This window comes from Chenopodium album, chromosome 11 (genome assembly GCF_948465745.1).
Source record: "Chenopodium album chromosome 11, dcCheAlbu1.1, whole genome shotgun sequence".
In the NCBI taxonomy this organism is placed as follows: domain Eukaryota; kingdom Viridiplantae; phylum Streptophyta; class Magnoliopsida; order Caryophyllales; family Amaranthaceae; genus Chenopodium; species Chenopodium album.
In genome coordinates, this window is record NC_137844.1 from 14,881,691 (window position 1) to 14,953,779 (window position 72,089).

The following is a 72,089-nucleotide window of genomic DNA, read 5'->3' on the forward strand; positions in this document are numbered from 1 at the left end:
ATTTTATGCGTGAATTGAATCGATTTTGTGATATTGGTACAGCATCTAGCCTATGAATATGCAGAAAGAGGTGCATCTTTAGTGCTTACTGCTAGAAGACAAGGAAGCCTAGATGAAGTTGCAGACTTATGTCTTCAGTTGGGCTCACCCGAAGCAATAGTGGTGGCTGGTGATGTTACCAAAGTTGAAGATTGTCGCCGAATCATTGAGGCTACCATAGGGCACTATGGAAGATGTATGAAAGCGAAACTGTTTTCTTAGTATTCAAATAACAGTTATGGTCATTTTTGTGATGCTAACATTGCATTTGAAGTACTGAAAGTTAACAAGTTTGCCTTTTTAAATGCAGTGGACCATTTGGTCAATAATGCTGGCATTATCGGGGTTAGTCAATTTGACGATTTAGAAGATGTCACCCGAATGAGGCCTGTTATGGTAATTTTAATTCATGCACTCTTGAACAAAGTAGACGTAATTCTTTACATATTAACTTGTTAAGGCTAGTATGGACTATGGTGAAACATGTATACTCCAGTTGTCACGTTAATAGTGTTATTTGAACTAGTAATGTACTTATGTGACCTATGTTACTCGATCTCTTCATTTTACCTCAAATACCCGGATTGGACCCTCAACACTTGGACATGGATATCACCCTTGTACGCTTCATTTTAGTTCAAAATCATTGAATTTTTTCACAAAACACGTACCCATGTCGGACACGGGTCAGGGTACTTGAGTCCAAGTAACATAGAATGTGACAATTATATTAGAAAGTAGTACTCTAGTTAATTGACAGCTAATTCCCTGTCCAAATTAATTTTTGTGATGATGCAGGACATTAATTTCTGGGGCTCAGTGTATATGACCCGATTTGCAATCCCCTACCTCAAACAAACTGCTGGAAAAATTGTTGCTATGTCGTCTTCAGCGTCCTGGATGCCTGTACCAAGAGAGAGTTTCTACAATGTACATATACTTTTGCTAGAATTCTAAATAAAAATGTTCAATATTCAACATTTTAATCTATTGCCCTTTCATCAACTGACTCTGCTTCTTACAAAATTACAGGCAAGCAAAGCAGCAATGTTGGCGTTCTTTGAGACACTCAGGGTGGAACTAGGTTCCGAAGTTAAGATAACGATTGTTACACCCGGTATAATAGAGTCCAAGTTTTCCAAGGGCAAGGTCTGGACAGAGAGTGGCATGAAAGTGGATCAAGAATTAAGAGATGTAAGCTTTTCTAGTGCAACAATCTTTTAATTTGCAAGTACAACAATGAACAAGAATGTCTTATTTTGTACTAATTATATGAATATATAGTGATTAATGAGAATGCAATCGACCTTATGAAATTGATGTGTAAATATGCAGGTACAAGTGAATGTAATACCAGTGGGAACGGTTGAAGGAACTGCAAAGTCCATAGTTCGCAGTGTATGCAGGGGTGATCGATACGTGACAGTCCCAGCATGGTTTAAAGTGACATACTTCTTGGAGATGTTATGCCCTGAGGTGCTCGAGTGGGCATATCGTTTGATGTTCCTTATAAGCACAGACAGTACACCAACAGGAGCAATGGGGAAACATGCGGTGGATTTTCCCGGGGCGAAGGCAATGCTATATCCTTCTGGTATCCAGTCTGCAGATATCAAGAGAAAGTAAGTGAAGGGTTGGTTTTAGAGCTGAATTCTCAAGATGAGTAACATCAAATGGCTTTGGGTTTTTGTGTTCTGATCTCTTAAAGCTTTTATCTATGTAAAATGTAAGGCATCCTAAAAATTATGCAGATATTGTCAATAGTTAATAATGTTTTGTGGCAACATTTATGGTATAATTGGAATAAAGTTGGTTTGAATAACTCAGCTGAATATTTTGTTTTAATGTTTAACTAGTTATGCCCGTATTTCATATTTTATACTCTTTAAATTTCTTTCTGTATTTTGCTGAATTTTCAATACAATATGGTAGCTTAGTTAAAATATCTCAAGGTATGTATTGCCCAATTAATACATTTATACATGTAAAATTACCCAATTAATCCTATTTAATTTGTTTTAAAAACAAATAAGCTCTATATGTCTAGAATGATTGTACTACATGAAATTTTAAGATATTTATTCACTAAAGGACCACTCGTCAAAGTTGCATTGGTTTATTTTTGGCTTGTACTACCTTTTTTAAACACAACAAAGACGAAATATATTAATTAAAGATTATCCTTGCATCAATATGATTACAAGAAAAATGGATGTAGGTAAACCCAAAGGCATCAACTAAAACTAAAACAAAGCACAAGGAGTGAAAGTTTCTGAAAAAAATCAAGAAAATCAGATAGAAAAGGCTAAATAGAAATTGAGATATTTTTTATTACGAGTGAATGAATAAGATTATTACAGCAAAGGAAATATATATAGCTTCTATTACAATAAGAAGATTCTAGAAGAACTAAATAACAAACTTCCTAAAATGTTGTAACCACCTAAGCTGACGTGGCACAAGTCATAACAAACTCCGATGACATGGCAGAGACTCTAACAAACTCTAGCCACCTTGTTGTGTATGCAAACTCTCAATACCCCCTTCAAGGTGGGAGATGAATTAGACTGAAAATTCATTCTCAACTTGGATAGAAGAACCTGCAGCTGGGGTGATGGTAGTGTTTTAGTAAACAATCAGCTAGTTGTTGACCAGTATGAAGATAGGCAAGAGTAATCAGTCCTTCTACTACCTTGTATCTGGTGAAGTGGCAATCAATTTCTATGTGTTTTGTACGTTCATGAAACACAAGATTGTGTGCAATATGCAATGCTGATTGATTGTCACAATGCAAGGTAACAGGTTTTAAACCTGTAACACCCAACTCCTCTAACAGTCTGATAGACCAAGCGACTTCTAAAGCTACTGAAGCCATTGCCCTGTACTCAGCCTCAGTTGAGGACTTTGACACCAAACCTTGCTTATTTGACTTCCAGGCAATAGGAGATCTCCCAAGCAAAAGCACATAACCAGTGATAAATCTCCTGGAATCCACACAGCTAGCCCAGTCTGAATCAGAAAAGGCTTGTAATGTAATGTGATCAAAAGCACGAAGAAGAATGCCCTGGCCTACTATATTTGCAACATAGCTTAAAGTATGAATAAGATCCTGTAAATGAGATGAATAAGGCTTCTACATAAACTGACTAGGGACTAAACTGCAAAGGACAAGTCAGGCCTTGTATGAGTTAAAAAAATTCAGCTTCCCAACCAAGGACCTGTATTATTCTACATCAGATAAGGGATCACCAAGATGTTGCTGTAGTTTCAGGCCCAAAGGAAGAGGAGTAACATCTCTATTCTTCAAAGGCAAGCCACAGTCAAGAAGCAATTCCTTAGTAAACTTCTATTGGCTTAGTAAAATGCCATCAGAAGTGTAACCAACTTCAATCCCAAGAAAATAGCTAAGTCTACCAAGATCTATAATGCTGAAGTGATGGTGTAAAATATTCCTCAAACAACTCATAGTATCACTATCATTCCCTGTCACTATTATGTCATTAACATAAACTGCTGCAACACAAATCAACCCATTTTTCCTCTTCATGAACAAGCTGTAATCATTTTTGGACTGCTCAAAGCCCATACCAATCAAGGAACTGGCCAGCTTCATAAACCATTATCTTGAAGCTTGCTTCAAGCCATATAAAGACTTTCTCAATCTGCACACCTTGTTCCCTGGGTTTTCAAACCCCTCTAGCACTCTCATATAGACTTCTTCCTTCAAATCTCCATGCAAAAAATCATTATTCACATCCAGTTGAAAAAGATCCCATTTCTCACATGCTTCCAAAGCAATAAGACACCTAATAGTGTTCATTTTCACAACTGGAAGGAATGTTTCCTCATAGTCTATCCCATATTTCTGATTAAATCCCTTGGAAACAAGTCTTGCCTTACATCTTTCAAGCCCTCTATTAGCTTTTAACTTCACCTTGAATACCCATTTGCATCCAATGGGTTTGTTTCCTTTTGGTAAATCCACTAGATCCCAAGTACTATTACCAACCAAGGCTGTAGTCTCCTTTTCCATGGCTTCAACCTATAAAGGGTCCTTGACAGCTTGAGCATAACTAAGAGGCTCATGTATATCATAGGCATGAGCAAGAAAACACGTGTGATCATCTGGAAAATTGGTGTACACCACCAGATTACACCAATGTCTTGTATCTGCTTCAGAATCAGATTGAGGGTGGGAATTAGTCGGGAAACAATGATAATCCTTAAAGTGAGATGGGAATATATGAGGTCTAGAAGAATGTTTGACAGGATTGAGGACTGAGTGTCCAGTATCATAATCTTGAGCAATGGCAGTGTCTATGACAGGCACAGAATCTTGAGAAGAATAAGAGAAAGAGGGTTGAGTGGAAGATGAAGAAGAAGAGGAAGAAGAAAAAGGTGAGGAAGGTGAGGGAGGAATATTTGTGGGAGTATTATCATGAGATGGAAAGACAGAATCTGAATAGAAACTGTCATCATGAGTAAAAGGTGATGATGTAGAAACAAGAAGATAAATTGCATTGGAAAATAAGGTTTCAGGATGTTGTTTGACATGGAATAAATGGTAGGGAAAATGTTTCTCGTGGAATACAACATTTCTAATAACTTTGATCTTGAAGATGACAAATCTAAGAGTTTATACCCTTTCTGACTTACTGAGTATCCCAAGAAAACACAAGGATTAGCTCTCTCATTTAGCTTAGTTCTATGGACCTTTGAGGTAAAACCAAAACATAAACATCCAAATGTCCTTAAGTGAGAGATATCAGGGATGAAACCTTTCAATCTCTAAAAAGGAATATCATTACTAATGACTTTTAAGGGCATCCTATTAATTAGATATACAACACATAACACACAATCTCCCTTAAATCTCTCAGGAACTCTAGATTGAATGTAAAGAGCTCTTGTAGTTTTTAAAATGTGCTTATGTTTTCTCTCTACCACCCCATTTTGTTGAGGGGTATCAAGACAACTGGTTTGATGCAAAATCCCACACTTAGTAAACAAAATCTTCATGTCACCCTCACATAAATCCTGTGCATTATCAAATCTAACAGTTTTAATTTTAGCACCAAACTGTGTGTCTACCATAGTGATAAAATCAGACATGATAGAATCAGACTTGATTTTATTTCTCATCAAATGAACCCAAGTAAATCTGGAAAAATCATCTACAATAGTCAAAAACTAATTACAACCACTTAGAGTCTTTACAGAATATGGGCCCCAAACATCAATGTGTATAAGCTCAAATGGTGAAGTGGTTTTTATTGAACTACTAGGGAAAGGTAACCTAGTTTGCTTTGCCTTAGGACACACTTGACATATAGTCTTGTCCTGACAAGCTTTTACATCACATTCTAGTTTAACAATTTTGAGTTGACTAAAGGATAAATGACCTAGTCTCAAGTGCCAAAGTTTAGCATCCTCTATTGCAGCTAGGCAAGATGAACTATCAGTCTTCTCATAACAACCTACAACGCTATTCTGCTGCTCTTGAAAATTGTACAAGCCAGCCATCATATTACCAAGAAGAATCTGCTGACCTTTCTGTGTGTGCACAAAACACTTATCATGAGTGAAATGCAATTCACACAGCATGTCTTTACACAATTTATGCTCATAAATCAGATTAAACTTGAAATTATGTAACATGCAGAACATTATGCAAAGATATCTCATTATTCAGTTTTACCACTCCTATATGTTCAACCAACACTCTACTACCATTTGGTATAGTAATGTGTTTGTTCATGTGAGAAGTAGGCTTGTAATCAGTGAAAAAAGACATATCAGAGCAAATGTGGTCAGTAGCACCACTGTCTAACAACCGCTTAGAATCTGAGCAAGATAGAAGACAGAGATTACCTGCCATCATTGCCATGCTCATTGAGGATTCAGGCTTGGATTCAGCTCCTTTCTGATTTGCCATTGCATACATGATCTGATTATATTCTCTCATAGTAATTGGCTTATCTAATTCATCATCCAGTTGTTCAGGTTAACCTGAGCTCATAGCAGCAACAGCTTTGTCCTTAAGGCCTTTGTAACCAGGACGTTAGCCACACAGTTTGAAGCATCTGTCAATGCTATGACCTGGTATCTCATAGTGACTACAGTAGTACTTGGAACCAGGCTTATCACTAGAAAACTGCTTGACTTAAGTAAAGGAATTTTGTCTTGAGAAATTTCCAGAGGAAGAAGGCCTGAAGGATTTGTTCAACCCAGCAACATAAAACTTCCTCTTTTCAGCCAAGAATGCCATAGATTTAGTATTAACATACATCTGAGCAATTTCCCTATGCTTTACCTCTTGTGCAAACATCCTGTATGATTATGTAACTTTAGGAAGAGCAGGCATCATGAGCATATTTCCACGAATTGTGCCAAATTTCTCAGATAACTTCATCATAAACTGGATAACCATCTTTGTTGATGCCTCTCAAAGATTTTCTTAGTCAAATTGCATGTGCAATTGTTACAAGTGCAATAAGGAAGAGGATAAGCTTCATCAATAGCATCCCAGACAGACTTAATAGAACTGAAAATTTCTTAAACAGATTGATTTCCTTGAGTAATCTCAGCCAATTTTTGTTCAAGAGCATAAATCTAAGCTAAAGAAGTATAGCCAAACCGCTTCTCTAGGTCTAACCTGATCTGAGAAACATAACACTACCAGCAATACTCTCATCAAGATTGAAAAGAATCCAAGAACATACCAAATCATTGCATCTCTCCCAAGCTTTGTACTCCAAGCTTGTTTCATCAACTGGTCTAGTGTAAGTGCCATTGACGAAGCCTACTTTATTCTTAGCTGACAATGTAAGGATCATAGCTCTCTTCCAGCTTATGAAACCTTCTCCATTGAACTTGAATGAAACTACTGTGTTGAATTAGCATTAGAAGGATGAATATAGTAGATAGTAGCAGGATTTTGATTCAGAGGAAGATTTGAAGTAGCTTCAAATGCTGCCATTAAAGCGTGTTCTTCAAGAAATCTCAAAATAAACAATCGATTCAAAGAAAATCAATGAAACAGTAACAATCGAGCTTCAGATGTATCAGAAAACCAAGAAATCAATCAGAAAATCAACAAGAAATTCTGGAAAACAAAAGGAATTTCTGGAAAATTTGGGTAAAATTTTGCGAAATCGGTATTGAAAAAACAACAATCAAGGAGAAAATCAATCGAAAAAAGAACAGAATTCAGGTTAAATCTCACTGAATGAGTAGATTTAGGTTCTGATACCATGAAAGTTTCTGACAAAAATCAAGAAAATCAAAGAGAAAAGGCTAAATAGAAATTGAGATATTTTTTATTATGAGTGAATGAATAAATTACAGTAGAGGAAATATATATAGCTTCTATTACAATAAGAAGATTATGGAAGAACTAAATAACAAACTTCCTAAATGTTGTAACCACCTAAGCTGACGTGGCACAAGTCGTAACAAACTCTGATGACATGGCAGAGACTCTAACAAACTCTAGCCACCTTGCTGTGTATGCATACTCACAATAAGGAGCAAGACTTAGAATTCAAACGAGTGAGACTAGGAACAGAAACGAACATAAAGTAGTAGCAGCTACTACTACTACTACTACTACTACTACTAGTAATAGGACATCCAACATTAGACAGGGTAGCAAGAGAGAGTTGATTAATGAGAAGCTCAAGTTGCCATCTCTATATCATGCAGCTTCTTCACACGATCAGACATCTCAAAGTAATCCTTATGCCCAACATGCATCTTATTCCCTTCTTCAGCAAGCTCATGGACCATCATGTTCAAATCCCTCCTGATATGGGTAATTATCACATCATCAAGCTTCTTAATAGCAGCTGCTACATCATTAATCATTGCAGCAAGTTCATGATGAACATTGGCATCCATGGTGTCAAACATAACCTTAATGGATAAGGCATCAGTGTGAAGGTCCACTTTCTTTACTTCATAAGTTTTAGCCCTGTTAAGAGCATCTCTAACAGTGTAAAGCTCAGTAGCGAGGCCATACAAAACATTATATTTTCTTGAAAAACCATAGAACTAAGAGTCATCTTCATTCCTTATGACCCCCCTCCAACAGCAACATTGATGCTTCTCCATGAGCCATCAGTGCACTCTTTTGTAGCCTGGTGGTGGAGCCTTTCAGCCTGCACTTGGGGTAGAAATAGTAATTGTGGAAGTAGAACTCTTTCCTTTGTCCTTGACAGCTGCATAGCTTGAGCCAGAAGAACACTCTCATTAACAGTAGTAGAAAATGTAGTGGTAGTAGAAGAAGTAATCTCTTTACCCTTTCCCTGCAACAACTTATTAGAACAATTGATAATCATGGAGAAAACGAAAATAAATAGCATGAACATGAAACATTTTAAGCTAAAAAATAGCTATGTTTCTATTTCTCCATATGTGCCAAAAAGCAGTTGCAAAAATCATTTTCCAATGTGTAGAAAAACTCAAATTGAAATTGAGCCAATCAATCCAATCTAGAGTTACAAATTTAACAAAGTTAAAACCAGTAAGCAGAGAAATGTTAGCAAAAATATCATTCCACAAAATGTGAGAGGAGAAGCAATCTCTAAACAGATGTAAATGAGACTCATTATACAAACCACGTCTAGAGCATAAGGGATCAATCATTGGTAAGAAAAGAGAAATTTTCTCAGCAACATGAAGAATAAAGTACATACAATTCCAAAGTAACATTCTATATTTGGCTGGAACATGAATTTTCCAAAGCTTTTTCCATGATAAACAGAAGCTAGAATTGATGCAATTAGCCTTGATTAAAAAATGGTAAGCTGACTTAATAGAAAAAATTTCATTCTTAGTTAGAGTCCAATTAATGAAATCCTCACTACTATCAGAATTGGAAGTAGGGGTAGCCAGAATAAAATCAATTATAGCCTGAGGAAGAAGATGAACAATACCATCAAGACACCACTTCCCACTCCTAATAATATCACAAACAAACCAATGAGTTTTTGAGTCAAGAACATCTCTGTCAAGGTAAAGGTAAATAGGTTTCTCAGCCACCCAGTGATGATACCAGAGGACAGTTGTCTTCCCATTACCAATTCCAACCTTCAAACCAGAAGCAAGAAAATGCCTTCCCTTTAAAATGTCTCTCCAAATTGGAGACTGAGAGTTGTTAGTAATACAATAAAAAAGGCACAAATTTTCATGTATTTATCTATAAGAATTCTAACCCACAACTTTTCAGGATTGGTCAAAATAGTCCAATCTAATTTAGCCATGAAGGCTAAATCCCACTCTCTGAGTCTTCTTATACCCAAACCTCTAATTGCAATTGGTTTAGTTATGTGAGACCATCTAATTCTTGGAGAAAAGTGGATATTATCCACCTTATTCCATAAGAATTTTCTGCATCTTTCATCAATAGAGGAAGTAATAGAAATCGGCAAAAGATTGGTATGCATATGATAGACAGAATAAGAGTTTAGCACTGATGTGATCAAAGTGTTTCTACCAACAAGATTCAACATTTTAGATTGCCAACCTTTAATCTTATTCATGGTTTTATCAAGAAGAGAAAGATAATGAGCAGCTTTAAGCTTATTAGGACTTATCTCAATTCCTAAGTATTTCCTAAAGGTTAAGGAAAACTTAAGATTAAACTGAATCCCTAGCTCCCTTCTTATAGAGTGACACATCTTATTAGGGAAATTAATGGAAGATTTGTTGAGATTAATTCTTAAACTCGACAAATCACCAAAATGATTCAGAATGTCCATCATTTCCTTAATATTGCTTGAGGAACCTTAACCAAATAAAAACACATCATCAGCATAAAAAATATGAGAGATGCTTATAGAAGAAGAAATTTTGAGAGGTTTCCAACTCTTGGCTTTAACACTACTCTCAATCACTACTAGAATTCGGTGAAATTGCGACCGTTTTTCTAAGATCGTCAAGAAAACGGTCGCAAAATATAAATTTTGCGACCGATTTTTATGCGGTCGCAGATTTGCGACCGTTTTTAAGCTATAGAACCGTCGCAAGGATATTTTAACATTTTTTTAATAAAATACTTGGCAAAAATAATTTGAAAATAAAATAAATTTATTACGACCGATTATAGACCGGTCGCAAATTTACGACCGCCTTTAGCCGTCACAGTAGAGTAATTTTTTTTTTTTAAATTGGGTATAAAACAAACGGACCCTAACCCTATCAACTCACACGCCGCATTTCCTCTTTATTTTTCTCTCTCTTCTCTTTCCTTTCTCACGCCTCTCCATCTCCTTCTCTTTCCTTTCTCCTTCTTCTTTTTCTCTTTGCTTTCTCTTTCTTTTGATTTTCTCCATTTTCGCTCTCATATTCTTCTCCATTCTTGCTTTTTCTTAAGATTTTCATCATCAAACAAATTATGGTGTGTGGATTTTCGTTAACAATAAATAAATTGTGGTTTTCATGGTCAAATTCGACCATAAAAATTCCAGATCCGAAGTTTTTATGGTCGAATTTGACCGTATAAACCTAAACAGGAAGAATTATTGGATAAGGTATGTTGTTTTGTTTGAAAATTTTGTTTATTTTGGTTTATTTTCGATTTTCATGGATTTATTTTGTTATCTAATCGAATTTCCATGTTTATTTAGTTAAGTTTGATTTTATTTTCGATTTTTGGGTTTGATTTTTAATTTACGAATTTCTTTGTCTATATTCATACGAATTGTCTGATTTTTTTTTTCGATTTTTGTTTGAATTTTTCGTTTATTTACGGTTTGTTTTAAAGTTTTGGTTAATTTTTCTCGAATTTTCGTGAATTTTGTCTTTTTTTTCGAATTTTCATGATATTTCCCATATTTTGTTGATATTTTTTTGTTAACTTTGAATTTTGTTAATTTTGATTTGGTTTTTGTTAATTTTAGTTTGATTTTGATAAATTTGTTGGTTAATTTTTGGATCTATTTTTTGGGTTAAGGGTTGTTTGGGTGGGGGACGATGGTGGGTCAGGGTTGTTTAGGGTGGGTGCTGCTGGTTTTTTTTTTTTTTTTATTTTCCTGAAAACTTTAGCGACCGCCTAAAGCCGTCGCAAATGGCAATTTTTGCGACCGCTTAAGTACTTGTCACAATTAATTTTATTTGCGACCATTTTGGTACCGATCCTTGAAAATAAAAGAAACGGTCGCCATAAAATTGCGACCGTCAACCAGTCGTAATATTGTTTTTTTGCGACTAAGGGAATAACGACCACCGCTTTACGACTGTGACGATCGCAATTAGTTTTTGCGACCGTTTTTGCTATTTTTACGACCGTTTGTGGCGGTCGCAAAAACCTTAATTTTTAGTAGTGAATCAAAGGAGAAAGTCTCTCAAGGCATCGGACAAAAATGTAGGAAGGGATAGGATCTCCTTGCCTAATACCATGAGAGGGACTAAATTCATTTGCAATTTCACCATTCCACAAAATCGAGATTCTAGGAGTGGTAATACAACACATAATGAGATCAACTTAAGGAGTAGGGAACTTGAGAACTAAAAGAATGCTTTTGATAAAGCTCCCTTCCAAGCTATCATATGCTTTAGAGGGATAAGTTTGAGAGTAGCAATATTCTTTCCTTTTTTTGTATTATTGAACAGATGAGCTATTTCTTTAATCAAAACAACATTTCCTCAATTCCTCTCCCTTTAACAAAACTCAATTGACGAGGACTAATAAGCTTATTAAGAAAAGGTTTTAATTTATCAGATATAAGTTTAGTAATAAGCTTATAGATTGTGTTGCACAACCCAATAGGTTTAAACTCAGAGAAACATATGAGTGATTAATTTCAGGAGGAATGCAACTATTACGAAAGCATTGATTCACAAACTCAAAAATAGATCCTCCCAACACATCCCAGAAATGTTGAAAAAAATTTGCCTGAATTCCATCTGGCCTAGGACACTTCAAGGGTTCCATACGAAATAGAAATTCCTTAATTTAATCAATACAAGGAATTCTATTCAGAGATAAAGAATCCTCATAGGAAATGCAAATATTAGGAGCAACATTATTAGGATTGTTATCATCTCTAATTTTGGAGGTAAAGATATCTTTGAAAAAGGATGAAGCCATATCTTTTAATTCCAAATCATATCGTTAGTTACCCAATTTCCATGACTATCATTTAAAGTTAGAATCTTTCCTGTTGAATTTTTAATTTCGGCCATAATACGGAAGTATTTAGTGTTGAGATCACTAAATTTCCTCTAATTAAAACCCGCTTTTTGAGCCTAAAAATCCTTTCTTTTTTATAAATGGACTCTAACTGTTGAATAAGCTCTTTTTCCAAATTAACAAGAAAACTCGAGTAATTTTTAGCTAGAGAAATCTGAATACCATCAATCCTAGCAAGACTTCTATTTTTTTTCTTTGTTTAAATTTCCAAAAACATTGTGATTCAAGATTTAACATTAGCACAAAACACATTAATTCCAAGAATCAAATTGTTATTAGGAGTCAACCAACTACTGAGGAAAAAATCATGAAATAACAGATTCTCAAGCCAAACCTCTTTACATCTAAGAGGAAAAGGGCCAGAAACTCTAGGATTAGTAACATTTCTGTATATTGCTTAGAGATATTTGTGAAAAATGACCTTTTAAGTGGTCGACTTTTTGTAAAAGAACTTTTTAAGTGAAAAGTTGTGAAAAAGGAACTTTTAAGTTATACTTCCTCCGTTTTTTTTTTTTGACACCGTTTGACTTTTACACTATTCCCACAACACACTTTGACTCGCTTTTGTGGTTTTAGATACGATAAACATATTCATGTGGGATCTTGTTTGAATCGTTTCAATGTATATTTTATTAATATCCACTTTTTATAATTTTACAATGTTGATAATTAGAGATATTAATCGTTAAAAATATGCGTTGGCAAGCATGATAATCGAAAGGTGTCAACTAAAAAAACAAAGGAAGTATTTTGTTTTTAAAGGGTACTTGGGTGAGTTTTCTGTGGGTGGTCAACGCCAAAGCTATATCGTTGACTTTAACGTGTTAGTCATGTGAGTTAAACAAAAATAATAATAATTTTCCCCTAAATTTCCCTCCTATTCGAACTACCACTTTCATTTTTTTCCCCTTTCTCTGTCTTTCTCTACCCAAAACTTTCGGTTTTTTTTTTTAAACTCACGTAAGTAACACGTGAAAGTCAACATCGGAGCTTCGGCGTTGACCACCCAGAAAACTCATCCAAGCACCCCTAAAAAAATACAACTTAAAAGGTCCTTTTTCACAACTTTTCACTTAAAAGGTCATTTTACAAAAAGTCGACCACTTAAAAGGTCCTTTTTCACAAATTTCTCTATTGCTTAAGATAGAGCCACTTGTAACTATTAGTGTAGTATCTCACTTTATAAATATATACAAACAATATTCAATTAAGTAAAATATTTTATAAATGATACTATTTATAAATTTTATTTTAACTATATTTTGTGGTTAATAAAAAAAATATAATCAAATTGTAAAATGTTATATTCATATCATTGTATTAATTTATAGTATTAACTGTTTTGAATTTTAGCAAATATTAAACTCATTGTAAATCGGTTATGGTAGTTTAACTCATGAACATATTTATTAAAAAAAAATCGAATATTGCCACAGTGAACAAATTCTAATCATCTTTAGATATGTTCGGCACCAGCTTTTGAGTAGTAATTGAGTGCTCGTACAATGGAGAACAACTGCCCAAAAAAATTATTGTTTTTAAAATAAAAGTGAAGAAAAAAATTGACAATGTTGATTTTGAATAAGTCATGAAAATGAAATTGTTATTGAAAGATTGCGGAAAAGGTCTTATTGTCGTCATTACATGATTTTCTACAATATTTAATTTGTTTTTTTATATACGTGAAGTGTTTTTTTAGTATTTTTGGTGAAAAAAATAAAAAAGATGTAATGATATTTAGATTTAGGTACGCCAGAGGTTATACAGGAAAAGAAATTTTGTAATTTTATGCGTAATGGAAAGCATGTGCTATAGCATGAGTAGGAATTTACACTGATCCAAAATCGAGGTTTTTTAAGGATTGGAGATCGAAATCGAATCATTCGGTTCGTTTATGGTCTAGACTTGTTTCAGGTTCGGTCCGATTTCGGACTTGTTGATTTTTTTTTTTACTTAAGGCCCTGTTTGTGTACACCCCTGAGCATGAGTATGACTTCCTTTTTCTCTAAAAAATATCCAAAGTCAAATTGAACTAGGATTTGAGATTATATTTTTGGTCACATATATATTAGGAAAATTTGTCAAAAATAAGTAAATCTTTACTCGGTTTTCCCAAAATAAGCTAACTTTTTTATTAACTCAAAATAAGTCGACTATTATAAAGCTGACAAGTTGGCTTTAGAATTAACCGGTTGTTTGGTTGATGATGTTGCGTGTTCTAACATGATTGGTTCATTTTAAAATTTTAATTAATTATTATTAATTATCTCAATTAAAAAATAAAAAAAAATAAAAAAAAAAAAAAAAAAAACTCTTTCCCTCTCCTTCCCTGCCACCATAATAAGCAAACTTTTTTATTAACTCAAAATAAGTCGACTATTATAAAGCTGACAGGTTGGCTTTGGAATTAACCGGTTGTTTGGTTGATGATGCTCCGTATTCTAACATGATTAATTCATTTTAAAATTTTAATTAATTAATATTAATTATCTCAATTAATAAATAAAAAAAATAAATAAAATAAAAAAACCTTTCCCTCTCCTTCCCTGCCACCATTCACTACCCCGCCGGCGACCCCTCATTCCACCGGCGCTCCCTTTCACTCTCCTTCCCTGACCATCATCGTTGACAAATCCCCCCTTTTGTCACAGACTAAACCCCACCCGACTCCCCTTTCTTTGTAGACCATCCCCCACCCTAACACCACTACTAACGAAAGGCCTTTCCCCTTTTGTTGCTGTCATAAACCAACCTCCGCCTAACACATTGATTTTGCGATTGACGATGGTAGCTCGGTGTTAGGCATGGTGGAATGGTTGAATTTGTGGGTTGATGGAGGACATTGATTTTGCGATTAACGATGGTAGATCGTTGTTTTGGTTGTTGTTGGTGTTGCTGCAATGTTAGCTAGGCGTTGGTGGCAATTTAGGGCCTAATGTTTGTTGTGAGTTGTGGAGTGAGAAAACAGTCAGGTTGCGTTAGGGGAAGGAGAAAGATATATGGGTGGTCGTGAGAAGGGTTGCAGGTGGGGAAGGGGGCAGGGGCAATTCTACCGTGGTGGTGTGGCTGGCCGACGGGGGCAGTACTCTGGTTGGAGGTGGGGGTGGCACTGTGGGTTTTTTTTTAATGTTTTTTTATATTTTTTAAAGTGACCTACTGAGAAGGTTGTAGGTCATCTGACCTATTTAAAGAAAACACCCTTTAAAGGTCAACTTATTTTGAGTTAGTCAATATGTTTGCTTATTTTAGGAAGACCGAGCAAAGGTTTACTTATTTTTGACAAATTTTCCTACATATTATAAGTTTAATTTAGAGTTGTAAATATTATAAGTGATCAATTGCCAAAGTCGTCTTATTATTTTTTTGGCATTGTTCTAATAGAAAAAAAAATATATATATATATATATATATATATATATATATATATATATATATATATATATATATATAACCAAGTTATAATGAGAACCAAGGCTAAAATAAGAACTAGGAACTAATCTAGGCCATTAGATCATGTTAATCGGACGACTCACATGCTTCCCGTGTCATTAATGGCATTTTTGTAATATTTTATCTTTATAAAGTAGTTTTCAGTTTCATTTCTCAAAAGTAAATGAAAATTTAGTAAAAGTATATGAAATTGCCTTAAAAGTTAAAAAAAACTGGAAAAAAGTTTGAAAACAGCGAAATTACGAAATGCCATTAATGAGAGTGGGTGCAATGTGAGCTATTAGATGGAGTGCGATCAATGGCTGAGATTAGTTCCTAGTTCCTATTATTCACCTTAGTTCTCACATGATCTATATATATATATATATATATATATATATATATATATATATATATATATATATATATATATATATATATATATATATATATATATATATATATTGAATTATCTAATAATTAGTTAAACTAAGTCTTAGAGCACCCACAATGGGTGACTCAAGACCCTCCCTATAATACTATCTCTCCTATTTTGAGCTAGCTCACCATTATAAAAGGTAATTCATGGGGCAAATTTTTACATTTTCAATTAATTTTTTTGCCCAAAATTAACATAAAACAATTTTTTTAATTGTAGTGAACTAGCTCACCATTGTGAGAAAAGTAAATGAGTAACTTATAATAGTGACTCAATTTAGTGGAATATATATGATGTGGAAGAATTTAAATTGGAGAGAGATATTGTGAGCTACTACACCAATGTGGATGCTCTTAATTTAAAAGTAACAAGATATGTTAGGGCATTTATAGTCCTTCAATGCATATAACATTTGCTAAATGTCACAAGTGATGGGTAGTATTTGGTGATAAAGATTTTTTTTTTATTTTTTTTTTTTGACAAAGGTTGAAAAGGTGGAACAACACTAAAAACAAACTACTACACATTACTATTAAAGCAAATTAAATGTCCTATAGCCTCCCTTGCAATTTGGTGAACCCGATGAACACGCTCTCTATCTGCCTTGTAAATACAACATCAATGAAAAGTGGACCATAGGAATTTAATCTATCGAATCAGCCAAAGTAAAATGATGTCTCCGGACCATCACCCCTTAAGAGAGTAACCAGATTATAAGAATCAATGAACACAAATGGCGACTAGATGTTAGCATTTGAAGCCCATTTTATGTCGTACAAACAAGCCAAAGGTTTGGCGTGCCATGATGAAGTACGTGCAGAGTCCATAATTACTCTCTCCCCCCCCCCAATAATCCGATCATCTAGAGGATATGTGTTGTCAAGACACCAACCCATTCCTGCTCTTCGTGTGTCTTTGAACCACGTACCATCAATTTGTATCTTCAACGAGTCCGGGCCTATATAAGTGATCCCTAAATATGCCACATAAAACCCAGGTAGGGCAAACCAACGACAATAACAGGAGAGGGAGAACTCTCCAAAGTTGACTCTTCATCCAAGAAGATATTATGAGTATGTAGGATATCCAAAATGTGCAAAGTGATTAGCTTAAGTGAATCAAGAGAGAAAAACCCTATTATTCCTATAAATAACCAAAGCCCCCAAAGAGTACCAATGAAGGTGCTAATATGAGGACTCGAAAGCAATTATTATTATTAGTTAATAATAATGTATTGAGACACTTATCATTTTCAATTTTGCGGGGTTTTTTTTTTTTTTTGTGTCAAAAACTACTTTATATAACCTAAATTTTGTGAGAAACTACCTAACAAAAAGTAAAATGTTATGTTGTAAGATATTACCTTTGACCGAATTTCCACCATTAACCTAATTTTACGGTGTTGACTTACCTCAAAACACCCCAAAACTGCTTTGGAGGTTCGTTTTCAAGGTGATAAGGTTATTTCGGGGTAGTTGGAGGACATTGCGAGCTGTTGAGAGTAGATTCATGCTTCGGGATGGTGATTTTTTGGGGTTCGAGGTGGTGGTATTGGGGTTGAAGAGTGGTTAAGGCAATTTCAAGCAAGTAGTGTTAGTTTTGGAGATGAAAGCGATGGTTGCGGGAGTGTTTTGTGGTGGGCCAATAGTGGAAATTCGACATAGGTATTATTCTACAATATTTTATTTTTAATTAGGTAGTTTTTTACAATTTTTTTATTAATTAGGTATTTTTCACTAAATCAAGGTTTAATTAAATAGTTTCCGACCAAAAAAAGTCATGAATAAAATATCATTATAGTTCTTAAAGGTACTTTTATTACTTGTCATTAAACCCTCAAAATTACCTCAATATCGTCCTACTTGTTTTTACTTATGTATGTAACATCTCTTATATATATCTGAAAATAGATGTACTCAAATGTGGGTTTTTTTTTCTCATTTTAAAATGAGCAAAAATTAATCAATAAGTAAAAAAAAAAATAATAAACCTTTAATAAACCTTACACCTGGGTGTATATAATGTTTTTTTTTTTTAGGAAATTTTGCAAAAAACCACATTTTATAAGATTTTTTTACAAGAAACCTCTATACAAATTATTATTTTTTTTTTTTTTTTTTTTTTTTTTTTGTGCAAAGACATACCTTAATCAATATCTTTTTTTTTGCGAAAACATACCTTTATGATGGAAAATGGGGTCAAACCCCATTTTTTGGCGTTAACCAACCCAACCCCACCCTAGTTCACAAATTCACCCCCTCCTTAGCTCCACCCACTAAACCGACTCCCCTCCTCATCCCCACCAACGAAATTAAACTCCTTTCTTTCCACCACTCTGCGAAATCTGTATTTAGGGTCGTTCGAGTGTAAATTTAGGGTTTGGGGAACGCGGCTAGGAGGTGTCGACACCAACATGGGAGGGGAGAAAGGTGGTTATGGCTATAGAGGAGGGTTTAGGGTGGTCAAAGCCGTTAAAGGGGTGGGTATAGGGTGGTCAACACCGCGAAAGGGTGGTTTTGTGGGTGGGGCTGGAGAGGGAGGTGGTTTCGTGGGTGGATTGGGGTAGTCAACGCCGAAAAAAGGGGTCAACCCCCATTTTCCGGCATTAAGGTATGTTTTTGCAAAAAAAAAAAAATAAAAAAATAATTAATTAATAATAATTGATTAAGGTTTATCATTATTGCAAAAAAATTTATAAGGTGGTTTCTTGTAAAAAAAAATTCTCTAAGTGATTTTTTGCAAAATTTTTTTTTTTTTTTTTTTTAACTGTGTGATTACTCCTCTAATCCATACTAGCCTAATCTTTAAAAATTAATTACACGAGTAAATAGCTTTGAACTAGTTTTCAAAAAAAATTAAATAAAAAATAAATAAAATAAAAAAATAAAAAAAAAAACTTAGAACTAGCTACCACGTGTCTTTCTTGTTGCATGAAACCATGACACCAAACAAGAGAGAAAATTGACACGAATCATCAATGCCATTTAGAATTCTACATTATAAGTTTTGGTATAATCAATTTGCACATTTGATACAAGTAATTAAAGATGGATTTGATAAACGAAATCTTGAACATAGCAGTTCCACCATTTATATTCTTCTTTCTTTGTTTCTTTTTACCACTTTTTCAATTTCTCAAGTTCTCCGTTTCTATCTTAAGCTCAGTCTACGCCGAAGATGTTGCCGGAAAAGTTGTTATCATCACCGGCGCTTCCTCCGGTATCGGTGAGGTAATTAATTCTAAATCATGACTAATATCTTAATTAGTGTTGCAATAGTAGTTATGATCAAGATTGGATCTAGTTAGCCACTAGCCACTAGCCACTTAGCCAGTCCTCCTAAGAACCTCCTAGGCTTAATTTTTAATTTAAATTATATTTTTTTTGTTTTTTTAAATCTTTGATTCTGAATTAATTGCCACATTATCTCACTTTATTATAACTAGTATTTCTTTCAACTTAATTAGTTTGGCCCATAGAAAAAATGTGGTTGATCAAGGTTTGGACCGAAATTCTACAAGGGGATGGATGTATGTATGTCTTTTTCACAGTTTCACTTTTATAAATCCATGCAGCTATGCAAGTAGCCAAGTAGGGTTAGTTATTAGTGAGGATATGTTACTATATGAGTAAATAGTGCAATAATGGCTCAAAATGGTATATAGAGCTAACAATTAGGGACATCAAGAGTATCGTAATTATGTAAATCTTGGTTAGTTGTTATGTTGTCCCAAGCAAGTGAAAATAATTATATACTCCAAGGTGCATGGTGCACCCAAGAGTATTTTTTGCTCATTTGATGATTAAATGAGCAATACTCATCAAAATAAGCATACACCAATACCCTTGTGTGTGCACACAGGTGTACATACATCACAATATCTCCACACAAAGTCGCCCTCTTACTATTCTTATATTTACCATTTCATTTTATTCCGTAATACAACTTGTTTTGCGTATTGTTTTGCGTAATGGAGTTACCATATACCCTTTCCGGTTTTTAATGTTGTTTTCACAATTGACGACGCAAAACTTTGACCATCGATATCAATCATTAATCACATTTTAGTAAAAATAAAAAAAAAAATATATTAAAAATTAAACATTGTAACAAATTCAACAACATATTAAATGATCATATTGCTTTAAAAAAGTAATATATGAATACTGCAAAATCCCAAATAATGCATTAAAATAAAAAATAAAAAACCTCCGTTTTTTTATGTTCTATTCACTACATTTTGTCGGTCTCGAACACGTTGAAACAATTTTATTCTGTAACAAAATCTCACATTTAATTTTGACTTTGGACATAAGCTGCAATAGACGTTCAAAGTTTTTTTCAATTTATCTAATGAATAGTAATTGAGTAGAAGGAAAAAGAACGATAGCGGTATCAACTAATCTATTATATTAACTCCCGTTCAAAAAAAAAATCTATTATATTAACACTTACTGTTTGCATTGCGAATTAAGAAAACGTGAGTGTCACCGAGTGAATGTAATGTAAGAAAGTGTAAACAAGTCATACAAGTGTATAAGTGTTATAAAGGTGAATAAGGTATGAGCGAGAAATTAAGGGCTTGTTTAGTTCACCTTTTTTAAGCTTATTTAATCTAGTATAATATGATCGAGTGTAATCTAATTTGATCATCTGATTTGACTAAAGTTTGAAAGGTTGGTTTTTGAAGTGATGAAATGAAAAGGAAGAACCGACCTTATGGGTAAGATAATTATTTATAAGGAAAAATTATATCAAGTAGGGTCTTATTAGATTCATAATAATGTATATTGAATTAATGTAATTTTATAAAAAAAATTTCAATTCAAAATTAAAAATATCTATATCTATCTATCTATACTTAGTATTTAAAAACACAAACCATCATCCCTATATTGCCACATGTAAATTTCTTTTTTCACCAATGCCACATGTCACCTCATATGATCTTTCTTTTCCTTCTTTTTTTAATATAATCCCCTTTCTCATATTATAAAAAAATATTCAATACATATATGAATGTTAGTTTGATTCATTTTCCCCCAACTTAATTTCTTTTACAATTACATTTAATTTCCACCTTTCTTCTCCTTTATAAACTATTTATTTTCCAATATACATACATTAAAAAATAATTATTTATATTGTATACTTATAAACAACCCGTGCATTACACGGGACACAAGGCTAGTTTAGCTATGAAGTACGATACATATTAAAAGGCTTTTCTAACAACATCCACATGTCACGTAAACTCCCCTCACTACGCCACGTCATCCATTCAAGTACTCATAACGCCACGTGGCTCTCTCTTCCATAGATTTTCATTACATGTCATGCACTCATAATAATTATTAAAATAAAAAAAATTCTCTACAAGATTTGAAATCACAACTTCTAATTCAAGAACTAAATGTTTTACCACCAAGGTATGTGATTCTTTATGTAATCTTTTGAATACAAAATATTAATATGTAGCAAATGACAATAAATAACAAATTAATTTTTAAGAAAATTAATCATAAATTACAATGTATATTAATGATCAATGATCAGTTAGTTTCATGTAATAACCCGGGGCATCGTCCGGGCCCAAAAACTAGTGACAATGATGATAAAGTGTGTCAAAATCCAATTTGACTATTTAATGTAGTGCCACATGCCTTGTTTTTAATTAGTTGTTGAAAAAAAATAAATAAATAAATAAATAAATAAATAAAAACCTCTACCACTATGAACACCAGCTCCCTCCATTTAAGGCCTCTACTCTTCACCTTAAAAACAATAATATTATGTAGACCATTATATATATATATATATATATATATATATATATATATATATATATATATATATATATATATATATATATATATAATAAAATAAAAAAAAAATGGAAAAAAAAAAAGTTAATCAATGTTATGATAAATTGGAGAAAACAATATTGGGATTCATCCTTTAATTGTGATCATTGTGATTGAGTTAATTTATCTTTTAAGTAGTATTTTTTGGGTGAATTAGTGTTGTCATTTAACATGTAATGTACGTGGTATGAGCAGCAATTGGCATATGAGTATGCAAGAAGAGGAGCATGCCTAGTGCTAGCAGCGAGGAGAGAGCAAAGCCTCCGAGATGTAGCCAATATGTGCCTTGAACTTGGTTCACCAGATTCTATTACAGTTACTGCCGATGTTTCAATTGTTGATGATTGCAAACGAATTGTTGATTCCGCCATATCACACTTCGGAAGGGGTAAGTTACACTAGCTTTTAATATTTTATATCTTACACTCCTAGCCACCCGAAAGGTAATAGTATTCTCAATAGGCCAGGTCTTCAAAGGGTGGCTCTAATATAAGAACTCGATGGATGCATCTAATTTGGATAAATCTTCATTTAGCTAAACCAAGCCTACTCCCACGGACAACGTGACTATACCATACAAGCCCTACGTGTTTACAACCTAAAAACAATTGGTAATATATGGAGTAGCACGCCAAACTTATAAGTTATGCTACCTCGATCTCCTTCAATGTAGGACAATTATTCCTGACATATGTATTATTAATTTATTAATTATTATCTTAACAATTTCTCATTATATTATCTATTGCCATAGAAGTTCACTGTAAATTTATTTCTAAAGAAAAGATGGCCTAAGATTTCAATTAATTTATTGTGTTGATGATAAATTGATTTTGTTAATTGAAGTGGACCATCTGGTGAATAATGCTGGCATTACATCAATTAGCATGCTTGAAGATTATGAAGACATCATTATACCAGCATCCATCATGGTAGATTCTTTCTTTTAGTACGTACGACATCTGCGTTTAATTTGAAATATACAGAATATGGCATTAGTCATTTAGGTCTCAACTATTATATATTTATCACTATTTGCAGGATATCAATTTTTGGGGTGCTGTATATGTAACTCATTTTGCAATTCCACACCTTAGAAAAACTGAGGGAAAGATCATTGTCATGTCTTCCTCGGCTGCTTGGTTGCCGACCCCACGAATGAGCATTTACAATGTATGAATTGTCTTCGTCTACAATCATTAAAATACTTTGCAAATCCGCGACTGGGTTCTAAGTTTAAGGTAATGTTATAATTTTCAGGCAAGCAAAGCAGCAATAATAGCCTTCTATGAGACAATAAGGGTAGAGCTCGGGTCAGATATTCAAATAACTATAGCAACTCCTGGATTTGTAGAGTCTGAAATGACAAAAGGGAAGCACCTTGCACCCGAAGGTTTGATGAATGTGGATGTGAATTTGAGAGATGTAAGATTTTATTGATCTTATTTTTAATTTGTTATTATCAGTAGTAATCATAATCAACTCCAACAATTTTTAATAATTTTGAATAAAGCAAATTTTCCTTAATTCCCCCTAAACATATATGTAAGTTAACCACAAAATTTTAATGGAAAATAATACTAATAAGGTTATGTAAACTATTTCTTATGTGAGTAACCTTGTGATTAATCATAGGTGCAAGTGAGTGCATCACCAATAATCACAGGACAAAGGTGCGCGATGGCCATAATAAACAGTGCATGCAGGGGTGATCGATATGTGACGGAACCAACATGGTATAGGGTACTAAGCTGGTGGAAAGCATTTACTCCAGAGCTCCTAGACTGGTTTTTCTCGGTGTTCTATCTTATCAAGATTGGTGATTCACCCTTTAATTCATTAAGCAAGATGATATTGGATCTCCCTGGTATAAGGGCTATGGTTTATCCATCTTCAGTTTACTCACCCGGAGTCAAAACCAAGTAATATGTTACTCTTGTATTGCTTGTTGTGTCTTAATAGTCTAGATAGCCAAAAATATAAAAACTGTGAGTTCTTTCATCATGGACTTGCAACAATTATACGTTGTATTACATAGTACGAGTACCAAATTATGTATTGGGCTAGTTTATATTACTTGGTTCATTGGATGTCCTACTAAATGCAAGTTAATACTCTAGGATGTTATTATGTACCATAATCTCATACATAAAGTAAAGAGTTATTCTTGCACGATCCTTCTCGGCTAGATTTGTGATTTTTTGGTGAAAAGTAAATGTATACTTCCTGTCTTCATTTTTTTTCCCCGTGCCTAATATTTGGGTTAAATTTTAATAATTTTGATCATAAATTCTCATAATATATAAGAAATTATATAGTCGGATGGGATTATGTTAGATTCATCTAATTGTATATTTTATTAATATCAAGTTTTTATAATTTTTACGCTTACAAAAATGGGAATATATACGTTTTTAACACGCGTTTTGAAGACCATGGGGCAAAAACATAGGGGGAAAGGGAGTACTAGTTACCATACAAAATCAAGCAAAAACAGTACTTTTTGACAATTTTGCCACATATGAATAGTATAATATTGTCGAGATAAGTCATTAAATTGACAATATAAGCTACGAATTGTTGATATACGCAATAAAATTATTGATATTAGTACTATAAGCTAATAAATTGCTGAGATATGCTACTAAATTATTGACATATATAAGCAATTGAAACATCAATATAAGTTATTAAATTATTAACTTGTTAATATGAATTATTAAATTGCTGATTAAAGCCAAATTATTGATATCAGTCACTATATTGCCAAATTTAAACTACAAAATTGTTTATATTGTTAGGAAATAAGGGGTATAATTGTATTTGATTAATGCAGAACAAGTCAATGAAAAATAAGAATGAGAAAAGCAATAAAGAAGATAAATAGGATTTACGTGGTTCGGTCAAATTAGACCTACATCCACGGGTGGGGGATTTGAGAGCTTCTTCACTATAATGGAGAAAGAACGAGAGAATAAAACAAGGAGTCATAAATCTAATGGCTCAAAAGGTATGATCTAATTGATCAACTAAAAGGGTCCTCTTATAACATAAGGAAAACCTAATTAAACCCTAAAATTATTCCCAAATATATTCAAATAGCCGTTATAGAAAAGATATAATTTTAGAAATTAAAATTATCCCTAAAATAATTAAGCTGAAACCGGACCCAAAATTCTGAGATTTCGACTAGGCACGGACATGCCCCCTTTGGGCACAGACGTACTATGTTGAGCACTTCGTCAGCATCGTTCTAGTTTCGTCAAGTCTTCGTAAAACGGTCATAACTTTCTCGTTTCTATCAGAATTGGGCATATGACCTATTGTTGGAAAGCTCTTGAACCAAGCTATCACCTCCAACTTTAATTACCTCAAAATAATTTATAGTTTGAGAGATATCTTCATTTAAAGTCAGCCCTACTAGATTTCGAGTCACAATTTAATAAATCTCCACCTTGACTTGAAATCGGTCAAAACAAGGTAACTCCACCTTGAACCAAAATCCAAGAAGTAATGCTCATAAGAAAACAAAGAACCTCCACCTTAAGCAAAACTCCATAAGCCTACTCACATTAGGCAATCACCAAACGGACATCTTCCATAAATAGTGAATCACTGCGTCACCGAACACAAAATTCCGTGCACAAAACCATCACATGGCCTAGATTGAGAGTATAATGTCCCAACGCCAAGCATGCTTATCAAAATTGACCAAATTCTGTTCAAACACTTCTTCATCTCAAAACCAAACCAAAAAAAACCTTAAACAATTCTAGAAAAAAAATTTACATCAAGAATTTCTAAATTGCAATTGTACTTAACAAATCATAAAAGTACCAAAATTGAGATAGGAAATAGCATAACTAGATCAAAATCTAATGCATAACCAAGATTGCTACTTTATTACAAACAAAAATCAAATTAAAAGCAATCTATCATAGACTCCATAACCAAAAAATCCACACGGTTTCTCGTTTCACCAAGAGATCTCAAAGGGGCACTTATCATGAAGAGGTCATAGAAACCGCAACCCCAAAGCTCTTAACCCTAAAGTGCATAATCATCATCATCGTCGGGGTTAGCAATATTTGCGGATTTGTCCTCATTCTTCTTCTTCAATTTCCAACACTCAGCTTCGATATGACCCTTCACATGACAATAGTTACAAACTTTTCCTTTACCAAAATTCCTATTCCCACCATGAGCAACTACAACATTATTTTGAGCAGGATTACTAGATTTATTAACCAACTTATTGTCAATTAAATCTCTTTGAGTTAAGACATCTTTAACATTGTTTCTGTCTGAATCTGATTCCCCCAAGAACTCGGACCTGAGATCCTGATACTCCTATCGGCAAGCTGAGAACCTACACAATGAGAAGAAGTTAGCTAACCCCGGGGTGGTCCGGGGATAACCACTCCGATGACAAAGTCAGAAAATGTTTAAGAGAAGAAGATAAGTAAGAGAGAGAAGGTAGAGAGAGAGAGAGAGAGAGTAATTCATAGCCTTATTAATGAGGTCTTACCTGCTATTTATAATGATCCACCTTGACAGGTGGCTCTCATCCATGCAAATCCTCCTGTGCCAAGTGTCGAGCTTCTGTTGCCACGTGCCGAATTCCGACAAGCCGATATGTCTGCTTTCTGGCTCATATCGGCGCCTTTTCACAATTGTTCAAAGTTTAGTCACGTGCCTTTACAAGATATCGGTCATACCCAGATATCATCCCATACAATTAGCCCCCCAAGTGAGAACTCATGATCATACATCATCATTCTCAGTTAATGTAGCCAATAAACTTAACCTAGCTAGACAAATTTTGGGTTCCACTTCTCATTTTTCAAATTTTACCTTATGTTGGAAGTTTCATGTGATAACGTTTCTTGTACTCTGTCAAGCACTGTGCATTAACAAAATTTTATTGCTGGCCTTGCCGTTGTTGCAGTTCGTTATACCCGCTTGGCTTATACTCAAACACTGCATCGGACGAAGCTTGAGGACACCTCAGAGACTCGCATTTTGTACTTAGAAGATTTACCTCTATTTTTAAGCTCTATATTCTTTTGCTGAGAAGATTTTTTAATTTATTATTATTAATTTTTTTTGTTGTAACTTTCAGGATAACTTTTGTATAGTTTTATAATCCCATATTGTATCCATTCGCATTATCTTTGGTATTAGCTTTTAAATTTATACTTTTTATACCTCCTCGTTTCATACCTCCTCGACGCATTACTTTGTTAAATTCTAGTGACTCCTTTCCCCCCCCCCCCCCCAAGTGACCTTGTGTGCTGATAGCAGACAAGGTGTACTTGTTACAGAATATATGAGAGCGAAAAACTCTGTTTTCCCCCCAAGTGACCTTGTGTGCCGACAGAAGACAAGGTAGACTTGTTACAAAATACTTGGGAGCGAAAAACTCCGTTTTCCCCCCTAGTGACCTTGTGTGCCGACAGCAGACAAGGTCTACTTGTTACAAAATACCTGGGAACGAAAAACTCCGTTTTCCCCCCTAAGTGACCTTGTGTGCCGACAGCAGACAAGGTCTACTTGTTACAGAATACCTGGGAGCGAAAAACTCCGTTTTCCTCCCTAAGTGACCTTGTGTGCCGACAGCAGACAAGGTCTACTTTGTATAAAATGCACGTTATGGTAACGTAACCGTTTTTCTTTTTTTATTTTTTTTTTTGAGCGGGAAAATCATACACGTGTCATAAATCCCGCCGCAGCTTTTTGAAATTGGTTGTCGATTGAGATCCGTCGGATCTCTGAACCGCCTTTCACTTCAACTGGCCATTCAGTTTCCCCTTTTTGGATCAAAATTATGCCATTTCTTCTTATTTCCCATTTTTTCTAAGTTTTCTCCCAGAGCTAATTTTCTCGACCAAAGTTTCTACCTTTCTTTTCTTCTTTGTTTTCGGTCTATGCACTTCAGTACTTCAGGCGTGCTTTTCTTCTTCGTCGTTTCTTATCACTTAAAGACACCAAATCAACGATTTCCGTCGAAGGTATTGTCGTACCCTAACCTCTGATTTTGCATGTTGTTTTTATTTTCTTATTTTTAATTAAATGTCTGAAGATAGTGTTGAAGAGAAATTTTCTAACCTTAGTACTGCTAGGCGTCGTTTAATTAGACAATCCCTAGGCAAAGAAACCGGTAGTAATCAGGGTAATTCATCCTCCCTTTCTAATAATATAGATTACCCATTTGAGACGTTATCTTCTGAAGAAGAAAAACGCGCTTTTATGTTACATAGGACCATTGCTCATCGTGAACGTGCTTATTACCCTACTAACCCTGATATCCCTGCCGATACCGAAATTCTTGACGTTGAGCCTGTTAGTGTTCGTTATCACTTACGCAGCTTTGCCGGGAGGCGGTATTTTAATCAATACGGCACTAACGTTGGCAATATAGGTATAAACACAATGCCAAGGGTAAAGAGTACCAGTTATCAGCCTCGAGCTGCTGCCCTGAAGCCGCTGAGGCTGCTAAAGCCGCTAAGGCTGCTGAAGCCGCTAGGGCTGCCGAAGCCGCAAAGGCGGCTGAATCCAGTAAAAGGCCTGGTCAAGGACAAGTCGTGAGTTCTTCCGAAGAGGAACAAGGAGATGAGATTCGTGTAAATACCCAAGAAGGTCCGTCATCTCCCGTTCATGAATCAGCCGTTAATTCGGTTTTAGGAGATGAAGATACTCAAGAAGATAGTGTCAATAATGAGAGCAGGGAGGATATTGTTGATATGACGGCAGAAGTTATCCAGGAAGAAAATCTGGATGAGGGTTATAACTCCGAGACAGATAGGGCTGAGTTCCGACAACCTATTGTTCTTGCTAACAATGGGAAAGTGGCGAAGGCAAAAATAAGTGATGCTTTTAGGAAAACGACAATTGAAAGAGATTACTGCCGTCGCGCAAAATTGTTCTTTAACCTGCCTGATGGATATGAGTTATCTCTTCCTCCGTTTGGGGCTTCAGTGTTGGATTGCCCGGTTGGTTCTGTGGCCATTTATATGAAGCATTTTGATTTTGGCCTCCGTTTTCCTCTACATCCCTTCGTTGCTAAAATTTTAAAGGCCTGGAATGTTTTTCTGGTTCAGTTAACTCCTCAAACAATTCGCGCCGTTATTGCTACGGTCTGGGTCATGCTATATCGGAATTTCCCTCTAACCCTTAACGCATTTAGACGGTTAATTACCCTGAAGAGGGATGGTCAGTCGGATGGGTGGTGGTCGTTATACACTCAACCCCGTAAGTACACCGTTCATCCTAAGCTATCCAGCTGCAAGGGTTGGAAAGATAGGTTTTTCTTTATGTCGGTCCCAGACGACTTTCCTTTGAGGAGAACTTTTTTCAGGCCTCATCCTCATTTCGGCTCGATCCCCGAGAGAGATCTCGGTAAACATGAAGAAAGGGTTGTCAATCACTTTGACATCTCTGAATTTGATGAGGGTGACGGCAAGGTTCGTCTAGTTCCTGCGGTATGGGTGCCGAATGTGAGTTACATTCTAGGCAACGCACCGTTATCCCGTGTCGGTCTTTGTTGGACCGACCAACATGGTATTACTTATCTCACTAAGTTTTTATTTTTCATCTTATTTCTGATGTTGTTTACTCGTAGCTTATTATGGTTTTTCCTGTCCTTTGTTTTTAGGTACTGACAAGTTGGACAACAAGTTGTTGGGCCTATCAGCAGACGGAAAGAGGGTTCTCAGGCTTTGCCCCAAAGCTACAGCTTCTTACGACACCTTAGCCTCAATTTGCGGCCGTGCACCTGCTGTTAGTGCTAAGAGGAGAGCTGAGTTAATGGCTGACGACAACGCCAAGAAGAGAAAGCTGACATCCCTCGCCAATCGGCGTGGTGGTGGTGTGGTGATTTCGAGCCCCAGGCAAGTTGAAGGGCGAGGTGAGAAGAAGAAGGACAAACTGGAGACCGAGAAGTCTCCTCTCACCAAAACAACGAAAAGCCCTGAAGCCATCGTTAAGAAGGTTATTCAAGGGATCGAAATCGAGGATCTCACTACTGCTGAGTCTCCTCGTCAACCTCAACCAACCACCACAGTCGCCCCTACCACTGTTGGATCTGATTCAAGCATACCGGCTTTAACCTACCGGTCCAATCAGTGGATAGAAAGAGTTTCCGGCAGGTTTCCGAATGAAGTCCTAAGAGGCTTCGCTGTTCCTGCTGGCCATTCTGGGGACCGTTGGCAGCCCAACATGGATGTCGGTCGGAATGAATCAATGATTACCGACGATCCAATGCAGGGTGGGACCCTTGGTTATCGGCTTCTGAGTAACCTTACTCTTCCAATGGACAGACCTGCTGGTCCAATCGGCCCCCTCGCCGCTGCTCATATGCACAACATAATGAAGGTATACTTATTTTGCTATTGACCTTAACTGATCTGTTTTCTTTTTTGCATATCGTTATGCGGTTTACGCATTTTTATTGTTTATTTCCTAGTTTTTGTTTATCCTTATTTGTAAATATCTTCATGTTCGCAGGCCGTCATGTCTGGTATGGAGCTTGTGGAGATGTACCGTTATTATCAAGAGAAGCACCATCAAGCCTCCTCCAGTCAGAACGATATGCAAGAAATCATCAATAATGCTGAGAGGGCCTTGGATGACTTAAAGAAAATAAAAGAAAGAGACGACAAGGAGATGTCGGAATTGAAGATTAAGGCTGAGAAGGTTGCTGGCTTGGAATTGGAAGTGCGGAGTCTGAAGACTCAAATTGCTGAAAAAGATAAGGCCATTGAGCGCCTTCCTTCAGTTGAGAAGGATCTCGGCGATGCCAGAGCTAAAATAGAAAACCTTGAGGAGAAGGTTAAACAAATGGAAGCTGATAAGCCTGCTATTCGTCAGAGAGCCGTGGGTTGTTATTTAGCCTCAAACGAGTTCTGCTCCAAGCTCCAAGATCGTTTCGATGGAGGTTGGACTGCTGCTCAGAGATGTGTGGCTCATGCTGCCGGTTGGAAGAAGGAAGATTGGGCAAAAGTTGAAAAATCTTTCAACGAGGAAGCTCACAAAATCCCTTCCGGCTTCGAAACACAGCAATTCTCTGAAGAGGACTTGTACAATTTGGTGCCCAGTGCTGATGACGGCCCAGAGGATCCCAGCATTTTAAACTCCCCAGTGCCTGAGAATGCACAAGCTTGAAGGGACGGGCAGTCATCACCGACATCTTCTTGTGGGTCTTGTGTTATTGGGCCTTATCAGCTGTAACTCTCTTTTATTGCCTTTTGTATGTGTTAACATTTATTTTGACAATGCTGTTTTATCGGCATATCCCCCTTTTTTGTGGTGATGCCTGTCGATTGTCAACTTTACTTGTTATATAAACTTATTTTTATTTTCGTTGTTTGTTAACTGTCTGCAAATTTTAACACCCCTTATCGTAACTGTGTTATCTTTGCTTATCACTTTCTAATTTGCTTATTCTAACAATGTTATCATAACTATGTTGCTTTGTAATTCACAATATGCAAAAGACCGTTTGCAAAAAATAAAGATTTACCCGATGGCTTGTCTGATATCCGACAACTTTCAACAATCGTCAGCTTATGAAGATATCATATCATTACCCGACGAATTAAAAAATTTTTTTTTTTTTTAAAAAAAAATTACCAATGCATTATAGATATCATATCATTCCCTACCCCCCTCCAGTGTACATAGTTCGTGTTAGAGCTATGTACACTGAGCAGTAAACATTCGTTGCTGGTCCAGATTATACATCGGTCACCTACTGCTTTGTTGTTTCAGCCAGTTAGGTACCCTCTCGGCGATCACTTTCTGAGCTACGCCTCATATCGGTGTATACTCGAATTGATTTGGCCGGTATTATATTTTGAACCAGCAACCTCGTGAGTTAACGTATACAACTGATCAGGTTGTATATCTATTAACTTCACCGAAGCGGTTTTGAGTTGTCCGTCCCATTTAACGGTGGTCTGTTAAATGGAGGATGCCTATTCCAACACGTGTTGTTTGAATACTTCTTCATTTATTGTTGATATCCTTTTTGATATCAGTTTCACATGGAAATTGTACATTAAACATAGTATTTTTTCAATAAAGCTGAGTTCCATACATTTTTTAAGGGTGTCCCATCCAAAGTTTCCAGATAAAACGATCCTTGGATGACGACATCTCTAATCCGATAAGGTCCTTCCCAACTTGCAGTCAGCTTTCCATCTTCATTTCCCTTACCGGTTGCCGCTGTTCTTCGCAGTACTAGATCTCCCACAGTTAACGGTCGATGAGATACTCTTCTGTTGTAGGCCCTCGACATTCTTTCCTTAAATGCAGCTGACTTAACTGCTGCTTTTTCTCTGAGCTCTGGCAAGAAGTCTAACTGTTGTCGTAGAAGTAAATAATTTTGGTCTTCACAGTAATGCTGAACTCTAAATGTTGGCAACCCAACCTCTGCTGGTATCACAGCTTCTGTTCCAAAAATTAAAGTATATGGTGATTCACCTGTGGCCTCTCTAATTGTTGTCCTGTTTGCCCACAATATCTCTGGTATCAAATCTGCCCACAAACCCTTTGCATCTTCGACTTCTTTTTAATTGTCGTTATTATTTGCTTATTTGCTGCTTCTGCCTGGCCGTTAGACTGTGGATGGCATACTGCTGCATAAGCAAATTTCACCTTGTACATCGTTAAGAGATCTTTGACTGGCTTACAGTCAAATTAGGTTCCATGATCAAAAACCATCGCCATCGGCAACCCAAATCTTGTGAAGATGCTTTTCCATATAAACTTCTTCACCTCTGATGCCGTTATCTTCGCTACCGGTTCTGCCTCAATCCATTTTGTGAAGTAGTCAATCCCCACTATCAGAAATTTTCTTCCACCTGTGGCCGATGGGAATGGGCCTACTATATCCATTCCCCATTGGGCAAAAGGGATTGGATTTAATATCGGAGTCAGGTCGTTAGGGGGCAAGTTGATAACTGGGGCAAACTTTTGACACTTCTCACATTTTTTAACATAAGCTATTGCATCTGCATTCATTGTCGGCCAGTAGTATCCCCTTCTCATTGCCTCTCTGGATAGGGCTCTTGCTCCGAGATGATTACCACAGCTACCTTCATGTAATTCTTCTAATAACCTTGCTGATTCAAAATCCGTTATACACCTTTGTAACGGCAGTGAAAATCCCCTTTTGTATAACTGACCTTGGTATATGACAAACCACACGCTATCTTTCCTTAGTCTTTTCAACTCCCCCTTATCCGTCGGCCCCACACCATGGACGAGGTATGCTAGTATTTTATCATACCACTGGTCCCCAACATCAACACACAAAACTTCTGCCGACATCTCATCTATGCTTCTCTGCTTTAAAACCTCCACCATGACCGTCCTTTCCAAGTCGTTAAAACTTGAACTTGCCAATCTTGCCAGCGCATCCGCTTGAGCATTTTTCAGTCTCGGAACCAGTTTTATCTTAAAGTATTGCAATTGTGCTGCTAACTGTTTCATTTTTTCCAAATACTTCACCATTGCCGGCTCTCGAGTTTCATACTCGCCACTGAATTGACTTGATACCAGCTAAGAGTCAGTTGTTAAAACTAGCCGTTTTGCCTCTGCTGCTATTGACAGCTGCATCCCAGCTACTGCAGCTTCATATTCGGCTTCATTATTGGTTGCCTTGAACTTGTACTTCATGGCATATTCAAACATTTTCCCGTCTGGAGCCGTTATCACAATTCCAGCCCCTACCCCCGTTGCTGTAGCTGATCCATCAACTGATACCTGCCATGTTCCCAATTCTTCCTCCTCATCGGTGTATGTGGTTTCAACAATGAAATCTGATAATGCTTGAGCCTTAATTGATGTTCTAGGCTTGTAGCTTATTTCATACTCCGACAACTCAACTTCCCATGCCAGTAATCTACCAGATGTATCCATTTTATGCAGTGATTTCTCTAAGGGGTGATTGGTTAGCACCTCTATTGGATGTGCATCGAAGTAAGGCCTCAACTTCCTGGCTGCCACTACTACTGCTAACGCCATTTTCTCTATCACTAGATATCTGCGTTCTGCCGCATTCAATACATGACTGACAAAGTATATCGGTTGTTGTCGCTTCTTCCTTTCCACTAACAAAACGGCTGCCACCGTTTTTGGCGATGCTGAGATATATAATTGCAACACTTCTCCCTTCTCGGTCCGGGCAATTGTGGGAAAAGATCTAAGATGATTCCTTACTACTTCCAGGGCATCACTTTGTTCCTTTCCCCACTCGAATGCCTTATTCTTTCTTAATATCATGAAGAACGGGAGTGCCTTATCAACTGACTTGCTGATAAATCTGGTTAATCCTGCCATCCTGCCGGTCAGTCTTTGTATATCACAAATGGTTTTTGGTTGTTTCATTTGAAGTAACGCATTCACCTTATCTAGATTTGCATCTATTCCCCGTTCACTGACCATAAAGCCCAAAAACTTCCCTGATCTGACCCCAAACACACATTTCTCCGGATTTAGCTTCATCTGATACTTCCTTAACGTCTCAAATGTTTCCCTCAGATCCGCTATATGGTCCCCTTTTTCTTTACTCTTCACTATCGTATCGTCCACATACACCTCAACATTCCGACCTTTCTGCTTCTCAAATATCTTGTCCACCAACTTCTGATAGGTTGCCCCTGCATTTTTCAACCCAAACGGCATTGCCTTATAACAATATACACCGACATCTGTTATAAAAGCCGTTTTAATCCTGTCAGCCTTATGCATGCTGACCTGATGATATCCTGAAAATGCATCCAGAAAACTAAGCATAGCATGACCAGAGGTTGAGTCTACTAGCCTGTCTATCCGGGGTAATGGGTAGCAATCCTTAGGGCAAGCTTTATTTAAATCTGTAAAATCCACACACATTCGCCACTTCCCTGTCGGCTTTCTCACCATTACTACATTCGCCAACCACTCTGGATATGTGCAAGGCTCAATGAACCCTGCCGCTAAGAGCTTATTTACCTCAGCCTGAATTGCTTCTATTTTCTCAGTTGAGAAATTGCGTTTCTTTTGCCTTATCGGTCTGAATTTTCTATCAACATTCAACTTATGCTCCATCACCTCTGGATGTATTCCCGGCATCTCACTTGCTGAGAATGCAAAGACATCTGCGTTCTCACGCAACAAGCTTATCAGATTACACCTTGTATCCACATCCATATCAGCCCCAACCTTCACTGTTCTACTAGGGTCACCTGGTTGCAATTCAATTTGGACAGTTTCTCCCCCCGGTAACGGCCTTAGTGTTTCCTCAGGCCTTGCATCAAAGTTTTTCATGGTTAAATCCTGAACTGTCTGCTCACCTTCCCTTATCGGATTACATGGTATCGTAGCACTACCAACCGGATTCTTCAAAGCTGTCACAGAGCAGGCTTTTGACATAACCTGACCCCCATACACCTTCTCTACAGCTCCTAAATTCGACACATAAGCTATTGCCAGATGGTAAGTTGATATAACGGCCTGCATATCATGTATTATCGGTCTGCCGATAATTGCGTTGTAAGCTGACTTAACATCCACCACCAGAAACTCTGCCATCACATCTCTTGCTTGTGGCCCATCACCCAGCCTTACTGGTAACACAATACTCCCTTCTGGCCTTACAGTCGACCCATTAAACCCGATTACAGGATATGATACCGGTTTCAGGTATTGCCTTCCTATATTCATCTCATTGAAAGCTTGCATAAACAACACATTTGCTGAACTACCTCCATCTACCAGCATTCTTTTGATGTCAGCCCCATTTATCTTGGTTATTAGGACTAACGGATCATCATGCGGGAACACTACACCCCGTGCATCTTCTTCCGTGAACACTACCTGGGGTATTGACGCTGGCCGAGGACGGTTGTCTACATCCAAAGCACAAACTAGATGACGGTGTTCAGCCAAATGCTTCTTTGCTCCACTAATTGTCCCTCCATGAATTGGTCCCCCCGTTATCACATCTACCCTTCCAGTGGATAACGGTGGTATTCCTGCATCCCCTTGTCGGACTATTCCTCCTTGCGCCCTTTCAGGCCTTGCCTCTATCCGTTGCCTCTCAACTGCTTGTGCCGATTGCTGATTCCTGCCTGCATTCAACCGGTACTGTGTTAAATGCCCTTTTCTGATCAATTCCTCAATGTTGTCCTTCAATTGCGTACACTCCTCCGTATAATGCCCCACATCCCTATGGAACATACAATACTTCTTCATATCCCTTGGCCTTGCCTTCATGGGAATCGGCTTTGACCAATCCTCTCTGTTCTGATTCACTGAGTAGATTGCTGCCCTTGGTGTATTCAGTGGAGTGTAGGTGCTATATCTCATTGGCAGCCTTGTCGGTCTGGAATCTTGCCGGCTTCCTCCTCCCCTTCCCGGGGCAGGAGCTCTCGGCCTACTTCCTCCGGACGATGTCCCTTCATACTGACTTTGCCCCTTTCCGGCAACGACATGTCTACTACCTGCCTTCATTAATTCTTCACTCTTTATGTAATCATGAGCTTTGCTAAACGCCGCTGCTAATGTCGGCAAATTTTTCCTCGTAAGGTACCGTTTGAAATCAGAATCAACCAAGCCATTCATTAAAGCCATCACAGCTATTTCTTGTTGCAGTTTTAGGATGGTGTTTGCCTCATTGTTAAATCGCCTAATGTAATCCCTCAAAGATTCATCTGGTTTCTGCTCCACGGCCATCAATTCTCCAGAGGTTTTCTGCCTCACACTGTTGCTGACATACTGACCCACAAACATCTCAGTCAATCTTTCAAAACTATCTACCGACCCAACTTCAAGGTTGTTAAACCAATTGGCTGCAGCCCCAATCAAAGTAGTCGGAAAGACCTTACACCAGACTGCATCCGAGTTGGTATACAGCATCATGTGCCCCTCATAGGACGTTATGAATCTTGCCGGATCCCCTCTTCCATCATACCTACAAGTCGGCATTTTCACCTTTTCCATTGGCTGGTCCAAAATATACTGGGCAAACGGGGACGCCCTTAACTGTACCACTGTTCGCACTGCCTGCCCATCTACCTACGAACTTCTCTGCTGCTGGGTTCTAGTACTCACGGTGCGACTTGAGGATTGTTCAACCCGCCGTGACATTGTGTGCGATCTTATCAGCGATTCATGTCGGGATCTTCTCAGCGAGTTCATCAACTGATTGTGTTGCTCCTCCTGGTTACGGTGCGGTGCTCCTCTATCGGCCTGAGCGGCCCCCCTTTCAGCCTGTGCCGCCTCAGCCTCCTTTCTCTTCCTACTCATTGCACTCATCACCCTTGCTGCCGTTTCCAATTCATCTAGCGTGAATGCCGCCATAGGATCTTCTGCCTCCCCTCCACCTGCGGGGGAGGTTATCGGCATGTGAAACTGGTTACCCTCTAAGGCATGGGTTTCATCCACTATTTCCACCTGAGGTTGTTCTACTGGTATTTCATTGTTTCCGGCCATGATTATCGTTGTTATATATATATTTTGTGTGAGTTTCTTAGGCGATAGAAGTGATCAATGCCCCCTCCTTCTAGCGCCAAATTGTTTCTGTCTGAATCTGATTCCCCCAAGAACTCGGACCTGAGATCCTGATACTCCTATCGGCAAGCTGAGAACCTACACAATGAGAAGAAGTTAGCTAACCCCGGGGTGGTTCGGGGATAACCACTCCGATGACAAAGTCAGAAAATGTTTAAGAGAAGAAGATAAGTAAGAGAGAGAAGGCAGAGAGAGAGAGTAATTCATAGCCTTATTAATGAGGTCTTACCTACTATTTATAATGATCCACCTTGACAGGTGGCTCTCATCCATGCAAAGCCTCCTGTGCCAAGTGTCGAGCTTCTGTTGCCACGTGCCGAATTCCGACAAGCCGATATGTCTGCTTTCTGGCTCATATCGGCGCCTTCTCACAATTGTTCAAAGTTTAGTCACGTGCCTTTACAAGATATCGGTCATACCCAGATATCATCCCATACAAACATCCTCCAAACTCAAATCATCTCTACCATACAATAAAGTATCTCAAAAGTGCTTATACGTAGGCGGTAAAGAACACAACAACCTAATAGCCATATCCTCATCATCGATTTCAACATCGATGTTTTGCAAATCCATAATAATAGAGAAGAATTCATCTAAATAAGACTTAAGCGGTTTACCTTCTTCTAGAAGAAGATCATGAAGTCTAGATTTGAGTAGTAGACGGTTGGTCACGCTTTTTGTCATATAAAGTGACTCCAACTTTAACCACGAACCTGCAAAAGTCGTGGCCTTGGAAACCTTTCTCAAAACATCAACAGAGAGACACATATAATTGAATTGCCGAAAGAGTCTTCAAATCGATCTCCTCCCACGTATCCTTTGTCATGCCTGAAGGCTTTTTGGATACACCTTCAAGAGCCTTGTGACAGCCACTTTGAACCAAGATGGCTTTCATCTTCAATTGCCATAGGCCAAAATTCACTTTCGATCCCCGATTATAAGTTCTCGTTGACCACGGCCTATAGGAACCAGGCTATCTACCGCATTTAACCCGGTTTGCATAGGCTTGTGCATAGGAGTGAAAGTTCGGTTTGCGGTTTGGATTATAGCCAAAACCGAATCCAATCCGAATCAATTCGATTTCGAAAATCTCAATCCGAATCCAAACCGATTTAAGATTCAATCCACTCCAAACCAAACCGAATTAATTCGTTTTTTCAAATTAGAATACAATCTAAATCGAAATTTGTTCCCTTCTTTTGCAACATTCAAATCCAAAACCCGAACTTCACCCAAAAAATTCCTACAATCATTTCTTGTTAACTACATTCTTTGCGAGAGAGTAAGATATTGAGAAAGGAGAATTGAGAATTAGGTTTTTTTTTTAAAGTTTATATATGAAAGGGGAAAGTGGTTGGATACTTTGAAAAAAAATGGGCTTAAAGTAATGGGTCGAAATTCGGTTTTTAATTCGGTTTTCGGTTTTTTTAAACCCCAAACCGAATCCAATCCGTAATCCATATTTTTTTAATTTTTCCAAACCGATCTAATCCGAATTCAAAAAAAATCCTAACCGAATTACTAATTCGGTTCGGTTCGATTTTAATCCGAATTACTTACACCCCTACTCGTGCACAGATTTACGTTCAATAATCCCGGGGCTTTCACTTTGACACGTTGACGCTCGTGATCACTTAGCGCCCCTCTTCCATCAATAGGTACTCCCAACACGTCGACCACACGCCCTAGCATAGCCTTTTCCGTGGGAACATCCACAATAGATCCAGTGCGCTTGACAAGATCTCCCATAGCGGTATCACTACCAAAGACAACAATCCCTACATTCTCATTCTCAAGATTTAAGGCTATTTTGCCTATCGAATTTCTCAATGTCAAATTTCATTGGCATAACTTAATCAAACTAATCTGTAAACACCTAAAACTTAAGACCTTAAAACCTGGCTCTGATACCACTTGTTAGGAAATTAGGGTGTAATTGTGTTTGATTAATGCGGAACAAGTCAATGAAAAATAAGAATGAGAAAAGCAATAAAGAAGATAAACAAAGAACACAAAGATTTACGTGGTTCGGTCAAATTACACCTACATCCACAGGTGGGGGATTCGAGAGCTTCTTTACTATAATGGAGAAAGAACAAGATAATAATACAAGGAGTCCCAAATCTAATTGATCAAAATGTATGATCTAATTGATCAACTAAAGGATCCTTTTATAACATAAGGAAACCCTAATTAAACCCTAAAATTGTTCTCTAAGTATTCTCAAATAGTCGTCATTGAAAATATATATTTTAGGAAATTATCCCTAGAATAATTAAGCTAAAATCGGACCCAAAATTATGAGATTTCGACTAGGCACGGACGTGCTATGTCGAGCACTTCGTCAAGTCTTTGTAAAACGGTCATAACTTTGTCGTTTCTTATCAGAATTGGGCATATGACCTATCATTGGAAAGCTCTTGGACCAAGCTATCACCTCCAACTTAAATCACCACAAAATCACATATAGTTTTAGAGATATCTTCATTCAAAGTAATCCCTACTAGATTTCAAGTCACAATTTAACAGATGTAAGCAACAATATTATCGATATAAGTTATTGAACTATTGATCTCACTATTAAATTGATTATACAAGTCATTAATTTGTATAGAAGTTACTAAATTTGCTACTATTGATTAGATTTACAATAAATCTAGTCTCACAAAACACCTTCTCAAACTAAAAAGAGACTACATAATTCATCATACATATATATATATGTACAAGTAAATGTTAACAAGCAAGCAATCAAGCAATCATTTCTCATGTTAGATATACATCTTTAACATATTGCATTGTGTTTGTATAGGTGTATTTGTGTTTCCTAATATAATTTCACAAAATATACTCCTTGCTAACGTGTCTAACACATCGTATAGAAGGTCTAAATTGTTGCCACATCACACCATATTGGAAATTGGATTGAGTTTCCATCTTCCATGCCAAATTTAGTGTAGTAAATCACTTAATATCACACCCACCTTAGATCCCTCTCTTTCTCTTATACACAAGACAAGCTAAATTAGCTATGAAAAACCTTATAAATCAGATTCTAGACCTTGCAACTTCATGCTTAGCTTTCATAGCACTAATCTTTATTCTTCCACCTTTCTTATGTTTGAAGTTCTTTCTCTCAAGTCTAAATTACATCTTCAGCGAAAATGTGTCCGGAAAAGTTGTGCTCATTACCGGAGCATCCTCCGGCATTGGCGAGGTTCGTCTATCTTGTTTCCTTACGTGTTTGTTGTGTGAGTTGTCTCTATGGTTCCTTTCGTTTTTACATGCAACATGTTGACTTTAGCACTATTTATAAGCAATGTTTATTATTTTATTGTTGCAGCAATTAGAGGCTTAGAGTTGGGCATTTCCCCAAATAAAAATTTATCCGTTAATATCTTCGGAATATATAGGTAAAAATTATATGGTATAAAACTTGATGTTGTGAAAGTATGTATAGAGATAAATTTAATAAGACTCTACTTAATTATATTTTTCCTTACCTTTAAATTAATATGCGTAGTCAATTAATAGTGCATGAATAGTAGAAAAACCTAATTATTGTTATAATTAACACATCAAAATTCTAAGCATATAGTATGAGAGATTCAAATTTTATGACTTTGGATTGAAGATCGTGAAAAGTCAAATGAAACAATCTTTTAAAGTAAGATGAAGTGCAAAACAAAATCTAGTTGTATCTAGGCAAAGCAATATATATGGTAAATCACAAATTACAAAAACCTACGCCACATTTGTCATTTCGTATGTCATAAATTGTGGAAATGGTAATGGAGTTGTTTGTAATTTTTGTTAGGATTTCTTGTACGTGTTCATCGCCATGGCAATGAAAATAAATCCCAACATATGTGGTTTCATTAGTGCTGTCAAAGTTCAAACCGAAACCGTTTAACTGCCCGAAACCGACCGACCCAAATGAGAACCGAACCGATTAAAAACCGATTTTTTTGAAACCGAAAACCGACCCGAACCGTATTTTAGTAAACCCGAAACCGAATCGACCCGAATAATGTTAAACTGTATAAAAACCGAACCCGTTAACAAACCGAACCAAATATAAACCGAACTGAAAGAAAACCGAACCGAAAAAGAACCGAACCGTATCTAACCCGAAACCAGTTCCAACCCGAAACCGTTTAAATTGGCAAAAAAAACCGCTTACACCGAACTGTTAGCAAACTGCTACCCGTTTGCACCGAACCATTTAAAAACCGAACTGATTGTAAACCGAACTGGTTATAAACCGAACCGTTTATGAACCAAACCGGTTCTAAATCGAACCGTTTACAAACTTTTTTATATAATTACATGGATTTTTTTTTACGGGAATATAATTAAATCGAACCGTTTACAAACTTTTTTTTTGACGGGAATATAACTAGTAAGATCAGTATGACTAAACTTGAAACAGAACATAATATGTATTTATAAAACCAATGAGAATTTGTTTATAATATGATGCCTAAATATGAAATGATTCGCGACTTTATATAAAACTTGTGAATGCAAAAGGTTAGCAAGTACTATCAAATTTCAAACCAAAACCATTTAACTGCCCGAATCCAAACAACTCGATAAACAATTTATTTTTTGAAACCGAAAACCGACCCGAACCGTAATTTAGTAAACTTGAAATGGAACCGATATGAATAAAGTTAAAGTGGTTAAACCATCGAAGAAACGAACTAGTTATAAACTGAACCGAAAAAGAACTGAACCAGTTAAAAACTGAACCGAAAAAGAACCGAACCAGTTATAAACTGAACCAAAAAAGAACCAAACTGTTTCTAACCCGAAACTGTTTCCAACCCGAAACTGTTTGAACCGGGATAAAAACCGTTTACACCGCACCGTTAACAAACCGCAACCCGTCTGCACCGAACCGTTTACTACCCGGACTGTTTACAACCCGAATCGAATTAAAACCGCTTAAGAATAAACCGAAACCGAATCGAACCGATAACTATTTAAACCGAACCAAAACCGACCCGTGAGACAATTAAACCGATTCCAAACCGACCCGATTAAATATCGAACCGATTTTAAACCGAACCGAAACCGAACTGTCAAACCGTTTTGACAGTACTAGGTTTCATGTATAAATTTTCATTACCCCATACACAGTACCACATTTAAAATGATAAATGGATGGTAACGAAAATTTGTGAAGAAAATGAGGCAGAGAGAGAAGCATTAACTGTATATTGCCATGAATTTTTATTTTTTTCCGTAATTGCTAAAATAAATCATCACTTCTACGGCTCTACCACTACTCCACTACAAAATATCAAACGGGTCTTTTAGACATGTAATTCTAGACGATATTTAAGTAAGAATAATTTATCGTGTTATTCTACCAATGGCATTGTTAATCTGTTTGCATCCCAATACTCGTTTTTTTTTTTTTTTTTTTTTTAATTGGCAAATTAAAGTTGATGTGTAGTTTGTAATGGAAATACTTTTGTATTAGTTGGCACTACCACTTTGTCATTCTCTCACAGATGATAATATGATATTGACTTGTTTTGATCCTCAAAGCATCTTGCATATGAGTATGCAAGGAGAGGAGCCAAATTAGCCCTTGTAGCCAGACGGTGGCAACGTCTCCAAAATGTTGCTGAAACCAGTCGTTATCTTGGTGCACCTGATGTTCTTGTCATCTCGGCAGATGTTACCAAAGTTGAAGATTCTAAGCATTTCATCAATGAAACAGTGAATCATTTTGGTGGATGTAAGTAAAGTTTATTCTTAAAGCTTTGCATTGACTACATGGGTATATGCATTAATGCATAACACATTGAATTTACTACAAGATCAATTAGTGCAACAGAAATATAACTACAAGAAGATTTTTTACATGTATGCTACACTACAGTTTCATAATTCATAACCAAAATAATTTAGTACAGAATAGATGCCATCCTACATTCAAACACTAGATGCAAAAAATATACTTAAACCACGATATTATTTAAATTGGTGTAGAGAGCCATAGGACAATGACGTACACAATTTGATCAGGATACCCCCCCTCCCAGCTCCCCCGGGGTGTAAGTTGACCATCCACATTACACCACAATATTATGATACAATAGAAACATGTGAATGCTTATTGACGAAGCTTCTATCATTTATAATATACCACAAAGTACGTCAATACAATGTGCCATTATGGCAGGGTGGGGGGGGAGGGAATCATGGCAAACAAGCAATTTAACAATTTGTAATTGACAATTTGTCCTTGCATTCACGCACCCTGCAATGAAAGTGGACCATTTGGTGAACAATGCTGGAATTTCCACAATGAGCATGTTAGAAGAATTCCCTGACATAACAAATGCTGCACCTGTGATGGTAAATCTTGTTCATTAATACTTCTCAGCTTCTATATACTGGTTCAACCCTTGCATTAAGCCGATACAGCTTATTTTAATGACTCACCACTCCTGGAGATCTTTTCAGGAAACGAACTTCTGGGGCTCAGTGTATAGTACCCACTTTGCAATTCCACATCTAAAAGCAAGCAGAGGCAAGATAATAGTTACTGCCTCGTCTGGCGCGTGGTTGCCTGTTCCACGAATGGCTTTCTACTCTGTGAACATCTCATCATACTTGATAAAACCGATTCTATGTTTCTTTATTATTTCTTCATCTCACTTGTTCACCTATGGCCCTTACAGGCAAGTAAAGCAGCAGTTTTAAGCTTCTTCGAGACATTGAGAGTTGAGCTTGGAGGAGACATAGGGATCACAGTTGTAACTCCTGGGCTGACTGAATCAGAATTGACCAAAGGAAAGATCCTCTCAAAGGATGGCAAAATGGTACTTGATCAAGATATGAGAGATGTAAGTTTGCCTTGTATCTTTTCTAAAGTTGCATTTCAAAAATAAGATAATGATACTATGTTCAATTATAGCATGTCACCTGCAAAATATATCCAGAAACACGTGTGTTAGTAAAATATATAATAAAACATAGAAGGTAACTAGAAATACCACAGCAACTAATCAAGCTCATTAAAAAAAATACTGTGAAGTTGATGTGGCCTTACTAAATTCTTATGAAACACTAATTATACTTCACACTAAGAAATTTGATTGAGCAACCTACATTAAACTCGATCAACTCGTTTATATCTAATAAGAACTTCTGAAACAAACATTAATCACAATTTCATCTAGACGGTCTCGAGAACTGATGGAATCAATCAAAGCCTTAATGCCATAAGTGGGGTAGAGCTGATGGAATATAGTGTAGATAATAATTAAATTCTAATCTGCGTTTGGTGAAATTCTCTTATATTAACCAATCTTTTCAAACTATAAACATCATATGTTTACATCATATAAACCAATCTTTTCAAAGGAAAGTGGAAACATATGATGTTTGCATCATAGGTAGCAGAGTGTTCTCCACAAAACTGCATATAAACCAATCTTTTCAGCGTGTTAACATCATATGTGATATGTATAGAGCACAATTACTGAATTTAGTCATCTACTGCATATTTTACGCCAGGTACAAATTAGTGCAGTCCCAGTAACATCAGCGGATAGATGTGCAAAGGCCATTGTAGATAGTGCTTGCCGTGGTGACAAATATTTGACAGTGCCATCATGGATGAGGGTAACAATCCTATGGAAGGTATTTCTACCTGGAGTACTGGAGTGGTGCAACCGAATGCTCTTAGTGGCTGGACCTGAAAGACCGCCAACAGAAGCACCAAGCAAGAAAATCCTGGATCTTACTGGATTACAAAAACTCATCTATCCACCTTCAATCCAATGACCAAAGTCCATAGTTGTCACCAGTGGATTGAGGTGTCCCACAGGCGTAAAAACACTTTTTTTTCTAGGCGACTTCCTTGTGACAATTGCATATGCAGAATAACAACAAATTTTATGTTGGAATGCACTTACAGACTTTTGAGACTTCTGAAATTAACGGTCCCCTTGGCAAAATTACCAATACATATGTTCTAAGACGAACACTATACATTAGCCATCGAATACCATATTCCTAGTATAACAGTCCAAGTCTCCAAGATAAAATAGTGTTACCATTAATAATAAAAAATAAATAAAAAAAATAAAAAATAAAAAAATAATTCTAAGCAGCAAATAACTGCATCCAACTCTAGCTGGCTGAATGTGGCTGCTCATACAACCAAGTGCACTTCGCCATGGTGTAATGAACTAACTTAGGGGAGGGTATTACGGGTTGTTTAATATGTTAGTAGTTAACAAATGTAGTATGGGCAATTTGGGAAGTTTAGTATTACTAGGTTTGTAGTTTTTTTAACCTTAGAATAAATAGAGAGAGGGAAGAAGAAGAAGGTAGACAAAAGTTTGGTGTAAACCTTTTGGAGAGTTATGGCCTAAAGCCATTATTAGAGAGTTCTGAGCTAAACTCACTATCGAAGATTGATAGCCTTAAGCTATTAAATTATCTTTTGTAACCCTTCCACCATTATCAATCAATCTAAAAGCTTTCTTCTATATTGATTTGCTAGTTAAAATCACAAATCATTGTTACATTGACTTTGTTGTGTGATCGAACTCAGTCCCTTACACTTGGTATCAGAGCCCATAACCCAGCCCTTCAAAACCCACAACTACCAGTATTAAACCTTGGAGCCCATAACCCATTTGGTGTGACTGAACTCGGTACCCTGACACATGGCATATGGATTCCACTTGGTTTATAGATCCGCATAGCCCCATAATCCAATCCCACAATTTTAGCAAGTATGCAAAATCACCTTTTACAACGGGGGAGGGGGTCATCAAAACCATATTTTTAAGGGGAAAGTAATCATAACCATATTGGGGAGCTTTGCTATAACAATCTTGGGAATGTGTGAGGTGTGACAATGCATGATAGCATTTCTTGTCAGCAAACAACTTTAAAATCCTTTAACGGGAATTAAACAGCTAATAGGTTATGTAACTTGTACTAAGAAGAATTCTCGCAAATGAATATAGAATATGAGTTTAAATGTACATGTACCTCTATAGATCTCCAAAAATGGAGACCGCTTGGTTGTGAACATGCTATCTTGAAGTAGACAGATGCTGAGACCTTTGAACTTCAGTATATTACCAAACAGAAGAGAAAGCCTTTCATCTGCCAAAATTGACCAAATCAAATTCCGCCATGCTCCAAAATGGATTAATGTAGAATAGAAAGTAGATACTGCAGCCTTTCAGATAATGTCACCGTTCAGCATCATACTTGCAAAAGGCAGTCTCAACTCCCAATCATAACATGGAACAAATAGCAAACACCTTCCCAACCTTAGAAAGCAAGCAACTTGAAAAGATGCCTCAATGTGACCCATCCATATCAAGATACACTCTTACTGATTCACCTATTCACATATCTAAGAATTTTCATATCATTGTGTTTGCAATAATCAAGAAAGGAACCACAGTGTACATTTGTCGGCTCAAGGCGACAAATTGATCACATCTAACTGGCTATTTTGGAACATTGGGCCAGAAGAGGCAGGCTTCAGTCTTTTCAAAAGTAACAATGCATCTGATGCAGGACAATTTTGGTTCATCTCAAGAGCAATCGGGTACGTAGAAGTCTCATTCATCTCCACAAGCATCGTACCCTGAAAGAGAGAAAAAATGAGAAAACAATTGCTCTTTCTTCTATTGAGATAGCTACTAAAGGAAGAAAGAAAGGGGGTGGGAGGGGGCCAGGGAAGTGGGAAGCCAAGATATGACTATCATCCCTTTCCAGGGAAAACAACTATGATTAATCATCCTTAAAACCACCGCATAAATGCAAAAGCTAAGAGGAAAAGTGAATTCTAAAAGAGCTTGCCTCAAAATTCATTAAGAATAATTGAAATTGATTCAATTTGCTCTTCAGGTCTCCAACTACTTTCTCATTTGAGGAGGAAAGAGCAGCATTCACCTCTTCAGGTGAATAACCTATAGCTTTCTGCACAACCTGATAAAAGACAATGATACTACAATTCAGTGTGTCCCAAATTTCACATATAAGTGCATAACAGAAGCAAGCCAACAACTCAACTCACATTATGGTGAATAAAGATTTCAGATATAAGGCTCCCATCTTCAACATAAACCTGAAGCTCAAACGTAGATCGCCCCTTGTACCGAAATCTATTCACACCAGTCAAAATGCACTGCAAAATTTAATATTAGAGATCACAATTAATAACATGTGCCCAAATAGTGCATGGTCGAAGTCACACATATAAACTCATACTTCTAAATAGAATTTTATCTAGATATAAGAACACATCAGAGGATCAAAAAAATTGTATAAGAATGAAGCTAATTATCGACCAAACCTCAGTTTCAACATTTTTACATTGTAGGCTATCTACACTTATGAATAACAACTGAATTTAACAAAAAAAAAAAAGTCATGGTAGAGTCAAGGAATGGAGAGAGAATCTGCTAGGAAATACATCAAGTTCAACAATGACGAAGTGGACATACTTATTTGCAAAAAGATTACATCATAATCTATTAGCAATATGATACATACATTGTCAATTATGCATTTGAAGAGCCTATAGAAACATCCAAATTCCAAACACATACCTTGATCTTCCCTCGGACAGAAGGCTGGTTACCCTGCACAGCAGCCCATTTTGCTGACAGACTTGCCAAATATATGAAAGGTAATTCCTTCTCTCCGCTTAATATAAATGGGTGCTCCATATAATCAAGCATGAGAGCATCTTCATTTTCAATGGCAGTGGCAGAAACTGGATTGATCCCAGTAGATTGTCTAGCAGGAGCTTGCTCAGAACCTTCGGCTGCTGTAGGAAACTTCTGAGCATTTATAGTGATAGAACAATGCGCAGTCTCTCGGCTAATAAGATGCTCAGAAGATACCCTACTATTAAGTGGTTCAGTAGTTTCCCTACTTGAAGGAAGCACACGAGCTTCGACACTGTTATAACGTTGAGCAGTTTCTCTACTGATGTAATTTTGAGCAGAATCTCTACTTAGAGAATGTTGGTCAGATCTTTCTGATGGAAGCTCAGTAACAGTTCTGCCTGCCAGAGGGACTTGCCTAATCCTACTGCTTGGATCAACACCTGCCACGTAAGAGCAAAATCATACTTTATACGTGATTTCATATGCGATTGTGAGCACACATTTTTCCTTAAATATTGAATGAGAGAGCAAAAAAACTACTATGTTAAACAACTTTGAAATCTTTTTGGAAAACCAACAAATAGGTATATTAAACTAAAAATTCATACATCTAGCTAGCAACACAACTGCTACTGAAAACATCTCTCTATATGCATCGTAACATAAAATAAACTTTATGAAGGTTATAAGTCAATAGATAAAAAGACCTTACACAAGCAACTTACTCGAGATCTAACCATGCATGCATCATCTAGATTTGAGTACAAAATGAGCAATCTCTAAAAGTTCAGCCACAAAATCAAAGAAAACAGAAACCAACAATACACTCACCAGTAAAGGATCCAACATTTAATAGATAGCATTAACAAACAGCATTTTTTATTTTAAGAAAAAATAAATTCTATTAAAACTGACAAACTGAGGTTTTGAATAATAGACAGCAAACTGAATTTATGTTTACTTAAAAATATATATACTACCTCTGATCTACCTTTTTTATTATGCACACTTACCAATGCACCACTTTGATCAAATATATCAACAGTTGCATATTACTGTAATAAAGATACATATGTTGAATACAAATAAAGTACTCAATCAAATAATACCCTTTATGACTATGTTATGCTGTATACATTGAGAGTAATTTAGAAAATTCTGAATAGTGCCAAGAATCCAAATGGGAAGAACAAATAAGGACCGGAAGGAGTACAAGTCCTAAGAATTTATGTTATTATGATAGATACTCAAAGTTACAAGTTTGCCCTTGCCCAACCCACTTCTTTATATTCATTTCTCTCATTTCTAATCACATGGGGTTTTTGGTCTAAAATTCTCCCTTTTTATTATTTTAAATTAGTAATAGGCCATCCACTTGGAAATGCAATAATTAAATAAAAAAAAAAGGAAGTAGTGAATACATAAACATAATTCATAGAGAACAAAAGGTGAATATGGAAGAGTACATTAATCATACAAAACAACAATAAATATGAAACAGCCCAAACAAATTAGGACAGCAATTCCGAAACAAAGTGGAAAGATCTATGTCCTCCCAATCAAACCATCAAAATAATAAACGAAACTACAGCTCAGTAGCTTACCCAAGGTATTTCCACGAAATTGAGTTGCAGCATGTAGCATAGAAGTTGTGGTGTTCCCTGAGACATGATTAGCATCATCCAATGGCATGGCTTCATTACTAACATCATTTTGTGGCCAAGCAGCACGGGTTGCTCTCGCCGACAATGGAGGAACAATACCATTTCTTGTTCTGGATACATTTAATTTAAGGGGAAGACACAATAAATAAGTAAAATTATATCTCAAATTTCAACAAAGCTCACCTACTTGCTTCTGTGCCAGCAAAAAAGTGGGATAATACCCATTCTAAACACATGTCAACATAAGAAAATAGAATTTTAACATAACAGATGATAAGAAATGTGTCAACTATAATTATTCTTAGCATGTGTACATTGAAGATCACTTCATAAATTATAACTATGTTTATTTTCCATAGCCTTCTTTCCTAGCACATCAAAACAAAAGGAAATTAAACATTTATTTATGTGCTATTAATGTCCAATAATATAAAGAAATACTTTGTACTTAACCCAATTATTGAAGAACTTAAAACTCAAACACATCAACTGAAGACATGACTCAAATATCAACCTAATTCGAAGCAAGTATCACACCCAAATACCCAATAAGCTTTGAAATATTACCAGCATTAAAACTTGAGCATTGCAGCAGCTAAAACATAATATGAGTAAACAATACAGATATTGATATAAAGTTGTACAATATAGTTAGATAATAAAAATAAAGTTTAAACTAAAAATATAAAAACCTAAAAAATTCCAAATTGTAAACGTATTCTCATACTTTAGGAAGATTGTACTCCCTCCATTTGATCTTCCATCACCAGTGCACCATATGGATTCAGTTACACGATTTAATAATACTCAAGGCTCTAAACACCCTATTTCCTATCCAAAAAGTACAAAATAAAATTAAAAATAACAAGGCTCACTTTCCACTTACTCTCATCTTTCATTATCCATAGCTATAGTAAATAGAAAGGTATTTAGTAGAACAAAAGGAGAATTATCTATAAATTGTAAAGAGTCTTGTAACAATTTAATAAAAAATTTCACAAAGCTTTACATAGTTTTTTTTGTAGTATGTTGTTATATAAGTATATTAAATATAGATCTTATTTTCAAACATATTTCGAGCTGTTTCCATTGGTATAATGATGATGAGATTCTGTAGCAAAAACCTACGTCCTACGGAGTATTATAATAAGCATTGGTCTATGATTGCAAATTAAACTCTTTTTAAGTTTATATATTTAAGCTTATTTATGTATTTTTATCAAACTGATACTCCAGTCATATTGTAATTTTTTTTAATTTTTTAGATTGAAATGACCTGCATATATGGCACAATCTATGCTTTCGAAAATTTCTTCGTTTATATGATTAGATTGGCCAATTACTTCGAATTCTAAATTGATATTTCTATCTTATAATACAAAATATCTTCAACATAATGCTACAGCAGCAATTGTCCCAATAGGTTACAAAACTCCAAAGTGCTGATACTAAATTATGAGCAACATGAAACTTTTCTTCAGGAATACATCAAAAATGATGCAACTAGTTTATCATACGAAGTATGTCAGTCATATACACTGTGAATTTGATGATAGAAGACATCAAAATCTAACCAAAACCAATAAAACAAATGAAACACTAAAAAAAAAGAGAGACAAGCACAAAATCTTTTCACTTACAAATAAAACATTAACATGAACCATTTGTTTATACCTTTTTCCCCTTGGAGGCTTGTTAACTTCCTGAACGAGCCTCTGCCTGGCTGCCTCAAGCTCTTCAACAGAGCCACCAAGAATTTCCAATACTTCAGGAACCAACATCAGAATCCCACACCGTACATTCACATCCCGAATGGCAACCTACACAAGAACACCAACTTTGTTTAGCCTGTCAAAATGAAAAACATCAAACAGTTGCCAAAAGAAGTACCATCAGATCCAACAATACTAAATAGACTTTTTTTTTTTTTTTTTGGTAAATTACTTCATAGACATTAAAATGAGCTTTAAGATGATATATAAGCAGCATTCGTTTTTGTTTAGAATGTGTCTGACCACATTCTCCGGTGGGTCATGAAAAAATGTAAGGAATAGATTTGTCACAAGTCCCAGCAAACAAAGATTTGCTTAATAATATGAAGATAGACCAACTTCAGGGGTAAAATGCCAATACAAAAAAAATCTCATAATACATAATTATCAAGACATAGAGTTCTGTCAACTCAATTGTATAAAAACCTCCATAGAACTCCATCTTATTTTGTCTTTTGTCTTTTACACACAATATTTTCTTCTAAAAAGACAAGGAGCCATTTGGGTGGAAAGCAGAACTGCAAGATAGAAATTAAAGGTCAGAAATCACAACAATAGGGTGCCCATGTGGATAAATCTCACCTGTCAATCATAAACTTAGCAAGAAACAAGATTACAGACCATTCATTACCAGAAGCATTACAAGTACACAAATATGACAGATACTAAAATGATGATTTGAAAAAAACAACTGCACTAAAGATGGTAGAGCAAGTCAACCTTAAACCCAGCAGGTGCAAGGGCTTCAAGACTTTTGATAGGCCTATACTCCATGCCAAATACACGTTGAACGCCATCGGTCATGGAGAGCTTGAGGCATCTTTTATGCCCTGAAGGTGCATTCTTGTACCTCTCCTTCAGAGGACAACTAATATTGACTACTTCATCAACCTAAGAAAAAAAAATTCCGAATAGGTGTAGTAGTCAGAAGTAATATATAACTCATGACAAGACGACAAGTACAGTGAAACCTCACATTCCCAACCTCCCCCCAATCACCAAATGATACCCTAAATTCTTGGAAAAGATTTGACATTAGCCTTTTGCTGTATCTTCATTTTCGTAGAGGAGGGGGGTTGGTGAGGCATAAGACATTTTAGTTGGTGTTTTGGTCATCAAAAGCATGCAAATTCCAGCCATCTTCGCGTTTATAAAGTGTTTGACTACAAATTGATTATATTTTAAACTTTTGTATCAGATGCGTCAAGGCTTTGATGGATTGATTGATCACAGGCATCAACATATCTAATACACAGGTTTGCAAAACTTGAGCCATTTTGAATAATTTTGACTATCAAGTCTAGTAATTTTGCTTAGATATTATGCTTATTAGAGAGAGAGGGAAAATGGATTTCTCCCTCTCCTTCCCCCAATCCTTTACCCACAAATACGAGAATTTGTCCCCCTCCCTTTCTCTTCTCTTCTTTTCCTTTCAATTCTTTCTATCCAAACAAAGTGTAAATGAATACCCTCTAGACCAATGATAATGTAATTTATTTCATTGATCAAATGCCATCAATAACAATTTAAAAAGATACATATACCATCATTTACTCAATGATTATATTTCTTTTTTACTCGATGATACACATAATTAGCTTGCTAATTTTTAAGTTTTATAAACTTCTAAGGACTGCTAAATCACCACTTCAAACTTCTTCATAATTCACAAGTTATCAGCAACAAAATATCATCAAGCTTTCTAGTATGATCTTAAAAGCCCTAAATCAAAAATATAATATATAATCTTTAAAGCCCTAAATTAAAAATAAAATATAAAAGCTTTAGACCAAAATAATTAACTTTGAAAAAATCATTACCTGCAAAATAAAAGGGCCAGTAAGATTAACAAGATGCAAATCCTTCACATTTTCAGGAAGAATTCCAGCACCATAATAATTCATATCCGAGTTCAAAATCTGCCCAAAACAAAGCTTAGCCTTAGTTTCAACATCAAAATTGACAAAACCCGGGACAGTATTCTGAAGGCCTAATTTACAAGAATCAAGCCACTCTCTCCTCAAATTCACCCCCATTCTCCTCAAATGATCATTAACCGGACAACCCGAAGCGGCGAAAGAAGCAGTAACCACCGGCGGAGGAGAGAGATTATCAGAAACATCCATAAAATCCTCACCGGAAATATGAACTGACGGATGTTCGGAGATGGTGGTGGTGGCGGCGGTTGTAGAGGTGGTGGTGGTGGAATTTAGGGTTACAGAATTGATATTAGGGATAGGGTCTGGAGATGAAGTTTCAATGTCATCTTCCTCCGTCATTCGTTCGTTGACATCTTGTTGTGGCGGTTGTTGTTGTTGTTGTTGCGGTGGTTGAGGGTGGTTAGGGCTTTCGTGTTGCGGAGGTTGTTGTGGAACGTCTTCGTCTTCGGAGGAGGAGGTGTAGACGGTACGAACTCGCCTTCTAGACATTGAATTGAACTTTGAAGTGCAGTGAACAGAGAAGGGAGAGAGGAGAGGGAGTAGGATTTCAGAAATGAGAAAGCAAATAATTTTTCCCTCCAAATGGGAAGAGGACAATACTAGTACGAGTATATCAGTATATGAAGTGAATTGCGGGCGTTTGGTTCACAAAATATGAGTCCGAGGTAGGGCCGTATGGGTTTAGAATCAGCTTAATTTTAGTTAGTTTAGTTTCAATTAGTTCAGCCCCAATTAGTTCAATTCAGTTTAATTTTTAATTTCCTTCTCTCATAAATCAATTCAATTTAGAAAATCAGAAGAGGTCCTAAAACCCATGTCATATGTTTGGTTGTTAAAAGTATGAATTTTAAATCCATACCTCAAATCCACGGGGGAAAGTGGATTTGGCTAATTTCATTTCCTTAGGTATCAAATGCATAGTATTAAGGGGATGAGATCTCATTTCAAAATTGAACCAAATACATGGTATTAAATATCAAGTTTCAACCCGATACCACTTTAACATCATTCTTGATTTCAAACCCATACCACTCTGTTAACCAAACGCCCCCTAAAATTCCACTATAAAAAATACCAAAAGCGTAGTATTAAATGACCATATTGCCCCAAGTAAATTGTTAAATTCCACAATAAGTATACTCGTTTAGGAGATTCGAGTAAGGGTACAGATCCGAGTGTCTAGTACAACATCTCCTAAAAATTAGGACACGGGGACTCTGTCCGAATTTTAGACACAGGTACGAGTATAAGATATATATATACGGTAGGGATCCGGTAAGAACTCATCCTTATATAAGAACCTTAGTTATATAAGAACCAATCTCATCCGTAAGATTAGGTTAATTTCGACGGTAAAGATTAAAACAAAAACCCTCCCTCAAACCCCTAACCCACCGTCCAAAATTTTCTCTCTCCTCAAATTTTCAAACCTCTTTACTTTCTCTCTCCTCACATCCCAAAATCTAAAACAAGTCGCTGCATAAACAACCTCAATTGCTCAAATTAGGTATGTATTTTTTCGATTTTGTTCAAATTTCTTGAATTTTGCATGATATTCAAGTCGATGTCTGCGATTTTGCAATTTTAATCTTTGCGATTTTGATTTTTGCGATTTGATTTCTGCGATTTCAATGAATTTCGCATGAGTTCAAGTCGATTATGATTTTTCTGATTTATTTTTCATTAAATTTCGGCAAGAACAAATTGAAGAAAAACAATTGAGTGGAAGGAGGAGAAGAACATAAAAACGTACAGAAATTAGCGCCAAATGTAAAGGTAATTGATAATTTGACTATTTTGAAGAATTTTATGTATTAATATGGCTTTTTCGTTTGATTTTTGCTAATTTCAAAACCTTATCAAATTTGCAGCAACTGTTTATGTTTGTGTTCTAATAATCTGTATTTGTATGATTAACATGTTAAATTCTGATAATTTATGTTTTTGTAATTTAGAAATTGGAATTATGTTCTAAAGATTAACTGTTATGTTCTAAAATTAGTAGTATTATGCTCTAAAGTATATGTTCGAATACATTGATGATGTCAAAAATCAATAATTAGTTTTGACGTGGAACTAAATAATATCATGAGGCTCCACAATCCTACTGATAGAGTGTTTGTTGATGCTAGGAGTGAATATGACTTAGTTAACTGAAGGTGTTACTAGCATTTGGTAAAAGATATGGAAACTCTTTTGAACGGTTGGTTTTAGATGTTGTATTTGTAGGAATATGTGGCAAATGTTGTTGTTTACAGTTTGAAAATCTATGGTAGCAGAGTTGAGTTGTCTTTGCTCCGTGATTGCAAAGACGTCCTTGTACCTTCCTTTAGCTTAACATGCGTCTCCTGTCTCAACCTTTGAAAGATATAATCAAAATCTTGTTGGTTGACTTGTTTTTTGTATGGTAATTTCTATCACGAATCCACATACAAAGTATAAGATACATTTACGTGATCTTGGGTATTGTTGATTAATCAAGTTGGCTGCCTTATGAAGCTTATTGTTTTTTTAGAGATTGCACTATTTTGCTTTGCCTTGAGAACAAGATATAAAAGTCTTCTCTGAACTCTTGAATTTTGAGATTTGTTATTTGTTATATAGAACAAATATATGGCATCTACAAAACTATTGTAAGCTAAAAGAGGAGTCAGTTTTTAAAATATATTCAAATTGAAAATCAGCAACAAGGTATATATGTCTTCACCTTTATTAGCTTTACTTTAAAACTTCATAGGGAAAAAATTTAGACCATAGGAAAAAAAAAATTAGAACATAGAGAAAAAATTAGAACATAGAAAAAAATTTAGAACATATGTTAGAGGAAAAATGTTAGAACATAGGAAAAAAAATTTAGAACATATTTAAAAAAAAATTGGAACATAGGAAGTAGAACGTAGAAAAAAAAATTAGAACATAGACAGAAAATTTAGAACATAGGGTGAAAAAAGTTTAGAACATAGGAAAAGAGTTTAGAACATAGGAAAAAAAGTTTAGAACATAAGCGGAAAAATTTAGAACATAAGAAAAAATTTTAGAACATAGACTAAAATTTAGAACATAGGCGGAAAAATTTAGAACATAGACTAAATTAGGAAGAAATATTTAGAACAAGACAGAAAAATTTTAGAACATAATAAAAAATTAGATCATAGGAAAAAAAATTTAGAACATAGAAAAAAAAATTAGAACATTAGAAAAAATTTAGAATATACAAAAAGGTTTAGAACATAACAAAAAAAATTTAGAACATACAAAAATTTTAGAACATACAAAAAAAATTAGAACATAGGTAGAAAAAGTTAGAACACACGAAAAGAAAATGAATATAGCTTAGAAGTTAGAATGTAGGGGAAAAAAAATTAGAATAGAAGTAGGAATTAGAATATAGGCTACAAAAAATTAGAACATAGGGGAAAAAATCAAAACATATGTTTTAAACATAAGATATAAAATTTTGAACATAGGGAAAATAAATTAGATTATAGGTTTTAGAACATATGAAAAATATGTGGAACATAGGATAAAAAACTTAGAACATAGGGTTATTGTAATGGTTAAATTTTAGATTTGATTACACTATTTATTTATTTATTTAATTGATGGGTATGCTTAAACCTATTAGCTCAAGTGGTAGAGCACTATGAAAATGCATAGAGGATGTAGGTTTGATTCCTATATAGGTTATCTCTAAAAATAATTAAAAAAATCTAATTAGCACTAAGTTATACAAACAAAACATTCAGCTTTTGTTGATGGCTCTGAATCTTGACGACATGTTTGTGTGGGGATATGAGAAGACAGGTGTGTATTCGGTATGATTCGGATACCAATCTTTTTTTTTTATAGGAACATGTCTGTTGGTTCGATCAATGTATTCGAACAACTATGCTACAACTAAACTCTTATACAAAACTCTCGTCTCCACATTACACGAATGAACCTACGTGGGATTCGAACCCACATTTTTGTGCATTTGCACAATGCTCTACCCGTTGAGCTAGTAGGCTAATGTATGTACAACATTTATTTCATTAAATTAAACTAGACTTGAGAAATTGGGTGAAGCGTGGAAAAGAGGTATTTTGTTGTTGCTTATATATATACCGATAATGCATACATCTTACAAATACAACATAAGAACTTATTTGAAAGCACTATAACCATGCATAAAGCTTACAAATATGTGATCTGCGTTGTACAAGAAGTCAACTTTATGAGTTAAAAGTAGCACAATTTTGTCGTTGTACAAGAAGTCATCATATAATTATTTGACAGAATTGAACTTGAATATATTTGAACCAATATGTGTCTACAACGACGTAAACATCATCTAAAAGATACACATCATCATCATGAAAGATTATTTCTCTAGCAAGTTGGATCCTTTGCTTCTGGCCACCATTGAGGTTGATCCCACTCTCTAACATAGTGAATAATGTTCTAAATTTGCTTTTGCTTAGAACGTAGTAAATACTTTATTTTCTAAGCTTAGAACATAGTGAAATACTTTAAAACATAGTTATGATCTAAATTTTCTTTTGCTTAGAACATAGTGAACTACTTTAGAACATAAAGGGTAAAGTTTATAACATAGTTAACTATTTTGGAACATAAAAGGATATAGTTTAGAACATAGTAAATGATTTTAGAAATAAAGGATATAGTTTAGAACATAGAGAGATTAATTAAAAATCTATAGGGTAAAGTTTAGAACATAGAGAGAAAACTTTAGAACATAGAAGGAAAACTTTAGAACACAGTGAATTACGATATGTTCTAAAGTTGCTTAATGTTCTAAACTATAAGAAAAAAAGAGGAAGGCTGCCATGAAGCAATCAGGGAAAAGTTAGTGTTCATGGCACCCCCACAAAGGCCTAACAGGTCCAACAGGGACCTTTTACACTACAGAAAATAAAAAGACTTAAAGTAAAAGACAGTATTAGAACAAACCAAGCAGCAACATTTCTAGACAAAAGGGGGTCTGAAATAGACTCGGGAAGTACAACCGTAACCTGATCAATGCCCATTAGTAACATAGAACTTCACCAACTTTAATAGCCATGATATATTTTTTTATTATTATTTTCTTTTTAACTATAGAAACCACTAAAGGACATGAGTCCATAGAGTAATCCTTGAAAAAATACGGAGTGCATGCTATTGCTTGCAGATAAAAGCATTTAAAAGGATGTTTATTTCGGCTTGGTGCTGTCAAAACCGTTTCCTAGTTAAGCTTGTTTTCGACTCGTCCATAGAGTTCGAGTTGCTAGGCTTCTTGGTGCCAAATTTGCCAAGCTTAGAACATATTGTGGCACCACAAAAAGACTACTAAGTAGCAATATATCAACAGCATACATCAAATTGAATAGCAACTTTAAAATATAAAAGTCGGTTAATTATAGTTGTTCTAAGGTTGTACAAAGAAGGTAGCTTAATGATGAAACTAAGGTAGACATGTGCATTATTCAAGCTATTCCATCCACTTTGAAAGGTTAGAACACAAGCCATGCATAAGTTTTGTAGAGCATACTTGTGTGTTCTAATTATATTCATTGTTTAGATTCTTTTTGCTTCAAAGAATTTCTTGTAAATCCACTATGCTTATGTTCTAATTAATTTTTCTCTCCTCATCAAACACAAATGAAGCAAGTTCAATTGACAATGTAACTAGAAAATTGACAGATTTTGCAATAATCTATTCAAAGTGAAATTGGCAAAAATAACAGAATTCTAGAAAATATATAACATCAGACTGAATCAATATGTGAAAATACTGGATATATATTTAGCATAATATCATCCAAAAAATCAATCACAAACACAAATATTATAAATTAAACATAACTCCTAATAAACGAGCAGATGAAATCGTAAATAAAAAACCAAAAAAAATCGAAAAAGTTAAAGTCGAAATTGATGAAATTAGGGGGAAAGATCAGGAAAAATCGCAAAAGCTGGAAATAAAAAAAATCGCAAAAATCTGAAAAATTAATCGCAAAAATTGATGAATAACATGAAATCAAGAAATAGAATGGATCGCAAAAATCGAACAAAAAATCAGGGAAAATTGATGAATTTAACAAATAAAATCGCATAAAATCGAACAAAAAATCAAAACAAAAAATAAAAATCTAAAACAATTGATAAACTTACAATCATTTATCCAAAAGCCGAGATTTTTTTGATTAATCTGATGAAGTTTTGACTGCCGAGGAGAGAGAAGCAAGTAGCGTGAGGAGAGAGAAACAGAAGAACGTAGTTTTGTTTGAAAGGGAAAATTTAGATTGTACAAGATCCTAAATATTACATAAATGTCATTATTAAGATGAATTTGAGCGGTTAGATTAAAACTAATAAACGGCTGAGATTGATTCCTATATAAGATTGGTTCTTATATAGAGGAGGGTTCTTACATGAGCCTTCCTCTTAAACGGCTGAGATTGATTCCTATATATATATATAATATAAAATTAAAAAAAATAGATACTTCATTAAAGACTAATAGTAATAATCATATCATATAACTAATATATAAAGCTAAACTTTTAGCCAGGCCACGAGGCAGCGACACTTGGCGAAAGTGTCGCGCCACGTTGGATAGAATTAAATAGACTTCATAAGGTAAAAAAGTTAGTTTAGAATTCTATTTGGATAGAATTTTAGGATAAAATAGTTAGTTTAGAGTTTTATTTTCGATAAAATATCAATATTTCAAATGTACAAATTGATAATTCTCAAAAATTATCATTTAAATTTATTTTTTATATCATAATATTTTTTGGAGCGAAGAAAGTAGTTCAAAGCGTAAAACATACATTTATAATATATATACTAATCGGTTAAAATAATATACTTCACAATCTAATAGAATTTTATTACTGGTGATGAGTCATCTCGGATTGGGTCACTTCAGGTTACGAGCCAAGAAATGTTCAACCCTTGCCCAAAGTTTTGGGTTCCGTTCAACCCAACGGGCTTTGAACATTTATTTTATTTAATTTATTTTTTGCTAATTTTTTATTTTTTTTACTGTATTAAATCGAACATTTTCATCAACATTATTATTAGTCATTACATACCTACTAGATAGCAAATTTTCATAAAAGTACATCAATTCCTAACTAATTTTGTATTAATGATATATTTTAAAATTTGATATATAGATTAAAAATTTATCTTAAAATTCAATAAATAACCCGGGCATTGCACGGGCACAAAACTAGTAAACTAATAAATCTCATTTAATATGAGTTGAAAAAAAAAGTACAATAATAATTATCATTGGTACTATTGTAAAAATAATAGAGGCTCAAATTTGTTGACCGGGTTTAAGGCCTTTACGCTCTCACATATTGAATCAAAAATGTGGCCACCACCTTAGTGTAACATAAATAAATAAAAAATATAAACCTTTTGAAGTGACTTACTATTAGGGTTGTACACAGTTTGGTATGAACCGTAATCAAACTAGATCAAACCGTATTTTAGCGATTTGGTTGGTTTACGGTTTATAAAAATACGATTTGGTTTCGGATTTTTTGTAAATACGGTTTATGGTTTGGTTTGGATTTCAAAAATTATATACCAAACCAAACTGTAAACCAATAAACCACATTTTAATATTTGTATAATTTTTAAATAAAAAAAATAATTATTACTTCCTCCATTTCTTTTTAGTTGACACGTTTCTTTACTCATGTTTGCCAATGCACAAATTCAATCATTAATATCTTTAATTACCGATAAACAAAATTATAAAATGTTGATATTTTGAAAATATACATTGTGACGAATCTAACAAGATCCGACTCGAATATATTTTTCTTCACATATGAATAACAAAACATGGTCAAAGAGAGATGTGTGAATAGTGCTAAAGTCAAAACGTGTCAACTGATAAAAACGAAGGTAGTATATATTAAAAATAATAAATAAAAAGAAACATAAAAATCAAAATACAACAGGGTACAGTGGATTAGTGGTATATGATTAAATTCTTTTGGGCTAATTATTTAAACTTTATTTTAGTTAATGAAGTATTATTTTTCAATTTAAAAATGTCGTCTCATCATAAACCGCAAACCAAACCACTCCAATACTAATATGGTGTGGTTTGGTCTAGTTTCAATACTAATATGGTTTGGTTTGGTTTGAAAAATTGACCAAACTGTATTTTGCGGTTTAGTTTGGCATGGACTCAAAGAGCTCCAAATCAAACCGTGTTCACCCCTACTTACGGCTATGTGATTAGGAAAAAGGAAAGATAAAAAACTTAAGATATTTTTATCAAATGCACATGATAGAAGAGAGAAAAAAATATAAATGTCGGGAAGAAGCCATTGGAAGTTGCAGAGCTTAAACAACTACGTAATTTTATCTTTTTTCTTCAATGTCGTATCCTAGTGTAAACCGCCTATTCCGACCCACATTTCTTAACCGTGTCAAGTTCGTGTCGAGTTGACATAGGTATAAAGGGCACGGGTATAAAGGGAAAAATGTTGAGTTCATGTAATAGAGAACTATCTATTTATAATATATACGAAAGTAATCACTGGAATAATTATCCCTAAAGTAACGTGTTGCAGCCAAAAACTTTTTGTATTTTAATTTTTTTCCCTTAAAAAGTAACATGATAAAAAATTTAATGAATAAAACTTATCATAATTTATAAAAATATCTTAAAAAATACTTAAAAAATTGTATAGAACATAGTTAATAGAATCGGGATTTGAATCGGTGAGTGGGGTAGAATCGAATCGTAATCGTACGATTCTACAAAATTGTAAAATTGGGCTTCAAATGTAACTAATGACTACATTCATAATTTTCAAGCAATGAGAATGATAATAATATACATTGTTGATAAATGATAACATAACTAGTATAGAACCCGTGCGATGCACGACTTACAAATCTTGATACTCATATTCATTTCACAAAATTTTAAAATAAAATAATTTAATGAGTAATAATGAATTTACTTATAAATATGTCTTAATTATATATTTTTAACCCTCAAAATAATGATATATAAAGTAAAACTTGAAAACGACTTTTTTTTTATTCTTAAATTGTATGGAAAGATTTGAAAAATAATTCAAGTCATTGAACTAACAATCAATACCCACATTAAGTTATATTTTTTTCCATCATTTCTACTTACGCCACTAGCCACCTCATTTTTATATGGGGGGATTTTTCTGTGTGGCTGGTCACATTGTGTGGCCAGGTTACTCGAGTTACTCGGTCAGGGGTTACTTGAGTTACTTCTGACCGAGTAACCCCTTAAATAACCTAACCGAGTTACTGAACACCTCGTGTAAACCCTTGACCGACTAACTCGAGTAATCCTTGATCGAGTAACCCTTGACCGAGTAACCCCTAATCGAAATCCTCAAGTAACCCATGACCGAGTAACCCCTAACCGAACCCCTCAAGTAACTGTAGGGTTTCGATGAGTCCAACTCATCGCGGAACAAAACCCGACCCCAAGACCATGAATTTGCATGTAACATTTTGCTACCAGTCTAGCTTTGTAAATGAATACATTTTCATCTTTGTCGGTTTTCAATTTGAAAATCCACTTACATCCGATAGGTGTGTAACCTTCGGGTAAGTCAACCAAGTCCCAAACTTGATTTTCAAACATGGAATCCATTTCAGATCTCATGGCCTCTTACCATTTAGCAGAGTCGATGCTCGTCGTCGCTTGCTTGTAGGTTGCTGGTTCGTCTCCATCCACTACCAAGATGTCTTGATTCTCGGTTAATACAACACCAAGATACATATCAGGTTGAGACCTTGGCCTCTGCGACCTACGTAGGGTAATAGACTGAGCATTTGCATTGTCGGTTTGACTTTGCACATTTTGACCAGCGTCAGCATCAACAGATGCTGTTTGAGCACTTTGACTGTCAATTTGATTTTTTTGCTCGTCCTCTCGAACTTCATCAAGTTTGATTTTCCTCCCACTTGTCATTTTGGAAAGGTGTTCCTTATCCAAAAAGACACCATCGCGAGCAATAAATACTTTGTACTCGGATTTATTGTAGAAGTAATACCCTTTGGTTTCTTTTGGGTAGCCCACAAAGAAAACCTTGTCAGATTTGGGGTGAAGTTTGTCAGAAATTAATTTCTTGACATATGCTTCGCATCCCTAAATCTTGAGAAAAGACGACCTTGGAGGTTTCTTCGTCCATAGTTCATATGGAGTCTTTTCCACAGCTTTTGATGGAGCACGATTCAGTGTTAGCGCCGCGGTTAGAAGTGCGTGTCCCCAAAAAGAGATAGGAAGATCACTAAGACCCATTGTTAATCGTACCATGTACAGCAAGGTTCGATTTCTCCTTTCGGATACTCCGTTCCATTGTGGAGTTCCTGGAGGTGTCAATTCTGAAAGTATACCCGTTTCTTTTAGATGGTCATCGAATTCTTGGCTCAAGTATTTACCACCTCGATCCGATCGAAGGGCTTTGATTTTCTTGCCAAGCTGATTTTCAACTTCACTCAGAAATTCTTTGAACTTTTCAAACGATTTAGATTTGTGCGACATAAGGTAGACATATCCATATCTACTATAGTAGTCTGTGAAGGTGATAAAATATCGATGACCGTTTCTTGTGGTTGTGCTCATTATTGGTCCACATACATCGGTGTGTATTAGGCCCAACAAGTCACCTGCCCTTTCGCCCAACTTGGAGAATGGCTGCTTTATCATCTTACCTAATAAACATCCTTCGCAATTCTCAAACAGTTGTAAATCGAATGAGTCAAGAACACCTTCCTATACAAGTTTCTTGATGCGTTTGATGTTAATGTGGCCAAGACGACAGTGCCACAAGTATGTCTCATTTGACTCAATGGTCTTAGCTTTCTTGGTGGTATTATTAACATTATAAACTTGTTTGTCTAACAAAAGCACATAAATACCATTTTCAGAATGTGCAATACCATATAAAACATTATCGAGATAAAACGAACATTCATTGTCCTTTACTCGAAATTCAAAACCTTTGGCGTCCAATGTCGAAATTGAAATAATGTTTTTGGTAATGTTAGGAACATAATAACAGTTTTCAAGTTCCAAAACTAGCCCGGAGGGCAAAGACAAGCTGAGAGTTCCTACGGATACGGCCGCAATTCTGGCTCCATTGCCGACCCGGAGTTCAACCTCTCCCTTCGCTAGCCTCCTATTATTCCTTAGTCCCTTAGAATTGGAACAAAGGTGTGAGCCACATCTAGTATCTAATACCCATGATGCTGAGCTAGTGAAGTTTAAGTCTATAACGAATATACCTGATCTAGAAGCGAAAGTTCCGTTCTTCTTATCTTCCTTGAATTTGAGGTAATCTCTCTTCCAATGTCCATTCTTCTTGCAATAGAAGCATTCGAAATTAGATTTAGAAGATGCTACCTTCTTCTTGTCCTTGTTATCTTTGATAGCTTTTGGCTTAGATGGAAAGGTCTTCTTACCCTTCCCCTTGAAGCCTTTCTTCTTCTTGCCTGAGCGTTTGAACGGCTTGCCCTTTTTTATCATGAGCATATCATGCTTCCCCTCATCCTTGAGCGTTTTCTTGTCTTGCTTCAACATACCATGAAGCTCGGTGAGGGTTTTCTCCATGCTGTGCATGTTATAGTTCATCTTGAACTGATCATAGCCTTTGTGCAGCGAGTGGAGAATGATGTCAATTGCCATCTCGGTTGAATACCCTGCGTCAAGCCTTTCCATGTTCTCAAATAATCCTATCATTTTGAGTACATGTAGGCTGACCGGCTCTCCTTTCTAGAGCTTACTCTCAAGGATCTGCCTGTGGGTTGTCTCCTTTCAGTTCGGATCTGCTCTTGGAACATGTTCTGAAGCTCAGAAATGATCTTAAAAGTTGTCTCCTTCTCAAAGAAAGTCTTCTGAAGGTCGGGAGACATAGTGGCCAACATGATGCATTTGACATCCCGATTGGCAGTTTGCCATCGGTTTAGGGCAGCCTGAGCCACTTCCTCATTAGGAGTCTCGGGCATTTCCTCATCAAGGACGTATTCCTTTTGCTCTTGCACGAGAACTATACGCAAGTTCCTTTGCCAATCAAGAAAATTTGGCCCACTCAACTTCTCCTTGTCGAGAATTGAGCGCAATGAGAATTGGTTGTTTGAGTTATTTGCAGAAATGGTTCTACAATTCAAAGAATTTGAAATGAAAAACCATTCATAATTCTTAAATAAGATTGAATTCATGCATATTTATCAAACTTATTTAAAGTCTTATTCACACATTAAATTGTCCCCATTTGATGAGAATAAGTCGATTCCAAGATCCAAAGAATCAATGAGTAGTTAAGCATGCTTTGGGTTGTCTTAACACTTAATATTCTAAGGTAAGCAACTCTTTGCTAATGGCTCCAAGCCACTCTTGGATAGATAAATCGTCGCATCTAATGCTCTCTCAACAACTTATCCACTTTGCCACGACACTTTAAGACTCCATCACTCATATCGTTGAGTATAACTAAAACCAACATGCATACCCGGTATACCTTACGTTTCCTAGGAGTAATAGTGATGCCTTGCTTTGGCGTAGCCTGTCACTACTCTCAATAGGTCGGTAAGTGTTGTTTTGGAATGACAAATTTTACTCAATATTTTAGGGACCTAGGGTTTCTATGTTCTTTGATTTAAGTAAACTTAATTAATCATCACAACTTTCGAAATCCTAAACATGCATCTAACATATTATTCATATATATAAGCATAAATATATATCGAAAACATAAGTAAATGATGCATTTGGCAACTAGCATGACCCCTTGAGTCTTCAAGTCTTCAAGGGTCTTCTTTTGCAACTTCATGGCTTCGTCTTCCAAGAACTTCCGTCTTCAAGACATAACCAAAATAATGTAAATACTAGTATCTACGATTAGGACTAATCTAAATATTAAGGTACAAAAATACTCAACGGTTCCCATACCGTATTTAGATTTACAAAAATACATGACGGAACGCATTCCGTATTTTCTATCCTAATCGGGCCCCACTAGTTGCCATTTTATAAAACCTGTGAGAGGATATACATTCCATTCATCCATTCACTATATGTGAATGGCCCATGCATTTTACAATGATAAACAAGTAACAATGCACAAACACGCATAAACTAGTAACTAATTTAGGTGGTTAGTCCGATTAACGCGCCAAATTAAAACTAGTCAAAGTTGTTTAACCAATTATGTGATTAAGCGCAATTAAAATTGAAGCTCCCACTAAATTCTGCATCCATCTTAATTAATCCAATTAATTAAGCCGGTAAACCCAAAATTTTGCCAAAATAAAATTTTGCAAGAGCCGCTCACAACCGAGGCCTAACCTCCAAAATTTTTAATTAAAATAATTAAAATTGGCAAAACGCAAAAATTAGCATAACCCTAAAACCCCAAAGTCTCTAACATCAAGCCTTTCGGCTTGGTGTGCTAAACACCGGGGCATGGGTGCCTAGTAAGGGGTCGCGCACGCAGCTGTGGCCTGAGCCAAGCGTCACACCCATAGCCTAAAGCATCGCATACGCGTTGTGCTCCCTACGGGACGTGCTTGCGACTCGTGGCCACAAAGGCCACTCGAGCTTGCTGTTGTGCGCGCACCATGCCGCAAGCAAGCAACACACCCGCACACACACAGCCACCCACATGCACCAAGCAGCGCACATACACGCACAACCGCAGCAAGCAACGCACGCACACACGCACAGTTGTGGCGCGCAAGGCGCGCACAACCACGCATGTTGCTACTGCGTTGCTGTGCCATGCTGCGCATCAGCCACGCACCAAGCCCAGCCAACCCTTGGCAGCCACATGCGGGCACCTGTGCAGCCCGGTTGGCTGAGGGTGGTTTTGCCTTGGTCTGCGTGCTATACTGTCGAAATTAATTCCGAAGTTTTGCGTGACTTATGTAATTAATTCCAAATTAATTTTAGAACTAATTTAATGAGCAAAAATGAAAAATATAACAAGTCCAACTTAATAAATTCATTCAAGTGCACAAAACCAAAATTATTTCCAAGAACTATTCTTTAATAAAATTGGTTCAACTTGATGCAACAAAATGAATAGGGTTGTTCTCAACATTAATTTAACCAACATAAATTAATTATGAGATTTGACAAAATTAAAGAGAGAGTTGAAATTATGAACAAAAATATTTAAATAATGATTCCAACTTTAACTTGTGAATCCTTGAAAATTATATCTTCCAATATGAAGATTAATTAAAATTCTATCACAAGATTGAAACTTTATGATTCCAATCAACTTAATAAATGATTAAAGCAAAAAGTTCATACATGGAATTTAGTAACACAAAGTTTCAATCACTTAAAATAATTAAAGATTGAATCTTTAGTACTTATGAGCCTCAAGAAACAAACTTTTCATACTTAAAGCAATTTATTTGCAATTATGTGAAAATTTGAGCCAACTATTAAGCACCAATTACTACCAAGTAATTATGCTCAAAAGTGGTCTAAAATTGCAGAAGCATAAAGGAAAGAACCAAATGCATAATCACAATTAATATGCCATTAAGATTCAAGGTTTAAAGATTTAAAAAATTCCGTCAAAACGAAAAATCCCTCGAAACAGGCATTTATGGGCAGAATTTGGCTTTTTCGTAACCCTAGAAGAATTAGAATGTTTCCAGAATATCGATTCCACTTAAAATTCACTAGTCTTCGGCGAAAATCTAGGATCTGGAGCAAAAAGTTCTTTATAAAACGAGAGTAAAATTAGTAAAATCGAGCTACTAATCTAATTAGCAACATAACCAGAAATTAAATCATTTTTAAACCCTTGAAAATTTTTAGTTACAAAAATAAATGAGCAAGGCTCCGATACCGCTGTTGGGTTTCGATGAGTCCAACTCACCGCGGAACAAAACTCGACCCCAAGACCCGCTCACAATTAATATAACTAAAACGACATAAATAACAAGAAAGAGAGAAAAGACGATCTTACCCTTGCCGCGTGCTTCGCTCTCACTCGGAGCTCTTACTTCAAACCCAAGTCTTGCAAGCGCAGAGACCTCCTACAGTATCCACCCGTAACTCGACCCCGACCGGTCTCTTACTTGGAGTTTAGCCAAGTCGGACCAAAACACTACTCGAGTTTTATATGAACTTAAAGATTTTCTCTCAAGTGGAGATGCCTTATTGAGTTCCTACTCAAGTGACTTTCTCCAAATCCCAAGGTGGGTATTTATAGAGAATGTCATGAGAGAATTCCATTCTTCCATCAATGTGGGAGAGTTGGTAAAATCAATTTTCCCTTTTTATTTTTAAATAAAAAATAAAAGAAAATAGCAAACAACTAATTAATCAACAAGTGGCAATTACACAAGGAGAGGTTAGGTGAGGACCACAAGGGGAGGAGGGGACCAAACCTTAATCCCCAAGACTTCCAAAACTGCCATCTCTCATTTCTCTCGGCTTCAATGTGTGGCTGCACATGGCAGGCCATGTCTTGGGCGCCAAGCAGCCTTGCTGGCACTTGGTGCGCTCGGCTAGGCCTGCAATTGGGTGCACGCATGTGCGGCAATGCTGCTGCCTCGGCCCAGCACTCCTCGCATGCTTGCGGGCTGCTAGCCCATGGCATTGCGTGCCACACTGCTAGCAGTGCTAGCACGCTAGCGCGCTGCTAGCTAGCTAGCACTGCTAGCTTATTGCTGCTGCTCGCGCATGCTAACACGGCTTGCTAGCCATGTGCTAGAAACAATGCTAGCAGTGGTGCACTAGCATGCCGCAGCACCCACGAGCTAGCCGAGGCTCGGTGTGGTGCGCATGCTTGCCACCATGCTATCCCAAGTGCCCATAGCACTCGGTTTGCTTGGGGCATTCCGATGCTAGGGTATTTTGGTAACTTGTTGATTAATTATTGATTTTACCGTCTCGTCTTTTATTAATTCGACTCTACTTGCGACGCTCGGTTTCGACACTCCTAGCTCGATTTCCGACGTTTAAATATTTAATACTTGAGAGACTCATTAATTCCTTCCGAATTAATTCGTCGTATTGGATCGTTAGTTGCTTGGGTGTGACCCGAAGGGTTCAGGCAAGATTAAGCTGTAATATTAATTATGGATTAATATTACTGATCGGAAGCGACCTCCAACTAGGCATTCTGATCAGTTGACCTCTTTGAATAATTAGCTAGCTTTCTAATAATTCTGAACCCTCTATCGGAATAATACACTTGTTCGAAGGACACCATTCTTATCAGTAACCCCTAAATTAAATCTTGACAGAGTAAATCGAGTAACCCATGACCGAGTAACCCCTGACCGAATAACCCCTCGAGTAAAACCTGACCAAGTAACCCCTTAAATAAACCATGACCGAGTAACTAACCCCTGACCGAACCCCTCTAGTAATCCCTGACCGAACCCCTCAAGTAAACCCTGACCGAGTAACCCCTCGAGTAACCATGACCGAGTAACCTCTTAATTAACTCGAGTATTTAACTAACCCTTGACCGAACCCCTCAAGTGACCAAGTAACTCGAGTAACCCCTGCCACACGATGTGGCCAGCCACATATAAAAATTTGCCTTTTAATTGGCTATCTCTGTCCTCTAACTTAATACGAAGTATTTTTTGGCAAAAGTTTACCATTATAATAACAATATGATCATTATATATTGTACTTTGTATCGCGAATAATTTCATATCCTTTTTCTCCTCAATAGTCTCTAAAAACACTTAAAGTTTAACATGAAATTTTTAAAAATAGGATTTTAATCCCATCACTTACTACCTTAATTTTATTACATGATGAATTCACCTGATCATCACCACACACCTATTGCACCTTCTACAACCAAAAATCTACAAAGCCTCTAACTTAAAGCTTAGTACGAAGTTTTTTTTTCCTAAAATTTTAACCTCGAAATGATGTTTAGGCTTGTTAATTGTTTGATTATTTGTCTTTTTTTTTTAATTAAATGTAATCATTTAATATTTTTATTGCATATATATAATAGTTAATAAAAAAATAAAATATACAAGCATATAAGAGAAGAAAAAAAAATTGAATATCATTCTTACATATCACCCGTGACGACATATACGAAATCTACAACATATTTTCTGTGCGGCTAGTCACACTGTGTGACCGCTTGTAAAAAAGGGAGTATTTAACCCCTATGACACTAACAAATTAAACCCTATCATATTGATATAGTAACTTTTAAGCCATGTTCACTTCACATTATATTTGCTGAACTATAATTATTTTTACTGATCTAAAATTATTTTTACTGAATTGAAATTATTTTTGTTGATAATTTTTTTTTTTTTTTACTGTTTCTCTATTTTATTTTTTCTTTAAAGTAATTGCTTTTTATTGAACTGAAATTAAATATACCAAATTGAACTTATTTATACTAAACTGAAATTATTTTTACCAAATATTATATCTTTAAAGTGTAGTGAACAAAGCCTTATTATACCTATTTAGTAACCCTTAAATAATAAAGTACAACACTGACAAAGTAACTATAACACTAAATGGATAATCCCTATAACACTAACTGAGTAACCCTATGATGGTTGGCTACACACATATAAAATTAGTACCAAAATTTATATTAAAAATGAAAGTTATAGTTTTTCTTATAGGGTGGTACATATACACTTACATGCCTCATATTTATTATTTTTTGTATATGCATTTATTTATTTCTATTATGCAAATTTATATATGATATAGATAAATAAAATCATTCTTATGCACACTTGGTACTAATATAAGTTATAAAATTTTCTAACTTCATAAAATGATCAAGAATGCTTATAATTTGTGGCTATTCATAATCTATTATTAACTATCATTGTAGGAAAAAATATCACTTGTCAATCTTTTATCAAATTGTAAGAGATTTATAATACATAGATTTTATATATAGAGTAGGATAAAGATATCTTTTCTATAAATTATATGTATCACTCCATATCTTTTATGAGAGACATCTTGATATTGGCTTGAATTTTGTCACCCTATAATATAAAATCAATACACGTAAGTATATAGAAGTTACAAAGGAAGTTGTTGATGCTAATAAGATAAAATCAATATAAAACTTTACTACATGAATTTACATTTTCATCAACCAAAACTAACTCAATTGATTTAGTTATGTTTGGTTTGTATTAATCGGGTTTACGCCATAGTCTCACAATCCTGATCCTAATTTTCCAACTCTCTTTTAGTAGGGTAATATCTCTTATCATAGTGAATACCGTTGTTAATATAGATATTAAACACAAATACTACGTATTGTAAATTATGTGCGTATATATAATGGTATTTAATTATTAATTATATTAAACGTCATACATGGTAAATTTTTTAATTATATCTTCAGAAAATATTTACTATACTTACAAGATATATATGTATTCTTAACTTATTTGTAAGAGAAAATATATTTTCAAATATTTATATATTGAGTAGATATTTACATGGGTACTATACTATGACTCCTTTG

General features: G+C 35.7%; 6 protein-coding genes across 6 annotated transcripts in view; 3 read left to right on the plus strand and 3 right to left on the minus strand.

Annotated features, from left to right (window-relative positions):
• The window catches only part of LOC145568640 (11-beta-hydroxysteroid dehydrogenase A-like), a 6,349-nt gene extending 4,512 nt beyond the window's left edge, over positions 1 to 1,837 (plus strand). The window contains exons 2-6 of the mRNA XM_081628071.1: positions 43 to 235; positions 350 to 435; positions 838 to 969; positions 1,072 to 1,233; positions 1,375 to 1,837. Of these exons, the coding sequence (XP_081484197.1) occupies positions 43 to 235; positions 350 to 435; positions 838 to 969; positions 1,072 to 1,233; positions 1,375 to 1,665 (864 nt within the window). The 3' untranslated portion in view covers positions 1,666 to 1,837. The remainder of the gene's footprint in view (positions 1 to 42; positions 236 to 349; positions 436 to 837; positions 970 to 1,071; positions 1,234 to 1,374) is intronic.
• Positions 1,838 to 19,147: 17,310 nt separating this feature from the next.
• On the plus strand, positions 19,148 to 23,890 carry LOC145566347 (11-beta-hydroxysteroid dehydrogenase A-like). The gene is made up of 6 exons (XM_081625794.1): positions 19,148 to 19,330; positions 22,160 to 22,352; positions 22,811 to 22,896; positions 23,006 to 23,137; positions 23,225 to 23,389; positions 23,600 to 23,890. The coding sequence occupies exons 1-6, from the start codon at positions 19,148 to 19,150 to the stop codon at positions 23,888 to 23,890; spliced, it is 1,050 nt and encodes a 349-aa protein (XP_081481920.1).
• An 8,131-nt stretch (positions 23,891 to 32,021) lies between these two features.
• Positions 32,022 to 33,478, minus strand: LOC145566348 (uncharacterized). Its single transcript, XM_081625795.1, has 2 exons — positions 32,733 to 33,478; positions 32,022 to 32,469 (listed from the first exon to the last, which is right to left on the minus strand). Exons 1-2 carry the CDS (start codon positions 33,476 to 33,478, stop codon positions 32,022 to 32,024), a joined length of 1,194 nt encoding a protein of 397 aa, XP_081481921.1.
• A 48-nt stretch (positions 33,479 to 33,526) lies between these two features.
• LOC145566350 (uncharacterized) lies at positions 33,527 to 36,865 on the minus strand. The gene is made up of 5 exons (XM_081625796.1): positions 36,045 to 36,865; positions 34,908 to 35,957; positions 34,724 to 34,734; positions 33,779 to 34,626; positions 33,527 to 33,730 (listed from the first exon to the last, which is right to left on the minus strand). The coding sequence occupies exons 1-5, from the start codon at positions 36,863 to 36,865 to the stop codon at positions 33,527 to 33,529; spliced, it is 2,934 nt and encodes a 977-aa protein (XP_081481922.1).
• Positions 36,866 to 40,553: 3,688 nt separating this feature from the next.
• Positions 40,554 to 45,331, plus strand: LOC145566351 (11-beta-hydroxysteroid dehydrogenase A-like). The gene is made up of 6 exons (XM_081625797.1): positions 40,554 to 40,739; positions 43,082 to 43,274; positions 43,812 to 43,897; positions 44,006 to 44,137; positions 44,224 to 44,388; positions 45,062 to 45,331. The coding sequence occupies exons 1-6, from the start codon at positions 40,554 to 40,556 to the stop codon at positions 45,329 to 45,331; spliced, it is 1,032 nt and encodes a 343-aa protein (XP_081481923.1).
• Positions 44,336 to 54,062, minus strand: LOC145568641 (recQ-mediated genome instability protein 1-like). The gene is made up of 9 exons (XM_081628072.1): positions 53,449 to 54,062; positions 52,349 to 52,519; positions 51,531 to 51,676; positions 49,797 to 49,966; positions 48,130 to 48,632; positions 47,595 to 47,705; positions 47,378 to 47,506; positions 46,553 to 47,162; positions 44,336 to 44,467 (listed from the first exon to the last, which is right to left on the minus strand). The coding sequence occupies exons 1-8, from the start codon at positions 54,055 to 54,057 to the stop codon at positions 46,992 to 46,994; spliced, it is 2,010 nt and encodes a 669-aa protein (XP_081484198.1). The 5' UTR covers positions 54,058 to 54,062; the 3' UTR covers positions 44,336 to 44,467; positions 46,553 to 46,991.
• Positions 54,063 to 72,089: the final 18,027 nt, after the last annotated feature.

What these genes read in the sequence shown, in the direction of transcription:
- LOC145566347 (XM_081625794.1), top strand. Translation starts at nt 19,148, where the DNA reads ATGGATTTGATAAACGAAATCTTGAACATAGCAGTTCCACCATTTATA. An exon ending in CTTCCTCCGGTATCGGTGAG is followed by an intron (nt 19,331 to 22,159) that starts GTAATTAATTCT and finishes TGGTATGAGCAG; the next exon opens with CAATTGGCATATGAGTATGC. An exon ending in TGGATGTGAATTTGAGAGAT is followed by an intron (nt 23,390 to 23,599) that starts GTAAGATTTTAT and finishes GATTAATCATAG; the next exon opens with GTGCAAGTGAGTGCATCACC.
- LOC145566348 (XM_081625795.1), bottom strand. Translation starts at nt 33,478, where the DNA reads ATGGTGAAGTATTTGGAAAAAATGAAACAGTTAGCAGCACAATTGCAA. An exon ending in ACGGCATCAGAGGTGAAGAA is followed by an intron (nt 32,470 to 32,732) that starts GTTTATATGGAA and finishes GTGGGCAAACAG; the next exon opens with GACAACAATTAGAGAGGCCA.
- LOC145566350 (XM_081625796.1), bottom strand. Translation starts at nt 36,865, where the DNA reads ATGCTGTATACCAACTCGGATGCAGTCTGGTGTAAGGTCTTTCCGACT. An exon ending in TCGGCACAAGCAGTTGAGAG is followed by an intron (nt 35,958 to 36,044) that starts GCAACGGATAGA and finishes ATCCACTGGAAG; the next exon opens with GGTAGATGTGATAACGGGGG. An exon ending in AAGCATTATCAGATTTCATT is followed by an intron (nt 33,731 to 33,778) that starts GTTGAAACCACA and finishes GGAACATGGCAG; the next exon opens with GTATCAGTTGATGGATCAGC.
- LOC145566351 (XM_081625797.1), top strand. Translation starts at nt 40,554, where the DNA reads ATGAAAAACCTTATAAATCAGATTCTAGACCTTGCAACTTCATGCTTA. An exon ending in AGTGAATCATTTTGGTGGAT is followed by an intron (nt 43,275 to 43,811) that starts GTAAGTAAAGTT and finishes CTGCAATGAAAG; the next exon opens with TGGACCATTTGGTGAACAAT. An exon ending in CACGAATGGCTTTCTACTCT is followed by an intron (nt 44,138 to 44,223) that starts GTGAACATCTCA and finishes TGGCCCTTACAG; the next exon opens with GCAAGTAAAGCAGCAGTTTT.
- LOC145568641 (XM_081628072.1), bottom strand. Translation starts at nt 54,057, where the DNA reads ATGTCTAGAAGGCGAGTTCGTACCGTCTACACCTCCTCCTCCGAAGAC. An exon ending in CTGTCCGAGGGAAGATCAAG is followed by an intron (nt 47,706 to 48,129) that starts GTATGTGTTTGG and finishes TAAATTTTGCAG; the next exon opens with TGCATTTTGACTGGTGTGAA. An exon ending in TATTCTTAATGAATTTTGAG is followed by an intron (nt 47,163 to 47,377) that starts GCAAGCTCTTTT and finishes TCTCTCTTTCAG; the next exon opens with GGTACGATGCTTGTGGAGAT.